At 39.8% G+C, this 72,089-nt stretch overlaps 1 long non-coding RNA gene across 1 annotated transcript; it reads right to left on the bottom strand.

Annotated features, from left to right (window-relative positions):
- Positions 1-51,317: 51,317 nt before the first annotated feature.
- On the bottom strand, positions 51,318-62,687 carry LOC147705968 (uncharacterized). Its single transcript, XR_015297337.1, has 3 exons — positions 62,583-62,687; positions 57,945-58,098; positions 51,318-51,406 (listed from the first exon to the last, which is right to left on the bottom strand). It is a non-coding gene; the product is annotated as an uncharacterized LOC147705968 (long non-coding RNA).
- Between the last annotated feature and the right edge of the window lie 9,402 nt (positions 62,688-72,089).

Here is a 72,089-nt window from a genome sequence, read left to right as displayed (position 1 = left end):
CAGCCTATTTGGAGTAAGATTCGTCATACGGAGCATGCAGAGGAATTAGGTGAGACGTGGGTTAATCTTAGAGATGCCGATAATAGACAAGTAGGTGGGCGCTAAGCCTGAGGACGTGATTGCTGAACTCCCTGGTAAAATTATCACTTATATGAAGACTTTGATGCCTGAAGTTCGTGTTAATTGGGACAAGTTGTCTGCGTGCAAGCAGAAGAAAGATGAAACTGTGTTCGACTTTTTCACGCGGTTTGAAGAGACCTCTGTAGACCGTAGTGGTCAGGACATGGCTACCGAGGGTTGCCAGAGATTGTTCATTGACAAATTCGTACATAATTTGCTTCCCGAATTGTGCAATAAGTTGAAGGATTCTGAGAGTGCTTGGGCTGTTTCCACATCAGCGCAGATTTTAGCTACGGCCCAGTACAATGAAAATAGGCACAAAGATGAGGTAGAGAAAGCGGATAAGAAGACTAAGGAATTGAAGACTAAAGTTCTTCTACAACAAGCTTATCCATCCCGTACTAATAATCAACGCGATTATCAGCAGAATCAGCAATATTCAAGAAACTCGCAAAGGAACGAGTCTTCTCAACAACGTTTTCCGCATGGGCCTAATCAGTGTGCGTATTGCAAAGAAGAGGGCCATTTTAAGAGTAGTTGTCCGGTTTTGTTACAGCGCACAAATGGGGCTTCTGGTGTGAGAGGTCGAGGTGCTCAACAAGCACCTAGAGGTAGAGGTCATGGTCAGAACGCGCGTCCTTTGCCTCCACAGAAGTCTATGAATAGTTTTGATCAGCAGAATGGTGCGTCTGGTAGGACGGCTCAGTACTATACGGACGATTACTACGTCGAAGGTGAGGACGTGGATGGTAATGATTGCTAGGACAGCCATAGACAAAGAGAGGGAGTTGTTTCAGTTCCAGTAGATCAGAGTGGACCTAATGTTGAAGTGATTGCATCAGGTGTGTCAGAGCCTTTTCTGTTGGATACTGGTGCTGCGAAGAGTTCTATTATGCACTCTAAACTCCCTGGCGCACCTTTGTCTGGCTTTGAGAATGTTTCTGTAGGTTTTTCTGGCGCCCCGGTTACGAATCCAATTTATACTCCATTGCCTCTTTCTGTTGGACCTCGTAGATTAGAAGCACCCCTCATTTTGACTACAGGTTGTGGTGAGAATTTGTTGGGATTGGACTTGTTAAAGAGATTGTATGCAACGCTGTATTGTTCTCCGTCAGGAGTACATCATACATTGGGCGAGAGAGTGATCTCTCTGATGTATATATCTAAAGTTTGACTTCCACCTGAATTGTCTTCCCTCCCTGATTCGCTTTGGGCTACTGGTCCGAACGATGTAGGCCTCTTGGAGATTCCGCCATATGTTGTGACACTCAAGGCGAATGCTAAGTTACCGCGTATTCCACAATATCGTATCTCGTGTGATGGTGAGCGAGCTCTTTTGGCGATCATTTACGATCTGATTGAAAAGGGTGTGATTGAGGAAACGAGAGGTAATGTGTGCAATAGTCCGGTTTTGCTTGTTTTGAAGAGGACTGATTCTTCACAGCCTCCTGTATATAGGTTTGTGATCGATCTTCGTGAGGTGAATAAGATTGTTGTTCCGCAATTTCCTGTTGTACCTGATATCACCGCTTTGTTGACTTTGATCACGGCTACAGTAACATGGTTTTCGGTGATTGACTTGAAGAATGCTTTCTTCAGCATCCCGATTGCCGTGGAGAGTAGAGATATCTTTGGATTCTCTTTAGGAGGACAAAGTTTCCGCTTTAAGCGCGCTCTTCAAGGCTATTGTGAGAGTCTATCGATCTATAGCCAAGCTTTGAAGACGCAACTTGATTTATTGGTTTTTCCTGATGGTGCTGCTCTTATTCAATATGTTGACGACTTGTTAGTTGCTGCTGACAATGAAGAGATTTGTAGAGAGGCTACTTTGTTGTTGTTATGCCACTTGTCTGATTTTCATCACAAAGTTTCTCTTTCGAAGTTGCAATATTGTCGACAAGAAGTAACCTATTTAGGTCACCTCTTATTGAAGGAGGGAAGGAAACTGACCCCAGAAAGAATTCAAGCTATTGCGAAAATGAGTGTGCCTACGACACAGAGAGAAGTATGTGCGTTTTTGGGTATTACGGCGTACTGTAGAAAGTGGATCCCTAATTTCTCGTTGTTAGGGAAGCCTTTGATAGCTCTTACTGTTAAGGATACTCCAAATCCTATTCCTTAGACTGACGAATGTCAGAAGAGCTTTTCAGAATTAAGAAATGCGTTGTGTTCGGCTCCTGTGTTGGGTACCCCCGACTACAGTAAGCCTTTCACATTGTACGTGCACGAGAGAGAGGGATGTGCCTTGTCAGTGTTGACTCACAGGGCCGTTTCTAGGTCTTTTGCCGCCCTAGGCGAGAATTGAGAAATGCCGCCCCCACCCTTTTAATACCATCACTCTCTTCCCCTGTCATCCAGGCTAGAAGAAAAACACATCAAACATTAAATACCACTGACATTCACAACAAAATAAACACTGAAAACTGGACAGGCTGATGGATGGCGGAGCTTGTTCTCTGACTCTGACCCAGTCTCTGCATTGCCAGTCCTCATTAATTTTCTGACCCATCTCACCCAAGACTGAATTGCAAATGGCTGGAGTGGCTTAGTGGGTGAAGAAAAGGATGAATTTGGATGATGCACCATTTAGTTACCTTTGGCTGAATTTAATAGAAAGATCCCACTTGTACCTTTTTTGTTTTTCCCTGTGAGATGTTCTGAGTATGATGGGTATTCCCAGACCTAGAACTCGTGCTCAGGTTGCAGTATGGCTTAAGCTGCTTCTCACTGAGGAAGGAGGCCCTTTAAGGCAGACACCAGTTCGGGGTTACTTGTGTTCTCATATAGGTGGGATCTGTTCTATTAGTTCATACTGGACTGCTCCTATTAGAAAATGACTATGTATGTTTTGAATATGTCCTGCATCAATCTGTATGGGCGTTTTGGGCTATTTGATCAATTGGTTTGAAACCCAGATTTGTTTCCAGCGGATGAGAATAATTCAAACATTTAATTCATAAACTTTTTCTTTAATGATGTCTTGGCTATGAGTAAATAAATATACTCTTGAAAACTGGGTAACGTTTCTGCTGGAAGGAGAAATGCTTTGTTGGATGTCTATATTTTTAAAGGCATTATTAGTAACTATGGAGAGTGAAAAAATTGTTACCTGAGGAAATTGTCTTTATGAAGACAGTGCGGAAAACACGTTCCTTTTAGCACTTGCACCTCGAGGCCTAAACGTCCACAAAGGTACAACGATTCGGAATACAGATTGTCACTTCCACGCACGCCTTTCAGTCTACCTTAACGAGATTATAAGGGAAAGGTTTCAAAGACATGTTTTTTCTCTTTCACTAGATGAAAGGGAATAATTGACCCAGTTTGGTATTTAAGCAATTTGTGTTCCCTTTTATCATACACTTATGAATTTATCAAATGCAATAACTTGTAAAGCACATTTGTACTCAGAATTATGCCAAAGTCTGATTTTTTTTTACAGGTGAGTGCATTTAATATACTCGCTGTTGTTTATTTTCATTTTTATTTTTAGATTGATATTATATATTTTTAGAATGTGAATTATGGAAGCATTTTCAACAGAAAATGCCACGTCTACCTTATCTAGATTAAAAAAAGACCAGGAGAACATCACACTCCCTGTAACCCCAAAAGCATCACAGGGTTGATCTATTGTACAACTCTTCTCCCCTCAGCAGTTTCCTATTGGCTATAGAGGGGCTAAGGTAAGTACAATGGCTGGAACCTATAGACAGTAAACAAGATTCTTGGGGCGGCATTAGCAGTGTTCATTTGAAAGGAGCTTGCAATTCCTGTTACTGTCAAGTCCACTGGGAGGTCCTCTGTGCCTCAGGATTGGCTGGCTACTACCCAAGTCAGGGGTGCCTGAAGGTACCACTGACTCGGCTAGCTAGTAAAGCTCAGAGTTAGTACCAAGGTTCTGATACAAGGAAGGTGACAGGGAAAGGAAAGGTGGAAGGAAACTTGAAATAATGAGTTTGAAAGTTACTACTATTTACAGCCCATCTCCAGCTTCCAAGAACTTCTGTATATTACGTGCTAAATAGTCCATATTTTCCTCAGCGACTGACATAAACTCCTGAATAGCAAGTTCTGCATGTTCAAAAGGCACCCTCGCTTATGAATTAAACAGATATAAAAATAAATGTATGCTGTTTGCCCCTCACAGCGGTTTTTAGGACCTGTACTTTTTCAGAACGATTTTGCTGCCCTTTTAACACCGCCATCATGAATTAAATTGACAGCTTGCTTTATTGGATTGCATCTAGAGATACACGTGTTTTTAAGCAGTGCGCATATATTATAGAGTAGTTGGTGATTTGATGCTGTCTATCTAGTCCTTCTTATTTCCACATGCAGCCCTGACTCTCCATTTATACTCAAACCCACTCTGACTGTATCAACAAATTTACCAACACCTGCAGGCCGGAAGAACATGGAATTTTCATCTATATTTAACCTCATAAATATATCTGTATAATTAATAGCTGGCTATGTTTTTTCTAGAAATATTCAACTGATATCACTGTATCCTATGTACATAAAACAGGCAATCAAAGTGCTTAGGAAGCAGACAAAACAAGAGAACTGCATCGATTAACTACAGCCAGTTACATGCATGTTTTTTTCTATGCTGGCTCTTATAAATGCCAGTTTCAGCATATAATGATTTCAAGTAAAACAGTTGTGCAATCTGCCGGTTTGACAGCAATTACCACGTTCTGAAGTTGGGAAATGTTAATGCCTGCAGGAACACATAGGTGACGGGGTCATGTTTAATCTGTGACGGTATTCTGTTGCCAGGATATCTCGGGTAATTAACAAAGTAATTTTGACAAGATTGCACGTTTTTTCTCTGAAATGTAGATTAAACCCACTTGCTGAATGTACTGAGGATTCCCAAACTCGTGTATTTGCCGCCCTCACCCTTTTGCCACCCTAGGCAGCCGCCTAGTCCTGCTAATGGTAGAAACGGCCCTGTTGACTCAACAGTTTGGCGATAAGCAGCGTCCATGTGCTTATTTTACGTCGACCTTAGATCCGGTAGCATGAGCGTTGCCAAGTTGTTTAAGAGCTACAGCTGCAGCGGCTGTTTCAATTCGACAGTCTGCTGGTTTGGTTATGGACAATACATTGATTGTGATGGTTCCACATGCAGTGGATACCTTGTTGAATCGTACCAAGACACAGCATTTAACTAGTGCTCGGTTGTCAGGTTACGAATTGACCTTGTTAGCAAGTCATGTGCACATTAAGAGATGCAACACGTTGAATCCAGCCACGTTGTTGCCAATTTCAGCTGAGATAGATAATGTTGAAGAACAACATGATTGTTTCCTTAGAACTGAGGAAGATACGAAAGGGAGGATAGACCTTAGGGATACTCCTCCCCCAGAGTGTGATGGTACTTTGTGGGTTGATGGTTCATGCTTCAAGCTGCCGAATGGTGATACGACTGCGGCATATGCTGTTACGACTTTGCATACGATTGTTGAAGCTGCACGTATCCCGCATAATTCCGCGCAAGCAGCAGAGTTGATTGCATTAACGAGAGCATGTGTGTTGGCGAAAGGAAAACGAGTGAATGTGCACACTGACAGTCAGTATGCATTTGGTGTGGCTCATAGTTTTGGACGTTTGTGGCGTGAACGTGGGTTCCTGACTTCGCATGGGACGAAGATCCAGCATGGCCAGTTGGTGAATGAACTCCTTGAATCACTTACTTTGCCATTGCAAGTAGCGATTGTGAAATGCAGTGCGCATTAGAAAGTTAAGGATGATGTTGGTCTCGGAAATGCGTTTGCGGATGAAGTTGCGAAAGAAACTGCGAGAAATGTGATGAGCCGAATGTATGTTGCAGGTCCAGCGAGATGGGTTCCAGAGAAAAGTATGTTTGAAGATACAATTGAGAGTGTGAAATCCATCCAAGCTGAAGCTACAGAGAAAGAGTTGAATGAATGGAGAGAAAGTAAGGGTAGATTGGACTCAAATGGTTGTTGGACTGATTTGTCTGAGCATCAAAGATGGTTGTTACCCGATGCATATGTGCTTCCAGTTGTTACAATGGCTCATGGGATGGCACATATCAGCGTGAAAGGGATTTGCAAGTTGTTGGCCCCGGTTTGGCAGAATGCAGGAATTCCCAAATGTGCGGAGAACTTGGTTAAGAACTGTATGGTGTGTTTGATGTACAATCCTGGTAAGGGAACTCCAACCCTGGCTGGTCATTTTGATCCTCCTACGTATCCGTTCGAGGCTTTGCAGCTAGATTTCATCCACATGGAGAGGTGAAACAACCTGAAATATGTGTTGGTGGTTGTTTGCTCTTTTTCTAGATGGGTGGAAGCTTACCCTTTGAAGGACAATACTGCCTTGTCCACAGCGAAAGCCCTTATTAAAGAGTTTTTCCCTAGGTTTGGTTTGCCGAGAATGATCTGGAGTGACAATGGGAGTGAATTTGTGGGTCAAGTGATGAAGAGAGTATGTGAGGGATTAGGTATCCGGCAGCAGTTCCACGCTGCAAATCACCCCCAATCAGCTGGTTTAGTCGAGTGCTATAATGGCACCTTGAAATTAAAATTGGCCAAAATTGAAGCGAGCTCTGGTTTGCAATGGCCAGATGCTTTGCCCCTAGCCCTTTTGTCCACAAGAATGACTGTGCATTCGCGAATGGGTTTGAGTCCGTATGAGGTTGTGTTTGGCCGCTCCAACGAATATTTGGGGCGTGCCAAGACCGACAAAGTTTAGTGAGCTTGAACACCCTGTGATACTTGATTACTTGTACGAACTGACGGCTAAACTGCGTGTCTTACACCAACAGGTTCACAATAGTCTACCACAGGCTTCTGAAGATCCAGGTCACGCCATTGAACCCGGTGCCTGGGTATTTGTGAAGAATTTTCAGTGGAGCAAGAACGAGCAGCCCCGCTGGACAGGACCACACCTGGTTTTACTATCTACACGTTCCGCAGTTCGAGTTCAAGGCAAGAAAAACTGGATCCACGGCATACACTGCAAACGGGCTCCGTTGCCCTTACCGTATGACCGGTGGGTCCAGAAGGGACTTCCAGACTCTGAGACTGAAACTGTGCCACGTTTTCTGCCATTAAGCGATGCCCGTTTGATTTGAATGAACACTGAGAAAGAAAGTGACGATCTTCTGCAAGAAGCTGTGCCTCCGTTGAATCGATTGAACACTACCGAGCCTGAACTTTTTTTTAGAGAACAGACATTGCCTGGAAAAGACCGTTATAATTTGCGACCGAGAGTCATGGACAAATAAAAATAAATGAAGTTTTTATGATTTTTCTGTTTGCAGGTTAACTCTCCTCCGAGGAAATACTCATTTTTGTTTTTCGAACCGCCATCCGGATTCAGCTGTAGGGTCGCGGTTGACAAGACTTTGGAGTGCAAGCCTGAGACAATAGGTCGACGGTTCTGGTTGGCCTAAGGGAGTTACCCTGGGCTGACAGAGGCATTCCTTAGTATAGAACACCCTACCACCGCGAGCAGCATATTTAGTGAGGATGGAGTTCGGAGTTCTTCGAGTTGGAGAGACCTGTTTAGACAATAAGCTTTAAGAGCAAGATATACAAACTAATGACCCAAAAAAGATTTTTAATATTGTGCTTATTTATGCTACTGAGTTTATTGATATTTTTAATTCGTTATGTGACATTCTCTTTTAAAGTGACGTTTATTCCCACTGCGCAACCTACACCTACACCTACTATATCTTCTCATTCTTTTCACCCTCTGCCCAAACATGAAGTAGTTAGAAGATTGGAATTTGCCAATAATTCCTTTATTCAACTTTTGCACCAACACCAGCTAGTTAGGAACACGACAAATTGTTGGATTTGTGGCCTAATGCCCCATACGACCGGTAAAGGTATTCCGTACTTGGTTTTGCCTTTCAGCCTTAATGGTTCTATTTGGGCATATAGAACGATGTTCATTTATGCCCATAGTGTCTATCCCCTACGTTCACCGAAAGACAATCCAAAGAATAGTGCTCTAGCTAGTCGACATGGTTAAAGGGACTAATGCGGTTGAGACTATTCCGAAAGATGAGAAACAACCATATAGTGGTTGGGACGTTACTGGATATGGAGTTAGTCTGAGTGTTAAAAGCTCAGTTAGGGAAGAGTATCTGCTCTGAGACTTATGTATTTACATCTCAGACTTCTCCAGCGTTTCTAGCAGCTAAGGGTACCTATTTCGTTTGCTACGACAAAGCGTATACATGGTTGGCCCCTGACTTTTCGGGCACATGTTTTGTTTCTTTCCTGTTGCCTTCCACTTTTACAGCTGCGGCTGATTACCATAAGACGAGAGATGCTAGAGGTGTCTTCAGTCAGGAAGATACCGCAGGGCAAGAGTTGGGAGATTTCTTTAAGGGTTTTCTGCCGTTCTGGGGACCGATGGCTAACAGCAGGAACATTCGCCAGTTGACGAGAGTGGTTGAGTCCACCATAGTCGAAACTGCTGGTGCCCTTAGTAACTTGACTGCTGAGCTTCAGTCGGATCGACTTATGACACTTCAGAATAGAGTTGCTCTTGACGTCATACTTGCAGACCGAGGGAGAGTGTGTAAACTGATTCAATCGAGCTGCTGCATTTTCATTCCAGACAACGCTCCGTCAGTCTTCCAGGCCATTTCCAAGTTACATAAGATCTCCGATTCTGTACATATAGATAAAGGAGATTGGTCGTTGATGGAATGGTTTTGGGGATTGATATCCACGTGGGGATGGAAGATTCTGATGGCCATTGGGATGTTCTTAGCTATCCTTTTCCTGTTCTGTCTCTGTGTACAGTGTGCTCCTGCTATTTGTGGCCTCTGCGATACTTTGTGTGCGAGGAGACCTGTCCAGAGAGAGGTACTAAGTACTAGGATGATGCTACAGCAACATATCGATGATCTGATGAATATAGACCTAGAGTAAGATTGACATGGGTTTGGGTTCATTGCCTATGTAAGGGCAAAAGGAGGGTCTGTAGTTCCGTAGTTCGAGGGTCTGTGGTTCGGTGGTTCCGAACCCGTTCAATAAAGGTCGTCAGAAATAGACGATCTTGGTGTCAGCGGACCGCAAATCGTGAGTGCGGTGTGTACGAGTGTTTTCGTCCTAATCGATCAATGAGAACACTACGTATTCAGGGATTTCGTTTGAACCCTCGGGTTCCATTTTGTGTACGCCAGCCATTTTGTGTGGTTGCCCTCACATAGGCCGATGACTGTGTCCGAGCGAGTCCTTGGGACACGTACACCTTAGCCGACTCCTAAATGACCTGGCTGAACTGACTCCCTTGCCCGAGGCTGACCTCGCTGAGCCAGTTCCTTGTTAAACAGCTGGTCAGATAAAGATCAAAGAGCAGGACATTGCTGAGTTATAGTACACTGCACCCACCTTTCTATCTTGCTTCTCATCTGTTTCTGCTCCTTCCTTTACGACATAATCACTGATTTGGGTTGAGGTTTTATGATGGGTTTGTCCGGCCTGATCCAACAGGATATTGGAATGTGCTTGGTCATTTCTGGTGGGCTGGGCAACGGAAAAATGGGATTGTCGTCATGCGCTACTTTTGAAATGTCACACTGTCATTGGTTAGTTTGTATGTAATTGATGCTACTTTGGAATGTTTTTTTGGCATAAAAGACCATGCTCCGCTCATTGAAATTGTGCAGTCTCTAGTGAACCACCTGTGTTGTGCTTCGTAGACCTCTGTTCCTGGTTGCAGCCAATAAACTTTGGTCTTTGACGTCATCAAGAAGTGTCCCGTGTCTCTGTTTGCCGAGGCAGGGGAATCCGAAGACTTCGAGCGTTTTCCCTGGCGCTGCTGGGTTCTAAAACCCGGTTCTTCACAGAAAATCTGCATCAAAGCTTTTGTCTTCAAAACCATAGCTCATGTCTGCAGCACTAATTTCACCTTCATCACTCTCATTACCTGTGCAAGATACGATTAGTTCTTCATTTACACTGAAGGTAATATCCAAAATCTCCTCAGTATGAGACTGTTCTCTTTCCATAATTTTTCCTTTATGTTGCTGCTCCTTGTATAAAAATTTAAACAGTTAATTTTATCAGTTTTTGTAATATATACTACAAAATTAGCGTTTTCACCAATTTTAGCCTACAAAAAATATAATATAAATACCATTGTCTAATAACATTCCATTAGTAGAGTTTTACTCCTTTACAAAGTTATATAATTATAATCACTTATAAGGATATCCTGTTCTTAGGTTTTCTTAAATTTTGAAACCAGTCACTCCTCATGACTATAGGAAAAAGACTCAGGCTGTTATCTATACTACTATTATAAAGGAAGAACTTTGAAGCTTTGAGGCGGGTAAACTCGGGAACCACAGCGCCAATCCACACACCCGATACATCGTTGTAATCCTCAGGGTGCGCAGATGGACCTAGGCTATATAAATTAAAAATAAATACGTTATTAAAAAATATAAGTTAAAAAAAAGTAGTCCTTTCAAAGTAGCACCAGCCGCGACGTGCTTGGTGACATCAGGAGCGGCGTACACGCGAGGAGCGGCGTACAGGAGCGGCGGAGAACAGCATTTAGAGAAGCTGCAGAGATCAGCGTGGGGAGGAGCAGTGATGAGGAGCGGTGGAGATCAGGGGAGCAGCGGACATGACCGGCGGACAGGCGGTGAGGATCGGCGGGCAGACAGTGCGGGGCTGCAGAGATGGAATATTCACTGTACGCTACGGCTCTAATAATTTAGTGAGAGCTGGTACCCGGGCCTATCGGAGGAGCTGCACTTGCTCTCCTATTAAAGGGGTCGCACCGGGGTTTTTAAAGCTGCAAACACTGCGAGCTCTTACGCTTTCTTCCCCATGGCAACCACTGTACCACTGCCATCTTTTCAGCCCCCCAATGCAGCCGTCCGGACATCGCCACCAGTACTGGGAAGGTACAAGCATGCCATCTCTGCATTGTTTTGGTATGCTGTTTTATGTTAAGGTAGAGGCTGTTTGTATAGCACCTGTGGAAGCCATGGATTGCTTCTAACCACTGAAAATCATGTTGAATTGTCAGGTGTGCGCCAGAGTGGAGCAGCTGCTGTGTTCTTCTCGGATGAGAGCGTAAGGTGCTGATAACATGGAATTGTGAAACGCACAGAGCACTGCTATCAGGCCTATGAGCACAGTTAATATAAAGTGTGTCTGCTGTTCAGAAAAGTCATTTCCTTTGAAATTTAATCAATTAGTTGTCGGGGGAATTGACGGGACAGTACAGGAACTTCTGAGGGGCAAGCAGGTACTCTGTGACGCTAACTACCTGCACTTTTCCATTAAGGAGACAAAGGAGGCTCAATAAAAAGAGCATTTATAAAAAATAAAAAAGCAAAGAATGTATAAAGAAAGACAGAGAAAGCACACGTAGACAATCTGTTCTGTTATGTTAATCACTGGCAGGTGGATGGGTAACGTTCAAATACAATGAAAGGGGATTAAAAATATAAAAAGGTAGTGGGCACAGCCTGTGCGTCATGCAGAGCACCCGGGTCACCCCTCTACGTAGAACAGTCAACAAGTCCTAATAATGTGTCTCGTGGGCAGGTACCAAACGGGGCTTTACAGCAGGAAAAAGTGACATGAGCAGTGACGTGGGCAGGTTACACAACGTCAGGGCGGACGGGGGCCCTGAGCCATGATTGCTCCCGGACAACGTCGGGACGGGCTGCTAGTAGTAAAATACAGTACTAAAAAATGTAGAATATGTCTATTCACCTTACCCATTCCAAAATACTAAAAGTGTTTTAGTAAAATGCAAGAGATACTATTGATTGTCCAGAATAGCACTGTGTATCTGTGTATATTTAGATATCATTATCACACTACTTTTTGAATACATCATGTGTTTTCACACAAATAAACTCTTAAAGACCTATCCAGTACTCACCTTTTAACATAATTAGAAAGTAGTAATTCCTTATATAAGTCGAAAATACTCACAGCAACAGGTATAGAACACAGGTACTGTCAGGAACAGTAAGCCCAGAAACCCTTACCGAATACTTGCACAGGAACAGATGACGCCACTTCCCAATTCCCCCTCCAGGATCCTCCAGAGACCAACATTTTTTGGTCTCTGGAGACTTGTTTTATTCACAGACAATCCCATGACATGGATACATAATGGAAACTAACAAAGAACAATTATTTAATAACCTACCTTACTCTATCTCTATTCCTTATCTATAATTTAGCGTAATGCTCCTAATTACCTACCCCTTGGTCTTTCGAACTAGCCTCTTCTCTAGTGTTTATCTGCAACCTTGTGGCTTGCCGTTCTTTATTTTTCTCACTGCTGATAACCTATAATTACATACCATTCATTAACCTAGGCCTCTCAGTTTATTGTCTAATTTTTATAATTTTAATTTCCTTGTGTTCTTCTACCAACCTTTCTTTATGCAGTTGCTTGTTTTCTATTCTGTAAATCCTTGAATATCTTGTGTTTTCCACTAATGTTCCTTCTTAATTCTAGTTGCGGGCACGATAACTAAGGTAAGTTTAACCGGGAACCTTCCTTAACTCTCTCAGAAATATTTGTGCTTTCTCTTCAGGAATATCTATGGAGCAATTGAAAACGGGTCTGAACTCAGGACCGTCTTAGGTGAAGTGCGCACTCGTTGGGGAGCGCGCGCCTCAACAAGGATTCCCCACAGGTGTGTGGTAAATGACTAGACCGCCACCACGTCTTTCCTCGAGGCGGCCATCTTAGAATTCCTCTGTTGCACTAAAGCACTCCAAGTCTGTTTCCTTGCGGATTCTTCATCTCTCCTGCGCCAGCTAGGGTTTAGATAAGTCATTATCGTATCCACTGATTAATTAGGGGTTCTGACAGGTACACTCAGTATATAAATTTTTGAAATGTCTTTAAAAAATACAAACCATCTTTACACACTTATTTCCTCCATCCATGTTTTGTTACTTCAGCTCGGTTGAAGCACATTCCGATGACCATTTTTAACAGTTACTTGTACTAATCTTAAGTATAATAAATAATAAAAAAGTTATATATTATAAAATTACCATCTGTGGAAGACACAAAAAAATACAGTTACAATATATCGTTTACAACACAAATTAATTCAATAGTACTCATCACATAACAGCAGGCAAAAAAAAGACAATCATTAAGATAATCTTAAAAAAACATTTAACATTCTCAATACCAATCTAAAAAATAGAAATAAAACATATCTTAAATGTTTTTTTCTAAGAGTAATTTCTTACGTAAATATGACACATCTCAAACAATCATAAAATAACAAAGCATTATGATTAATTTTCATACACTGTAAATAATGTTACTTACAAATATATGCTGACAAAATATACAACAAAAACTCGTTATTGGTTTCACATACTTTTCCGCAAGGTCAAATAGTATGCGTCAAATTCTTCCTTTGGAAATTGTTCAATAGTTATCCTGAGCATCTGCCTCCCAGCCTTCTGATCCAAAACCACCGACATCATTTGCTCCGTCCCCCAGTCCTCATCCCGATGCTATTCAACATCTACATGGCCACCCTCACACAAGTAGCCCACCATCACAACTTCAACAACATCTCCTTCACCAACAACACCCAGCTCATCCTCTTCCTCACCAAGAAGCCACATACCACCAAAAGCAACCTCCAGGACACAATGAAGGACGTCACCAACTACATAAAGAGCAGCTCTCTAAACATGAAGTCGCACAAAATTATGGTACTCATTCTCAGACCCACCCACTCAGCCTCGGATGACTCCTGCAAGCTGACTACACTGTGGACAGTACCAGCACCTACCAACCATGTCCACAACCTAGGATTCATCCTCAACACCTCACTCTCCATGTGAAAGCAAGTCTACACCGTCTCCTCATACTGCTATAACACCCTCCACATACTCCGCAACATTTACAAGTGGATCCTAACCAAAAGAAGAAGAACAGTGACACAGGCCCTTATCAGCAGCAGACTAAGCTGTGGCAAAGCACTCTACACAGGAATTCCAGCCAAACACCTGCCACAACTACAACAAATCCAAAACACCTCCACCTGAGTGATCATCAATGTCCCCTGCTGTAGCCACATCACCCACCACCTGATACACCTACACAGCATCAATATCAACAAGATGATCACCTTCAAGCTCCTCACCCTCACTTACAAAATACTCTACAGCACCAGACTAATCTACCTTAACAGCAGTAATCCTGAAAGGCCAAATTTTGATCTTAAAATGTTGGCTTTAAAAATATTAGGTAAGAATTTGGTAACTCTTTAGGAAAAAGTTGCTTAAAAACGAATTGACTATCATTACAATGTATCCAACCATTCAGACATTTTAAATAAACAGTGTAATGTCCAGTTGTTGTAGAAGGTCCATCATGAAAAATAATTGCAACAGCTACAAAAATGTAATTAAAGTTTCCAATTTTCTTCCATCAGCTCTACAACGTTGCAGCATTAAAATTGCATACTGTCCATATCTTTGTATAAATAATGTTGATGACATTTCTGATTTACATTGGCTACACTCCATGTTTTTACTTGCTCCTCTAATTAGATTGTTAAAAGACACTGATTCAGTCAGGTAAAGTCAAATATATGAATCTTTCAGTGTCTATGTTAGTGCTACATGTAAACAAACAATTTTGACAGCCATGTTGCCATTTATAATAAAGGGCAAAAATGTTTTCAATATCTATACCTTCATCTTCCAGTACACCAAGCATAAACATTAAAAATTCCTGACAATCTTGCTGAATATTCTGCGTAAATTGACTAGAACCAGAACATACGTCCAAAACATTTCGAATATCAGAAACACTTTGTATTTTACTTTTATCACTACTACATTTCTCATAAACAGAATACAACAATGAACAGAATCTTTCGTCCCGATTTTCAACAATTTGCTGTTGCAAACTTTCAAGAACAAAAACAACATTAACAACTACATTAGCATAGCAGTTGACACCACAACTATTTTCAAACCGATAACCAACATTCTCTTCAACACTGTCCTTTTTCTTTTTGCTTGCAGGCGCAACTTCATTGTGTTTTTTTTCTTTCTCTACAGTTTCACTACAGATATTCTCAAATCTTCTTTTTCTACCTACCACATGCTTTTCAAATACTGGATATTGACCTAAATTAGGTGCATATTCTCTTCTTAACCTATTATACTCTTTCACACAATTTACATCTGCACTAAACTTTGTTTCCTCAAAATCAATCAAGTACAATCCAGATAACGTTTTGACTCGAGACAAAGCAACATATGCCATACCCTCTTTAAACACTGTGCTTCCAATATTCACTAAAGCCCTATCTACACTTAAACCTAGAGATTTATGAATGGTCACCGCATATGCCAAACAAATAGGGAACTGTTTTCTGCATACATACAAATCTTTTACAAGCAAAAACTGAGATGAACAACAACTAAATTGTTGTACTTCAGCAATTTCATCAAATTAGATTTTCAAAAATTCAATCCCTTCTCTATTTGCATAATTAACAAAATCAACAGTTTTACCCATTACTCCATTCACTAAACCTTTTTCCACATTCAAATTTCATTGAAAAATTACCCTACAGTTTACACATGCATACATATTCTTTTCTAAACCAGCAGTTTTACTTCTCGGTTTCTCTAGAGAATTCAATTTCCTCTTCAACTTTTCACTCAAAAAAATTGTGATTCCTTCATGTTCTATTTTATCAATCGCTTCCAATTTTAAAATTTCTTCATTTTTCAACTTTAACATTTCTCCATTGAACATTCATGCAGTGTTGGCATTAAGCAGATTACAGATTTGTTTTCTGCAATTCTCATGTATATTTTCTCTGGGACAATATTTTTATTTGAAAACAAATTGGAAAGTAATCGTCTCTGTAAAGCTTGTTTGCCATGTCCAGTCATTTTTCCAATACTTATATCTTGAAGAATAGTTCCATAATCAGCATCGTTTGCCTGTTGCATATTTGTAATAAGTTCCTTATACTGAAAATATTACCAAATGTTTAAATTTCAAATGCTCCCCAAAGACTTTCTGGTATCTTCATGTGCCAGTGTTTTAAACACTGGTTGTCCTTTTACAGGAGTAAGTTGTATAAGATCTTCAGAAACTATGATGTGTTTTCCTCCAAATAATATGTCATACTTTGTGTTAAGAATTTGCTGCATTCTTAAATGCCAAAAGCAAACATTAAGTTTGATACCATGCTTACCTCATCAATAATAAGAAGTTTCATTTTCCTCAAGACTCTTGAAACTTCACAACATGTTTCTCCAGATAGCTTGTGGTATTTTAATTTGTTTTCATGCTCTACTGGTAACATTAATAAACAATGTAAAGTAATTCCTTTAATATTTTGGGCTGCTAATCCAGTTGGAGCAATGACAACAAAAGACAAATGCAACTCAGTTGTTTTCTGTAGAAAACTTCTGATGACTTTAATTAAAAAACTTTTGCCTGTTCCAGCTTGTCCACTCACATACATTTTGATAGGTTCAAATGATGAGCAAGAGCACTATTTCTTCTCATGAAGTAATCCATGGTCAATCTGTTCTCTCACTTGCTCATATATTTCTTTCTGCTCAAGATTTAGTTTTTCTTCCAAATTTTCTAAGTTTGTTACATCTTCTTAAGCTTGATACATTGCTGTTTCTAACTCTTCCATAGCAGTTGCTGCTTTGTTTTGAACAATTGGTTCTCCTAGTGGTTCCTGACTCAACGGAGCAGAAGTTTGTATCTCTTGAGAATTGTCTCTAGCATTTTCAGCTGCAATTGTAGCTTCTTGCTCAATTTCGTCATTCAACATTTTCACATAATTAGAAAAAAGCAGGACATTCTCTAGTATCTTTAATTGCATTGAAGGAATCTTCATAGCTCTCGAAATCTCCAAGTAATTCCAATTCTGAACGCCATGGCTTGAAAAGTTGCAAAAGAGCTAAATAGTAAAATTCCCTTTTGTCAGGTGTTTCGCAACTCAGTTTACGGTCATTAATCAAATGTCCTTTTCTTTGTTTCACCAGACATCCTTCGAAACCAATCACGGCATATATACCATTATTGATGTTTCTGTAATATTCCGTTTAGAAATATAGTTTTGCAGCACTTCATAGAGACAAATGTTCTCAAGATGATGACTTCTATTTGGATAATATGTATCCAACATATTTGTTTTCACAATATCTGTACTTCGGGCTCTTTTTCAGCTAAATATTCAATGTCTTGTACAAATTTAAGAACTCGGATTCGTGTTGCAGCAAGACCTAGACTCACCCAAATGATTCTTCTAGATTTGGAGTATAGACTTGCAGATGATAAGCGATCCGAGCATTCGTATGCTCCAATTTCTCGATGAGATAACATCTTCAAACTGTAAGTATATAATTTCTTACCTAGACTCTTCTCGTGGGAAATCTCTTCCCACATTTCCTTCAATTCCGTCTTTTCTGATTTTGTAATGTACAATGTTACATATCAAGCAACAGCAATGGAACTGTCTGCAACATATTGAATATCCTTATTAGCATTCCACATGGACAAAATGACTGGGTTATAGTCATTTGTGTATTTTGACTCTTCATTTCTTCTTAAGTTGTAGGTATTTTTTGGAGACTTTCTTGTGATAGTATGTCACAAAGATGACTTAAAACTGTTCATTCTTCCTTTCAATATTACTTGACGTGGAAGTCCAAAACGGCATTTGGTGTAGAATTTGTCCTTAGATTTGTACTTTTGACAACAGTATTTCCCACAACGATGGCTTTGGAATCGTAAGACTTGTTTTAAGTCCTTATCTTGTGTACTTTTGGTATATCACATGTAGCAAATTCTTCAATAAAAGACAACACAGTATCATCCGAGTCTATTTCAAATTTGGGAGAATCTTTGATCCATATTAGCATGTGTATGGGAGGAGCACCTCCTGCTTGATACTCCTTTCTCCAAAAGAAGTCCTGAACCTCTCCAAGAGGAGGCTTTTTGTATTGGTGATAAAAAACATCATACCTTCAAATCTATGATTGAAATACCTGCATACATTAACTGGATCCAAAGAGCACAATTCTCCAGGTGTCTTGTATTCAATATTTAGTATATTTGGATTTGCCTCTCAAAGAAATTGAAGTAAATCATCCCAAGCATATTCAGCACAGCTTAGAGTAAGGAACCATATAGGAGTTCCTAAGTTCCTTAGCATACATTTCAGTTCTCCATGACGATGGTACCAGTACTCATTAGTACCACACTGACATGCCATGAGATTAATCAGCTGAGATTCAAAAACGTTATCTTTCTGCAGTACTTTATCCATAAATTCCTTTGCCGAAACATTTTGCAGATCTATACCTGTTTTTAATATATGGTTTACTGCATAAGAAAGTCCAGACAAATCGCTCTCAAACAAAAGATTAAACAAATACAGAATACATTGTCGAAATCTTGGATCTTCTGCATTTAATCTTGATGTCCAGTGTTCAGATGCAGGAATCTGCACAGGTCGGTCATCATATCGTTCTCCTTTTCCTGCGGGAAACAACTGAGGGAAACATGAGCTTCCAAGCTTTTTTGCCATATACTAATGGGACTTCTTTTTGCTTATTTCATTTGGAATAACTCTATAGTATTCCCCATCACTTCTTTAGAATCCAGTGGATGAACACTGTAAGGTTCGTAGATTTCTTCAGTTCCGGACACATCCACTTTTTCAATTTGTCCAGATGGCCAGTCACTATCTTCTTCTACAGTTATTTCTTCTTCTCTCACATACACATTTCTGTAATATTGATTATTTTTTACCAGATACAACGTTGCCTTTTTCACTTTCCTAACATCCACTAATTCTTGCCAGATTTTCTTACTCTTAGTAGGAACGCCATTAACAAGAATAACTAAAGGTTCATCCTCTACATTTTCTACACCAATTGTTTCAATATTTTTCTTTAAATCTAGAGGCAAATATACAACTCTTCCCTTTAATCCTCTCTGTAAATCTGAAGGAGGCAATTTTCCTTTCTTAGCTCCATACAAACAATAGCCTGAAATGGATGCACACATTGAATAAGAATAGGCTCATAGGTATTTAAATTCATCAGTTCAGAAGGAATATTTACCAACTCAAGATTATTATGCACAGCTCTAGCAGGCATTTTGTTCTCGTCTTATTTGTTATAACAATATTTACAAATACGCTGATCAGAAACCAAATTAAAACAATTCTCTACCACCAAATAAGTTGCAAAATCCTTCCACTCATTATTATTTTCTTTTTCACTTTTTATAAACAGATCAACAGTCCAGGTCTGATTTTTATAATGAGTTCGTCAACAACAGACACAACAATAATTTGGCCTTTCACCTGAAATCACCTTAAACTTTGTAATTTCTTGCTCAAAATTTTCTGTACTACAATGTTGTACATTCTCTTCTACATTTCCTTCTATTAATATCTCAATTTCTGCACTGTCTTCCTCAGGACAAAAATAACTAACCTCAATTTCATCACAAATGTTCTTTAGGTTTGATACAGATCCATGCAAAAGAGCACTGTTCAACTTTTTTAACAGTAGAGCTGGACTTTTTGCATAATACAATCTTCTGACTAATTTCCTCATTTCAGAATGATGTACTGCTAACATCCTGAAATGGTGAAAAACACTTCGACATACTTTTTTAGAAACACAAGCCAAAGAATGAACTTGCAAACCAGTATTTTCTCTCACTCTGCAAGGGTCTAGTCCTTGCAACATCTTAATCTTTTGTTGAACACTTTTCTTAGTATAGTTACGTAAGAAATTGCGTAAAAAATCAATAGATTCTTGCCGTACACTACAAATACTACTACAATTCCAAGTGTACACTGGAGCTTTAGGACGTCTCCCTAAAACTTCATCAGCTAACACCTCTTCTGTATTTCTAGGAACAATTTTCTCTTTTTCAATAGGACAACCATTTCTAACGTCATAAGCACGACCACTACTGTCAACTGCGTGCAACAATATATATATATATGTTTTAAACACCTTTATTGACAATTGCATTTGGCACAGCTGTATGCCTACAAACAAGACAATGGCCGGCAGCTTTCCAGTTTCAATAATAGCCGAATCCTCTAGCATCAAAGCCCTCAGCTACGTTATACGCAGCAAGCCGCCTACAACCACTTTGGGCCGGCCGCGTCATGGCTATCCGTACGTGCACCTCGCGCTACACACTGTTTTAGTAAGAGCAGGCACCACTGTATTGGTGTAATTTTGAGTCACATTGTCATAGTCTGTTCAGTAAAAAAGCAACAGTAATAAACAATAACAGAAACTTAAAAGCATAAGAGCAAAACAAGTTCCGGTTCATTCAGTGCAGCACACAAACCAGTAGATCACACACTCCACTCCTCTCCGCGATTTGCGTCGTCGGCTTTGGCACCACAACACCCCCATGTCACCGGTCCCAAATCTTGTTCCCTCACTCCACCTGACTCTGTGAGCCGCCCTCAGAACGGCCTTCACTGTGGACTAATAGGTATTCTCGTGAGGGAGCCCAAATGTCTCTAGGTTTAGACTTGGCACGCAGTTCTTCTGCGTATGTCTCGAGTTGATCCCTGCAGTACACCATGTCCTTCAACCATGCCTCCACTCTAGGGCAGCGTTTGCTGTCCCAAGTGAACAACGTACGTCTCTTCGCCAACAGCAGTGCCACCTGTATCAATCTGCCCACAGCACCCTTTAATTGTGGAGGGTGCCCCAGCAGACACAGTTCCAGGGTGTTCGAAAGCTCCACACCTGTCATTTTTACTATGCTAGCCATTACACCCTCCCAGTATGCGTGTACATAACCACATTCCCAGGCAAGATGTAGAAACCCCGCAGGGCCCAGCCCACACCATTTACATGTCCCCTCCTCATGGAGCCCCATTCTCCAAAGTTTGTGTGGTGTGTGGTAAGTCTGATGTATACATTTTAAATCTATTTTGCTCAGATTGCTATTAGGGGTCAGGCGCCCCATGGTCGAGCAGATTCGCTCCCAGTCCGCTACCGCATTCCATCTCATCAGACTATTGTTCCCCATATGTGGCATGTCCGATTGTGTCACTTTGTACAGTTTAGTTACCATTTTCTTTTTCGTGGGGGCCACAACAACCGTCTGCAGCGGCAGGGAGGGGCCGGGTTCTGCCGGAAAAGTGGTATAATGGGCCTGTACTGCCCGCCTCAACCTGTAGCAGGTAAAATTGAACAGCAGCGTCGGGTTTGTTATATACGATAAGTCTTCCTCAGATATGTACATCCCCTCCACATTCAAATCTCCCATGTGCACCAGTCCGACTTCGCCAAGTGCCTTAATAGACCCTTTGTCTTGCGCCACAGATAATGCAGAGTGTCCCTCAATCGGCAGCATAGGGGCGTACAGAGGAAGTTTCCGAGTCCTAAGCCCTATCGCCTGCCACGCCGCTGTAGTAACATCTATTGTGTTTATCTCCATTTTCTGTGTGTGCCTATCAACGTGTGTAATAACGACCTTCAGAGGTACAGGGTCAGCATCCCCTTGTTCCACCGCTACATGTGGCAGGAATGCATGGTGTTTGAACCAGTATTAGGCGCATTGGGCCTGGCAGCATAGGTAGTATAAATACATATCAGGCACCTTAAACCCCCTTTTTTGAATGGAAGTGTGAGCGTGTCCCAGATAATTCTCGGTTGTTTAGAGCCCCAAACCAGCCTCAGCAATTGCGTTTGAACAGTTTTAAAAAAATGCATCGTCAGGGAGATCGGGATATTGCAGAACAAGTACAGAAATTTAGGGAGAATCACCATTTTTATAACAGCTATCCGATCCGCCAGCGAAAGCGAAAGGCACAACCATTTGTCCACCTGCGTGACCAGCGATACGTAGGTCGTCCAATAATTTTCCGCTACGACTACCGTAGGGTCTCTGTGCACCCACACACCCAAATACTTCACTGGCTCCGCAGACCACAGCAACGGGTACTCCACCGACGGAGCCCTAGTGGACGCCGTTAGCGGTATGATCACTGATTTTTTCCAAGTTATATGAAGCCCAGAGTACAAGCTAAACTTCACATTTTCTCGCAGAAGAGGTGACAGCTGCGTATCAGGGTCCAGGACATATAGCACCATGTCATCAGCATACAGCGAAATTACCACTGGTCTATTGTCAAAGTTCAGTGCCACGGTTTTGTGAAGCTGTCTGATTTTACACGCTAGCGGCTCAAGCACTATGGCGAACAACAACAGGGATAATGGGCACCCCTGCCGCGTGCCTCGCTCAATCCGCAACGGCTCCAAAGTGTCGCCCCCTATACGCACTCTCGCAGAGGGTTCGGTATATAGTAATTTAATCCAGTTAACAAACATGGGAGAGAAGCCCATCCTGTACAGTATGTGTATCATGTAACTCCACTCAATTGAATCAAATGCCTTCACGGCGACAAGTAGCACTGCGACGGCCTGTAGGTCTGGGGGCAGGACATGCAGCATTTAAAATATGGTACGTAGATTCATAGTCGTAGAGCGCTCAGGGATGAACCCGGACTGATCAGGTAACACCAGCAGAGGCAATGGCTGTAGCCACGTAGCAAGTATTTTCGCTAGGATTTTTGTGTCCATATTAATAAGGGACAGAGGACGATAGGATTCACAGTTCTCCGGGGACTTGTCTTTTTTTAGTAGTGTAATAATCATTGCCTGTCGTAAGGTTGGTGGTAACCTGCCAGTCTCATAGGCCTCAGCGTACATCTCCAGTACGTGAGGCGCAAGAACCTTTACAAATGCCTTGTAGAACTCAGCTGTGAGTCCATCCGGCCCCGGCGCCTTCCCATTTGGAAGTGAATTGATGTCTGTTTCCACATCCTCTACATCTATTGGTATATTAAGGTATTTCTTTTGATCGTCTGATAGCCAGGTGCAGGCAATATCATGTAAGTATTTGTTTAGCTCCCGACCATCTATGTCTCCCCCCGAAGTGTATGTTCCATAGAAAGTGCGAAATTGTTCCAAAATGTCCCTGGTAGTATGATGTTTCTCTCCATTACTGTCAATTATACAATCTATCGGTGGTTGCATAGCTCTGCATGTTAGCCTAGCCGCTAGTGACCTGCCGGGTCGTCCGCCCTCCTCATATCGTCTAGCCATATGTCGTTTGGAAACATATTTGACCTCATTGTCTGCCAGTTCGTTGTAGTCATCTACCAATTCATGTATATTTGCCAGTGTCTCCGTCTCATGTGTCATGTCGTATTGGGTTTCGAGGTCCCTCAATCTGTTCTCCAAAGTACGCAGTCTATTCCGTATGTCTTTTAGGATTCCCGCCGTCGTACTAATACAGGTACCCCTAATCGTGACCTTGAAGGCCTCCCATAGTGTCTCCTGGCTGTCTACTGATCCTGTATTTTCTTCAAAATACCGTTCTATAGCAACTCTGATGGTCTCTACGTATGTGGGGTCTAGAAGTGCCTCCGCACGAAATCTCCACTTGAACGGTGGCCTCTGATTCTGCGGAAGTGTAGCTGTCAGTAATACTGGGTTGTGATCTGACAACGTTCTCAGCAAGATCCGCACCTCATTCACCCATGCATTAACATCCTCACTTATTAGCCAGTAATCCAGTCTAGCCCAGCCTTTCGTTGCCGGAGTAACATGTGTGCCTGCCAGTGTCTTCCCATTCCTGTATCGCCAGGCATCCACCAGTCCAAATTTCACCATAGCATTGGTGATGCATGTCGCTACCTTGACCATCCTAGCCCCCTGTGGATTAGACCTATCTACCTTAGGGTCCAGCTGAGTATTTAAGACTCCACCCCATAGTATTGCTGTGTCAGGCCATTCTCGCAGAGTTCGATACAAATTTTCATAGGCCGCCGTGTCATCTACTACCGGCCCATAAAAGTTGACAATTGTTAGCTGCACTGGGCTTAGTTTACTCAGGACCATCACCCATCTACCCTCCTCGTCCTTGGCTGAGTCCAGTACCTGAAACTCCACCCCTTTCTTTATGAGTATCAAAACCCCCCTCGCATACGACGAATATCAAGAGGCGAATCTGTGCGTAGCCCATTTCCTAGCTACCTTATCCTCAGAAGTCCTAGTGAGGTGGGTTTCTTGCAATAAGGCTATGACCACATTGTGCCTATATAAGTATGCTAGTACCTGTCTTATCTTCTGCGGTGTGTTAAGGCCACGTATATTCCAAGTCATTGCCCTAGTGGGTGTGCCGGTTACGACAGTATCCGTGATCTAGCAGTTCTTCTAACGTGGAAGCCGACTTGTGTGTGCACGTATGTAACAGTCTGCCAAGGCAAATCGCATCGGAACACAGACGCCCCCATTCCAACAAAACAACAGAACATCCCCCCTCCCACCACCCACTTCAGCAAGCCCCAATCCCCAAAGACATTTTTCCCCTGCAACCCCCCAACAAACAACAGTATAGGTATCCAACGCTCAAATTGGGGAACACCCATTGGGAGTCTTGGCAGCTACCACCACTCCCGATCACCTATTTGGAGGGGAGCCATTCAGTCTTTTTCAGTGTCTAATATCCCACCTTCGCCATCGGCGGCGTACACTCCAGCTACAGCATAGTCACCGCCAGTCGTGTCACAAGGGGACCAAGAACTCCAATCGCTCAGAACGTCACTGCAAACACTCTGACTCTCACCCAACTATATCCGCACCCTTACTTGTCATTCATCAATGTCCGACATTGGGGCGGAAGTAGAGTTCTTTTGCTGGGGCAGTATCGATTTTGTATGATCCATAGCTTGCTTTGGTGTCAAACATATTTTCCCTTTCTCAAAAGAACCGATGCGCAGCCTAGCTGGGTAGAGCATCGCGTAAGGTATGCTTTCTTTCTGCAATATTTGTTTTACAATTTGGAACTCCTTGCGCGCCGCCTGCACTGCAGGAGTGAAATCCGGGTAGAACGCTAGTGTATTACCCTGGTGAGTGATGGTTCCTTTCTGCCGAGAGATGCGTAGCACAGTGTCCCGATCATGGAAATTTAGCAGTCTGGCTATTATTGGTCTGGGTGGCGCACCAGGTGGGGGCCGCGTCGCCAACGATCTATGCGCCCTTTCGACAACAAATAAAGGGGACAGCTCATCCTTTCCGCAAATGTCTAGTAGCAGTGTCTCTATGTAATCCTCCATTTTCCCCACATTTGTCGATTCCGGCAGGCCTAGTAGGCGAATGTTATTTCGTCGGGACTGCGCTTCACTGTCCTCGCTCCTTGCCTGTATTACCTCCAGCAGCTTGGCAAATTCTCCCGTCTTCTCCCCGATTTGTAGAAGTCCGTCCTCCGCATCAGAAATCCGTTGTTCCGCCTCATTCAGCCGTGCCGTGTGCTTATCTAATTTGGACGAGAATTGGTCCATTCTGCCCGTAAGGACTTCAATTTTACCATCTATGGTTTGAAGACTGTTTTGGATGGCATTAAGTGTCCGCTCCAGGGCAGTGGGAGACGCAGCACCAGCGTCCTGCTCCCTGTCAGATGCAGCGGTCCGTCCCGGCCGTCCCCCTTTCCTCAGGTCAAACGTGAGTTTAGGCTGAGTTTTGTCCAGCTTACCCATTTCGGTACTATCTCCGTACAGGCAATCACCACAAGAGAAGAGCCTATCTCGAGCTCAGCGCTAGTAGCCCCTTGCGGTCTCAGCCTTTCTCCAGATCAGCACAGGTAGTGATGGCTATCCCGTGTGCTGCAACACGTATGTCTCGCAATCTCCGTGCAGGAAGCACCCTCCAGTTTTCAACAGGGCGCCCCAGCAGTCTACAGGTGCAGCTATTGCCAGTCTCTTCACAGGCCAGGTGCTCCTCTTTAAGCGTCTGCACATTATCGTGGTCAAGCCGCAGCCCTCAGCCCCCTCACCTCCTATGCAATGCTCGACCCTACACCGGGTCACTCCTTCTTCCACGGGCTGTGCAGGGAAGTATATTTTGCAGCAGTTGTAGGGCCTGTATGCCATGCTGGGCATGGCATCAGAGGTCCCGAGAGGCAGTTCCCAGCAGTTGCCTCAGCCCTAATAATGGCAGCGCCGCCCTCGTCACCTCCACCACGGCAGCCGCATGCAGGCAGCTACTGTCCGCCCAGCTTGTCCCAGCTGCCACCTATGTGAGACCTCTTCCGACTGCATGCTCGTCTTGCCGCCCAGCCCGCAGTTTTGCAGACAGTGTCCAATAGCGAGTAACCCAGCCGGAAATGTAGCGCCCCGGGGCGCGCAGCCCAAGCCCGCTGCAGCGCCGTCCTCACCTCTGTCGTTCCTGCAGCAGCGAAGGGAGGCTCCGATCGCAGCCTATTCCCGCCTTGTCAGCCCTGGTCTCGCGTATTATGAGGCCCAGCAGCTCCGTCCAGCTCCGCCAACCATCAGCTGCGCTATTTCCTCCGTGCAGGCTCGCCCAGATCCGCATCTGCCAGTGCCGCTCTCAATGCCGGGTGCAGGCGATGTCAAGGGCAATCACCAGGCAGCCACTCGAGACTCCACACTCTCCGGTCCCCGCTTTCTCCGGTCAGATTTGCAGTTTATGGGATCACCCCCATCTTGTCCTTAGACCGGGTTCTCCCGATGTCGGTCAGCAGCTGTGGCTCAGGACGGACGTAGCTGCACCAAATCTCGCTCCGGTGACCGCAGGGTCCTAGCAATGCTCTCCGGTGGCCACCACTCTGCTCTCGAAGGGATATATAGACAGGATATTAGCAAATTATGTTCAATGGCTGGCGGAGCAGCACTACAGTGTGGCCATGTTTGCCAAGCTCCAAGCCACGCCCCCATGCAACAAATCATTACTCTGAAGATAACTTTCTTCATAAAAAAAAGGTTCAGAACTTGAACTATGTTTCCATTCACCCAAATAAAACTCACAAAAATTACTTCTGTTAATTACTCTTCTCCACTTACTTTTGGCCTTCATTAAATGAATTGGCGTATCTAGTGATCAAATTCTACTAAAATAAATAATTTTCTTTTCAATTCGAAAGCTTTCTCAACTACATTTTCTATACCTTTCTTCTTCTTATAAAATGCTGGTTTTTTTTACATCCTTGAATTTCTTTAATTAAATTTAACAGAACTCTATTATAAAACATTTTTTTCCTAATTTCCATAAATAGTTTTTTACTCCTTTTACTATACACTATTTTTTCTGCATTTGTCTTTCCATGATTGCTCTCTTAATTCTTCATTTTCTTTTTCATTGCATATACACTTATACCATTTCTCACTTTGTGCACACTACTCTTAGTCTTTAATATTTTCCTCAGAAAAGTGTTCCTTCTCTTACCAGGACTTTTTTTCTTTTTCTTAACACATGGTTCTTCATGTAAATCTTGTGGATGACTTCTCTTCAAATAAACACCTTTCTTTCATTCTTTCCTCTTTTGAGACTTTGTAGACATGATACATTTTTTCAGTATTGATAAACAGAATCTATTATAAAAATATATATATAACATTTCAAAAATAAATATATGAAATATTCTATAAAATTACTTATAAGAACAGAGGAAGGATTATGAGGACAAACATGAGAATATGAAAATAAAAGTACTTACAACAATGAGAGGAAGGAGTATGAAATAAGGGAAAATATAACGAAAAACAGGAGTATAAACAGACACTGCAATATAACAGGATAAAAGAAGTACGAATAAAATGGAAAGTGTGAATAGGTAAGGGAGAGTATGAAAAGAAAGATGGAAATATGAGGAGAGAAGAAAGAGTATAAGAAGAAAAAAGAGAGTAAGAGCACAGAGGGGGCACTATAAGAAGAGCGAGAAAGACTCTAAAGAAAAAAGAAGGAATATGTAAACAGACGCGCAACTATAAGAACAAAAAAGGGATACTAGCAAAGGACAGTGTGTATAAGGATAGAGAGAACAGTACCAGAAGAGAGCACGGAGAATGTGAGGAAAAGTGGAGCATAAGAAAAAAGGGGTGTACAAGAACAGAGGATACAGTCTGAGGAGAAACGAAGGAGTATAAACAGATGGAGGATTATAAAGAGTGAAAAGTGTATGATGAAAGAGACAGAAGTATGACAAGAGAAACAAATATAAAAAGAGAGGTCAGTATGAAAAGACGGAGAATATGAGGAAAGTGCTGCAGAGTGTATGCAGGGAGTCAAGGAGGAGTAAGAGAAGAGAGCAAACAATATGAATAGATTTAAGAAGTATGAACAGAGAGTACAGAAAATAAAAATAGAAAAGAAATATTAGGAAAAAGAAGAAAATATGAACACAGAGAGAAGGAGTATAGGACAAAAGAAAATATAAGAAAAACTCAGTAGCATGAGGAGACATTGAGAAGTAAAAGAAGAGAGAGAATATGAAAACAGGGAGGAGTATAAGTACAGGGGGGGAAATGAGGAGAGGATTATGACAATAAGAAAAGACGGCAATATTAGTAGAGAGTGCAAAGTATAAGAAAAGAGAGGAGAAATGTGAGTACAGAGAGAAGAGTATTAGAAGTAAAAGAAAGGTACGAGAAAACAATAGGGAGGTCCTGCAAAGAACAGCGAGAATAAGAACAAACAGAGAATATAAGAACAGAAGAGTATATATGAAGAAAGAGGAAGGAATGTAAAAAGATTCAGAGACAAAAATGAGAAGAAAAGACAAATATAAAGGAAGACTGACCGTATAAGGAGAGAGGGAGTACTATGAGAAGACAGTAAGAACTATGAAAACAGTGGAGAATATAAAGACAAGAGAGAATATAAAGAGGAAGACAAATATGCAAAAAGAGGAGCAAGTATGAAAAGAAAGTATAAAAAGAGAGCAGAGTATAAGAAAAAGAAGATAGTATAATGAGAGAGGAAGGAGTAAGACGAGAGAGGAGGGAGTATGACAAACGAGTGTAGAAAATATGCAAAAAGGGGCAAATATAATTCCTTAATGTACACAGATGCACAGTGTGATATTACCCAAAAAATTATAAGACCATGCATTTTACCAAAACACATTTACTACTGTAAAACCTTTAAAAAGGGGCAAACATAGGGGCATAACATCAAGATAGGAGATAAAATTCACATCTAGCATGGCCTTCGATTGGAATTCCATAGAGCATATTATCAAGTCCATTATCACCGCTTTATCAGCAGTTTTCTGCCGACAAAGCAGCGATAATTTAATCTCCTGTCTTGATAATATGCCCCCTAAATCCTTAACCCCTCCCCTGCTGGTGACGGAACCACTCAGTCATCAGCCGCGGTCGCGCTGTGCTGATGACGGAGCGGTTCTGTTACGGCCCGCTCGGCACACCTGTGCGGATTCCGCGCCTGCGCTGAGCGCTCCATTGAGCGGGTGGGACCTTGACGGAACCGCTTTGTCATGAGCACAGCGCAACCGCGGCTGGTGACGGAGCGGTTCCGTCACCAGCATGGGCGCGCCGCGCGCCCCCCCCGCCCCCTTAGCACTACGGCGGAATAGCCGCCGCAGTGAAGGGGTTAATGTACACACATGCACAGTGTCATATTAGACAAAAGAAATGAGACCATGCATTTTACCATTTACTACTGAAAAACTTTTAAGTGACTATACATATTCCATGTATATAATTACTACATTTCAGTGAACAACACTGACTCATTTTCCAAATACATATGCAACTTACTACATTATTTCTGCCACTATTACATCCCAAAAAACTAACACAAGAAAACAACAAAGATGCACAAGGGGCTTGTAAATCTATCCAAACTATATACAGAGGGAGAGAAACAAGAAAGAGGACAGAACAGGGAGTATCAAGAAAAAAATAAAATATGAAGAGAAAGGGAAGAAAATGAGGAGACAGAAGGAATAAGAGGATAAACAGGAAAATATAAAGACAAAGAAGGGGAATATGACCACAGAGGACAGTATAAGAAAAAAGACAGTAGTACCAAGAGAGAGAAAGGAGTAAGAGGAGAGAGAGGGGAGTATAAAAAGAGAGGCTAGAAATATTGGGTAAAGGGACAAATATAGGCCATATTATCAAGAAAGGGTGACACATTATCACCGCTTTTATCGACAGGAAACTGCTGCTAAAGTGGCGATAATGGGCTTCATGATATAGCCTTGTGAATACCCATAGAAGCCCAGGTTACCACCATAACCTGGGCTTCTATGGGAATTCACAAGGCCATATTATCAAGCCCATTATCGCAAATTTAGCGGCAGTTTCCTGCCGATAAAAGTGGCAATAATACATCTCCCTTTCTTGATAATATGGCCCATAATTCCTTAATGTACACAGACGCACAATGTGATATTAAACAATAAAACATAACAGCATGCATTATAGCAGAACACATTTACTACTATAAAACGTTTAACAAGGGACAAACATAGGGGCATATTATCAAGACAGGCGATAACATTATTGCCTCTTTATTGGCAGAAAACTGCTGATAAAGCGGCGATAATGGGCTTGATAATATGCTCTATGGAATTCCAAATAGAAGCCCATGTTAGATGTCCTTCACATCTAACATGGCCTGTCTTGATAATATGCCCCATAATTCCTTAATGTACAAAGATGCAACACATACATTCCCATAGAACTTATCAACTCACCATTCAAATTGATTTGTAGATTAAGAAGAATGCCACTCACACAGTAGATATTCTTATACAGAATCTCTCTAGTTCAGAGTTAGCAGCAGAACCATGAAATGGAACATTTTCCCTCTTATTTTACACATACATACATATAAACAACCAATTAAAATCTTTCACACATTAATTCAAAACGAAACACACATCCCTATTGCTTTAACATTTCAAGCCTTTCCAACTGACATAACTTTCCACCCTACCCTCAACAGATCATGCAAAAGTCAACTGTCAACAGAGGTCTAAAGTTCAGCACTGTATAAAACGCTGCTCCTCACAAATCTAGACTACGCATAAGTACTTACTTATAGGTACTAATAATGAGAAAAGGTCTCATTACAAGCAACCGACATATAAACACATAAACTTGATAGATATCTGTAAAATATATATATTTAATTGATTTTTTCTTGCTTACATACGCTTATGAAACGACTTTCAGAATTTGCACACTACGCGTACACTAAATATACCGTAAAAAAAAGTAGCATCTATCACTAATGTTTTACAATTCCTGGGGACCCCATTCCCCGTGGCTCAAATATAACGTTCAGGACCGTGGGGGGAGCCCCAAAACCCCCACCGCCCCAGCCGGCTCCCTGCGGGATCATTGTAAACCCCCCTAAGCAGTCCTGAGAGGACAGGAAGGTCTATAGCAAATAGCAAACTTTTCCTGTCAATCTACACACTCAATCTACACACATATACAAATAAAAAAAAATCACATTTATTCCCACATGAAATCAAAACAAAACACACTTTTACATTGCTTGAACTTTTGCACCCTTTCCAAATGACAAAACTTTCAACCCTTCCCCCATTCCACAATCTGCCAGTTACCGTAGAAACATTTCAGGAAACACCTAACTCAGCACACAGGTGAAAAGTTCATCATACATTGTTGCAAATTAAAACAGCAAGTGTGCTTGAATTGAGAATATACCAGCTTATCTTATGTAACGTTATTTTCTATCAGTTTTTCTTAACCAATAAAAATCAGGCTTTTAAAAAACAGAAACATGCATCCTAGCTTAGTGTAGAATGTTGTTGAACAACCAATCATTTCTTTTCTTTTTTCAAAACTGCATGTTGTCCACCATTTTAGAAAAATCTTTCTTTTCAAACTGCCATTTCATTTACAGAGACCTTCGGAGTGCATCCAGACCTCTCTTCGAGATGTTTACAGTGTGGATTGGGGGACACAGCTATATTTTATGGAGCCAAAGGTAATCACAACAGAAAAGAATTCACAATGACCTACGTTTACCAAATGTAGACATTAAATGGATTGGACAGAGATGATTAAAGTGGCACCAATTGATGCCATTGGTGAAATCCTTTTTGCATCTCCAACACCCTGACCTCATAATTGTGCACTGTGGTGGCAATGACCTAGGCACTTTGACAGGGGTAGGTGTGGAAAAGCTTATGAAGGACACCTTTGCACAATTCAGGACACTTTCCCCCAAAACTGCCTTTGTCTATTCTAATATATGCCAAAGACAGAAATGGAAGTGGTCCGACCACTATTGTCCACAGACTGAAAAAGCTAGGAAACATGTGAATAAATCTTTTTCTGCCTTTCTCTGAGACTATAGAATGGGGTCCATCTACCACAACAATCTGTGTTTCAATATGCATGACATCTATAGGAGAGACGGTGTACATTTTGCAGATGAGGGAAACAGAGTCTTCCTCTTGAACTTTAGACTCTGCATTGGTACTTACTTCTTGGTACTAAAATTGCCCAATAAACACAAGGGCTCTTTTTAGAGCCACCTAACACCTAAACACATACACCTCATAAATTTCTGAAAAATATTCGTCTTTTTCTTCCTTAAGTACGCTTATTGGACGACTTCCAATCTTCGCACTGTACATCGTCCATATGTGCTTGGTACGAGTTCGATAAATCTACCATAAAAAAAATAGCCTTCATCACTATTTTTTTATAATCCCCGAAGACCCTAGCTTCGGGGGCTCAAATGTAACATTGCAGACCGTGGGAAGAGCCCAAGGCCTCCACGGTCCCAGCCGGCTCACCACTTTGTGCGGGAGCCGGCTTTGCTTTTCGTCACAGAGAGCAGCTTAGATGCTTACATTCTACTTTCAAAAATGATTTCAACAGCTATACATTTTATAAAATAATATAGTACTGCACGCTAAAGGAGAAAAGTCAGCACAATTATGATAGAATAGAAAATAGAAAAAAAAATTAAAAATACTACTACACTCAACAAACTCGTAAACAGGGTACACAGTTTAATTTAAAAACACCCTAACGCAACTAGTTTTTGAAACGCATTATACAATAAAAGGCGTCACAAAATAGGCTACATACATGGTTACTGTATCGTAACGTCACATAGAAAAAAGAAAGTCACTCTTACGCTACCAGGAAAACACAACAACAGTACAAGCCCAAATTTCCATTGTAGTGATTTCTTAGTTGCAAGTTCTAAGCCCGAATGCATGAACAACTTAAAACGTAAAGATTTTAAAAAAAGGTTATGCAGCATCTAGAAGAACTCAGACTAACATCTGAGCTAAATAAGCCAATGGTGATCAGCCACCAACTGACCCTGACAACTGTTTCTATACAACCCTATTTGCTGTGTGTTCAGGGCGGATATGACAGATATCTCTTGACAAGACTTAGGTTTGGGATTTTCCACCATCTAATTTCATATCCAACCATTAATGATTGGTGAAGAGTATTATGCAAATGCCCATGTGACGATGTATCTGGACAAAGTACCATGCACATAGTTTTATTCTGTAATTTATACAACAAAGAGAAGAGAAGATGGCTAACACCATTATTAAAGCGGGCGGATGGAGACAATGCCGCCCCGCCTTTATTTATTTACAGATGATTGAAAATTACTACTGCACAGGGTCAATGGCGGGATTCCTAAAGAACGTTGTGAGGACTAGAAAAGCAGGTAATTACTGAATCACGGGACATCTGCTTAGAGTTACTAGACAAATGGATTCATGAAATTATCTTGATTTTAAGTGTGATCTCTTAAATACGTTTGCTGCATATATCTTTCTATCCTTAGAACGTAAATGTATTATTGTTTCATGTATATGCACCTATGATTTTTAACAATTTTAAAATCGAATAAAGCTTATTTTTGATTTGATTTGATTAGTTGCAAGTCTAGTTGTCAGATCGACACACACACTCCCTCATGGCTGGTATACACCCCCACCATACCCATTCACCGTATCTGTCACTACACACGTGACCCTATGTATAAAAAAGACGGAGGGCACGTGTTGCACGTCATTTTAGCGCCGAACAAGGGGCCCACTACTACATGCATGGCCTCTTTCGTCACCGAGTTAGTGGTGCCTGAAGCACTGAGGGGATGAAGAACCTGCAATGATGATGATGGGAGCACGAGTATGTCATTAGCCATGGAGATATCAAGACTCAGCACAATATATGAGACTTCTTTGTTGGAGATCTGAACTACATCATGAAGAAGGTGTCTTTTCCACGAAAAGGTGAGCGCTGAGACTTGAGTACGCATCGGAAGGAGTCAAAGGGTTGTAGCTGACTACATACAAAAATGCAACTTACTATTTTAGACTAACGCACTCCTACATAATGTATTAATTTTCATGTTTAATTTTTTTTCCAAAAAGCAGTAACGTTTTTATAATCGCTAAAAGGTTTGGAATATATGCACAATACAAACAGTTCATAAAAGTGTGACAATGAACGTCTATAAAAGCGCGATATTATCTAACACCAAATTAATATAAGCAACAATTACCAATCATAACATCTTTCTTTTAATCCCTTTTAGATATAAAGCTTCACGATGGACTATGTAACAAGCACAACGGCAATAGCACAAGGTGAGCAAAGAAGCTTGTTTCTGAAACAACGACAAGTTATCTGTGAAGCGAGAGAATGTGTAGTATGCAGTAGGCCCGCAAAACACACATTGGGCTAACGGGGCTTCAGCTAGGATGAGATAGCTTCCTGGGCCCACACACTGTCGCACCCGAGTATGTCACAGGTCTTTTAAAGACATTTTGCTTGTTTATGAGGCTTTGATATCCACCCCGCTTACAGCACATGCAGCTCCACTCTTGTTTTTGCTTGAACTTAAGCCCCCCAAATTTTTTCTACCCCCCCGATATTTTTGAATGTGTTTGCGCCTTTGGCTTTAGGTACCCCCTCCCCTGTCGTGTGTGTCTCTCCCACGTTTTAATGTCTTTTTTTTTCTCTTTCTCTTTCTTACTCTCTCTCACATCGTTTCTCTTTCTTTTTTAAAGTTTTGGACTGTGCTATCTCCACTCTGCTGTATACAACCTTAGCTGAATTGAAATAATTAAGGGCCAGATGTAGGTAATCCCCGATTACCGATTCTTAAATACCGAATCATACCGATTCGGTATTTAAGAACCGGCAATCGGGATGTAGGTATATTTACTGAATCAATTATCGAATCCGTATGATTCGGTAATTACAGAATCAGTATTTACCGATTTGGTAATTGCCAGTTATTCCTATGGGCCTTGAGGCCCATAGGAATCAATGTCAATTACCGAATCGGTAAATACCGATTCGGTAAAATTACCGAATTTACAAGGGGGACAGGGTGTCACTTTGACACCCTGTTGCACCCCCGATTCTGGCTTGTGTGCAATGTGACACACATACATGCCCTTAGGGCATGTATGTGTGCCACATGGCACATTACACAGGGATTTGTTATTTACCACAAGATATTATTTCATGGTAAATAAAGAATTGTTAAGGGCCTGTGGCACTATTTTAAGTTCCACCTACATCTGGAATTACCGATTCGGTAAATATACCGAGTAGGTATTTTACAGAATCTGTAAATTTACCGATTCGATAAATTTACAGATTCGGTAAAATTCGGGCCCCCTACATCTCAAAAACCAATTACGGGTCGGTAACGGCCAAAATCGGCTGTTACCAACCGGTAATTGGCGACCTACATCTGGCCCTAACTCTCTTGATTACAGTGAAGGCTTTTTCCACATGTAGAGCACCATCTTTCAATCACGCCAATGGCATTAGGTGACAAAGAATTTTGTTTCCGAAACAACAATAACTTATCTGTGAAAGGAGAGAGTGGGTAGTGTGCAACAGCTTGACTGTGCAGAAATGTATAATTACCTCCGAGCAGTGACAACAGATAGGTTACAACAGTCTGAGAAACAGATCTACAAGCTTATTGCGCCACTTTTGTGTCACTTTTAACATAGGAAAAGTGGCGCAAGCAGCTGGTAAATCTGCGTCTCACTTTTCAAGAAAAAATCTCAACTCAAGACTCTGTGAGACACTTTTAATGTTCTTTTCTATCTCTCTCTCTCGCTCTCTGTGACATAATTTCTCTTTTAAAGTTATAGACACTGCTGTCTGCTTTGACGTATAGAACAACAGTTGAACTCAAGTTGTGAATTCCACTGGCCACAGTGTTTAAAGAAGGGTAAGCACAGAGGCCTAGATATACAATGCCTTGATTACAATGCATTAGAAATAAGTCGGCATATTTACAATCCCGTTGTGTCACTTTTGTGTCAGTGTAAACAAAACAAGATGCCAATACTGCAAGATAAGTACACCTAATTTCTATAATCAACGAAATTAAACTGTTGATATATACAAGGACAAACAAATGTCAAATTCAATCAGTTTTTATTTTTAAATTTTTTTGAAAAGTGTATTTTTTGTTGTATTCTGATAATTTTAAGAATATTTCATTACAAACAGGGAGAGAAGCTAAAAGGAATTCTTTTTACACAGAATAGACAAGCACACAAAAGATGTGGGTGTAACAAGTGAATAATATCAAAACATCAAAGCTCACAACATGCAGATTCATCATTCATTTTATCCTCAGTGAACACGACATACAGCCAACACTCATGCTGAAAACCTTACACACTATATCAGACTCACAAGTGAAATGAAAATGTGAGAAAGAAAAAAGGGGAGAGAAAGGAAGGACAAAAGCCTTTTTTAATAATACCCTCACATAGAGTCAGAAAGACTATTATTCTTTTAAGGGGGGAGGGTATTCATACAATTTTTTGAACTAAATTATGACAATAGATTTCCATCAAACAAACAGGCAATCAACAATATTTTACAATCAATAGAGAGTTATGAGTGGTTTACTCATGTGATTAGCCTGAACAACAAGAAAAGGGTTGACGCGTTTCGATGCCCCTTAATGCTGGGGAATCTCCTCATGACAACAATCCTTACTATCATAAACCTCCTTAAGACAACCTTCAACTTCAAAAAGAACCAGCACAAGCTTTTAAAGTTACCTTAACCTCTTCGAGGGCAGAACGGGAGAATATTTAAATCCAACGTTCCGTATATCCTAGATGGCGGGATTTTATTCAATGAAGCACCAGCAAGCTGTTAAAACCAAGGGAGTTCTATTTACATTTCGGTTTCCGCAATTCGCACTTAGCGTATAACATACAATCCAACAAGTACTTGTTCATTTTATATTTTTACCTATTTATACCTAAAAACAAATTTGAAGCACGTAAGCCACAGCCATTACAACGCGTGTTCGTCCACACAAAGACCTTATTATGATTATGCGTTTATCATGTGAGGCGAATGTTTACTAGTTGTAAAAGCATGCGTGGTAAAGGCATGCGTGGTAAAGCCATATGTGTGCTAATGGCTTTGTGGTGACAATCACGCATGGTTATGACCGCGTTGTAATGGCTGTTTCCCCCAGGACACTGCAGCAACTGGGTCTGAACGTGGCGGACTCCAGGGCACCAGGCGGAGGGCACGCAGCCCCTCTCATACAATATAGAAATCTTTGTGGGATGATTGTTTCTATGGTTTGAGTGGCCTCATTGAGGCCCACACACTTAATTTTGTAGGGGGGTAGTTTTACATAGGAAAATGTTGCATGAGGTTTGTAAATTCAGTACACATTGTTTCGCATTACTTTGATTTCTTTACCATGTTGTAGTCTATCCAGAGAAAATATAACTCAGTACTTTTCAATTCTACTCTTGAACATCTTACTATAGTACTTCAACATTATAAATATTATTTTTATTGTGGACCATCACTTCCCCATAAACAAAAAGAAGTATGTAGTTTTTTTAATTAACTTTTATTAAAACCATAACTGTAAACGAAACTTAATGATAAGTATATTATAAACAACTAGAAAAAATACTTTTAAAAAACAATATTATAAACAAATTGTAAAGTGGAATCCAAAAGACGTACAATCAGCAAAACAAAAAAAATTAGAGTTTCGAATTATGTAGATGTGATTAAACGAGCTGAAGCAATACAAGTCAAGGTAACACTACGATTTTACGTGTGCAGTGTGCCTGGTACATTTCACTGCTGTTATAGTGCCGCGTTCAAGTGGTGTCTATATGGAAGTGCCTACTGCGTTACTGATACAAAAGTGGTGCAACAGGATTGTAAATATGCTGACTTATTTCTAATGCATTGCAATGAAGACATTGTATATCTAGGCCTCTGTGCTTATCGTTGTATAAACAGTGCTGCCAAACAGTGCGGCCAGTGGAATTCACAACTTCACTTTAGCTGCTGTTCTACACGTCAAAGCAGACAGCTGTGTCTATAAGTTTAAAAGAGAAAGAGAAATGATGTCACTGAGAGTGAGAGAGAAAGAAAAAGAGAGAAAACAACATTAAAACTGTCTCGCAGAGTCTGGAGTTGAGTTTTTTTTTTAAGTCAGACGTACATTTACAAGCTCCTTGCGTCACTTTTCCCATGTTAAAAGTGACACAAAAGTGGCGTAATAAGTTTGTAGATCTGTTTGTGAGACTGTTGTAATCTCTCTGTTGTCACTGCTCAGAGGTAATTATACATTTTACACAGTGAAGCTGCTGCATACTACCCACTCTCTCCTATCACAAATAAAGGTAATACTACGCTTTTACGTGTGCACTGTGCCTCGTACATTTTAGCTCTGTTATAGTCCCACGTTGAATTGGCGTGCATATGGAAGTTCCTTCTGCGTTACTGACACAAAAGTTGAACAACGAAAGGGTTTGGCTAAAGCGCAGTAAGGCCGCGCCACTTAAAGTGTAAACAAAACAAGATGCCAATACTGCAAGATAAGTACACCTAATTTCTATAATCAACGAAATTAAACTGTTGATATATACAAGGACAAACAAATGTCAAATTCAATCAGTTTTTATTTTTAAATTTTTTCTAAAAGTGTATTTTTTGTTGTATTCTGATAATTTTAAGAATATTTCATTACAAACAGGGAGAGAAGCTAAAAGGAATTCTTTTTACACAGAATAGACAAGCACACAAAAGATGTGGGTGTAACAAGTGAATAATATCAAAACATCAAAGCTCACAACATGCAGACTCATCATTCATTTTATTCTCAGTGAACACGACATACAGCCAACACTCATGCTGAAAACCTTACACACTATATCAGACTCACAAGTGAAATGAAAATGTGAGAAAGAAAAAAGGGGAGAGAAAGGAAGGACAAAAGCCTTTTTTAATAATACCCTCACCTAGAGTCAGAAAGACTATTATTCTTTTTAGGGGGGAGGGTATTCATACAATTTTGTGAACTAAATTATGACAATAGATTTCCATCAAACAAACAGGCCATCAACAATATTTTACAATCAGTAGAGAGTTATGAGTGGTTTACTCATGTGATTAGCCTGAACAACAAGAAAAGGGTTGACGCGTTTCGATGCCCCTTAATGCCGGGGAATCTCCTCAGGGCCTTGAAGGATTGAATCCTGCAGAAGAAATGACAACAATCCTTACTATCATAAACCTCCTTAAGACAACCTTCAACTTCAAAAAGAACCAACACAAGCTTTTAAAGTTACCTTCGCACTTAGCGTATAACATACAATCCAACAAGTACTTGTTCATTTTATATTTTTACCTTAGCAGTTGTTCTAGGTCACGTGGTCTTTACTACGGTCACTCGTATTGTGGCAACTGACACATCATTCCGGTATCTGCGTATACAAAAGACGGGCAGCCTCATGAGGTTTCTTGTTTATTTTCCCAAAATCCACTCTAGTACACCCTTAGAACACCGTTCGACATGCACTTGTGCTCACCTCAGTTTGACCGGGTCTTCTCTCCACTACGCGGCGTCTTCCTGGTCAGCCGTCGCATAACGAAATGCGTCATTGTCAGTTCTTTTACATGCAACGAAGTCGATGTCCGCGTGATGCTGGGAGATGTAGTTTTTTATTACATGAGTTATCCGGATGGATGTTATCAGTACAGAAACAAGTAACATTTGTTCTCTTTATGAAGGTGGTTGGGGGCACTCGCTGTTGATGCTGGCGCGATTAAGGAATTGCCTTGTGAGTTCAAGGTTAGATGGTAAATTCCAACATTGAATGAAACAGATGTCTGTCTGCACAATCCAGTGTGGTGATTCAGAACCATTCCTCTCTTCAAAGCTTTATAAATGATATAATTCAGACATTTCGTTCAGTCCTGTAACTGACGAATTGAATTTTAAAATAAGGGTGGCTTCTCGTGATGATAGTTTGGCCTCTAGGTGGCCTCCTCTTTGGTCGGGATCGACCTTGGAGATCACTGTCCATTTTAGGTCGGTTTCTTCATGTTTATGGTCAATCCAATGTTGCACCAAAGGTGCGGACAGGACAGATCTTTTTATCCAGGATCTGTGTTGGTTGATCCTTTGTCTGATCTCTTGGCTCGTTTTTTCAATGTATAGTTTGTTGCATGGACACAAGATTCCATATATCACAAATTTTGTTTTACAATTCGTGAATCTTGAATTTCGCCAGCTGATCCCATTGTGTTGAAACAAATCCCCTTCGATTGTTGACTCGCAAGAGACACATGTCCCACATTTGTGATGTCCAATGATCGGTGGAAGGTTCATATATTCTCTCAATGTTTGGGGTGTTTGTTTGGGCATAGCTGCTCTAACAATGTGATTAGCCACGCACTTGTCTTTTCTGAAGGCGAAGAGTGGCATTTCTGCTAGATGTTCGTCCAAGTCTTTAACTAGATGCCAGTTCTTCTGGATTTCTCTTTTTAACCAGTTGGAGGTTGGACAGAATGTAGATACATAGACTATTCTACTCTGTTCATTCTTAATTTTTTTCTTCAAAAGGGTCTCCCTCAGTGTCCACCACGCTCTTTTCAGAGCGCGTTTCAATAGTTTTGCTGGATATCCTCTCGCTAATAGTCTTTCTCTTAGAGCATTAGCATGTAGCATGTATTCGTCCTTGAATGTACAATTTCTGCGAATCCGCAGAAATTGTCCCAGTGGAAGATTTTCTTTTAAGCTTCTTGGATGGTAGCTTGAGAAGTGTAGCGCCTTGTTTCTATCAGTCTCTTTTCGAAATAAGGTGGTAACTAGGACTCCCTCTGTACAGTATATTTCCACATCTAAGAAAGACAATCGATGTTGTGAGTACTGTAAACTGAATTTGATGTTTTCAGTCCTATTATTGAGCCATTGGTGGAACTCTATCAGCTGTGTCTCTGTTCCTGACCAGATAAAAAAGACGTCATCTATGTATCGGAGCCATCCTCCGATCCATGGAGAAAAAGGATTGTTTGCATAGATGATTTTATCTTTGAATTTACTCATAAACAGGACAGCCAGCTCCGGGGCAAAGGGGCAGCCCATCGCCACTTAGGTATACGTGTGACCAAGTCGAATAACATCAGAGGCCAAGGACAAACACTGTGGTGACTGTGGCAGGAAATCTCATCGATCACAGAGAAGATAAGCGGAGGGTAAAATGAAAGTAACAGATATAATAAAAATAACTGAGGAAAACTACTAAAATGGTGGTGGACGGAGTATGGAATCAATGTTTGGCGCCTCAACACTACATTTCAAATAAATATAGAAACAATATGTTTATTAATATATTACAAAAGTATAGCAGCGGATGACATACATGGCCCAGGAAAAGAATGCATCAAATTTAATACCTGAAATGAGGAGAGGTCTGCTTGCCGAACTTGAAGAAAAAGAAAAAACGTGAGCTTGGAAACGAGGATGCGCATGCCTAGAGAGTACAACTGGTGCACAAAAAAACCCCAGAAAGTTTTACATACTATCATAGAAATATAGCTCTTTTTTTGACCAGTAAAGTTAGTTCTCAAAAAGAACTCTTCTTTTTCTAGCCCCAATGCCCCCACAATCCCAAACGGCTCCCCGCGTGCTTCATGAGCCCGCATTGCTTTATAAGAGACAGCAGTTTATATGCTGCTCTCTCTGACAAAAAACAATCTGCTTTCTTACTTGAAAGAGAGAACTTATTAACTTGCTCTCTTTTTCAAATAGGAAAGCGGTTTGCTATGGTAAAGTGGGAGCGGCGACGATACCGCCCTACCATACCAAACAGCAGTGTCCCGGGAGTACGCACCCCGGGACACTGCAAGAGCTGGCCCTGGGAGATGGTGGTCCCCAGGGCCATTAAGGGTTCGAGTGGGGGAGCTGCGGGACCACCTCCCAACATTAAAAAACCCTGGGGAGTGCAGGTACCCGGTGATGGAAGGTCATTTTACATATTACGGCCCCAGGAAGGTAGCAGTCCCCGGGACATGTACGGGGAGACAGGGCGGGAGAGCTAAAAAAATACTTAATTTTTTTTTTTTTTTTTAAAAAAGCCCCGACGGGGTGCCAGTCCCCGAGACTGAGGGGAGGAGGAGGACCGTAACCCCCCGCATACTTCAAAATAAAGCCACAGAGGTGCTCGGGGCACCTTACAAGCCCCCCATCATGGAAAAAAATTATTGCCCCCGGAATTTGCTCCCAGTGCCTAATGAATAAAACAGACTTGTAGTTCTGCTTCCCTTTTCCACCACGTACGAGTACGATACGCGTACCCGGCGATTTTTTTATTTAAAAAAAAAAATGTTGGGCCTAAAGATCCATGTACGACCTCCTGAGCAAGCCTAGACGGTCAGGATGTTTTTACCCTGCCCCTTTCCTTATTTCTCAACTTTGTTTTACTGTTTTCTTGTGACGCAGTTCTAGCGACGAACAAGATGGCTGCCAACACTTCCTGTTTTGGAGTGTTAGCAGCCAATCCGCATGTAGCTCGTACTCGTAATTGTACGGATATCCATATGTGTGCTGTACTTTGTCTCTAGATATAGCTATGATTTTACTTTTAATTTTCTCAGAAACTACTAAACGATTTATACCATTTAACAAAAAGCACAATCTGCGAACCGAACTCTACCTCTCTGCCAAGTTTGGTGTAATTCCGTTCAGACGTTCGGGCTGTAGCCCTGGCTAAATGTCCCTATGGAAAATTCATGAGGAAAACACGTTGTGGGACCCCCTTTTTTCTCGGCCCCCACTTGATGAATCACCCCCAAACTTTCAGGGAAGGAGCGGAACCAAGCAGGCCATTTTCTTGGAGAAATGTGCGAAGATTCGTCCCCTGGCGCCAAAGTTATTCCAAATAGAATGTTGTGGATTTCCTATGGAAACTAGGTCCTAACTATAACTACCTACTACCTACTGGCGACCGCCAGTAGGTAGTTAATATATATACATATATATATATATATATATATATATATATATATTCACAAAAAAAAACATAGGTTTTAAACACGTTATAGTTAGGAAGTTGCATTTAAAAACCTATGGAATTCACTGAAAAAACCATAGGTTTGACACATGTTATAGTTAGCTGGACATTTCACTGATATAAAACCATTGAAATTCCCCCGTTATAGTTACTTCAGCTAACTATATAACTTATTTAAATATCAAACCAAACCACATTCACTGGATGATGTCATCAGTGATGTCATCAGTGATGTCATTTGAGATGTTATCAGTGATGTCATCAGTGATGTCACTGACCATGTCATGAATGATGTAATATGTGACATCAGTAGTGGATTGCGGGGGCACAAGTTATAGTTAGTACAACTAACTATAATGGGGGAATTTCAATGCTTTAGTATGAGTGAAATGTCTAGCTAACTATAACACCCCTAAAACCTATGTTTTTATCAGTGAATATATATATCATGTGATCAAGGCTTTGGCCGAAACGCGTCGTGGCAAACTGGTGTTTGGGTTCACAATAAATATTTAAAAACCAAGAATTGGGTCTCGCATCATCCTTTGGCAGCACATGCTGAGCTGAGTCAAGCTGAGGACGACACATACCGCATATATATATATATATATATATATATATATATATATATATATATATATATATATATATATATATATATATATATATATATATAATTCACTAAAAAAAACATAGGTTTCACATCAGTTATAGTTAGCTGGAAATTTTACTGACATAAAACCAATGAAATTCCATGTTATAGTTAGTTGGACTCACTATAACTGTGCGCCTGCAATGCACTGCTGATGACGTCACATATTACATCACTCATGACATGGTCAGTGACATCACTCATGACATCACTGATGACACCATCCAGTGAATGTGTGTCTTTATGAAAAATAAATATGTTTTATATTTGTATTTGTAAAGGACGATGGAAGAATAAATGGTTAAATAAGTGTGTAAATGGATGTTTTTTTTAAAAGACTTGATTGGTTAACTGCCTTATTAAGTGTATCTTAATGAATACATATATTAACGAGTAATTTTTAAATATTTAAATATATGTATCAGTGTTTCACTTTGTGTATAAGTGGCTGCATGGGTTGGTGACTGACTCACTGTTTGTATGTGTTTAGAAGACAGCATATGTGCAGGACTGTATGGGTGGATGAGTATGTATATGTGTGTGTTAGTGAGTGAATGCCTGTCTCACTAGTGTCTTTATGAGTAACTACATATGTTTTAATCTTGTATATATGAGCATTGATGTATATAAGTCAGTATATGTGAGAGTGAGAGATTGAAAGAGTACCTGTTTAAATAAGTATGTGTTTCTATAAGTGATTGTTTAAGAGAGTAAGTATGTGTAAGTTTCCTTAGAAGTAATGTGCTAATGTATGTATAGCTGTATATGCAAATAAATGGATTTTCAATAGTTTATTTGCATGTGTGAGTATGTGTGTGAGTAAATTTTGTAAGACTGTCGGTGTGTAACAGGATGTATATGTGTATCACTATATATGATGAGTGAGAATATGTATGAGTGACTATATAGAACTGTTGGTGTATGAGTGGATGTGTATATAGATGGTGGAATTACTGAATGGTTATTGTAACTGGTATGGGTATCTCCATTTTTTTTTTAAATGTTAGTTTCTATTGTTTGAATATGTGTTTTCAATGGTTACATTACACTGAAAGGAGGTCTATCAGTCTGTCACAAGGATGGTGTCATCAGTGATGTCATGAGTGATGTCACTGACCATGTCATGAGTGATGTAATGTGTGACGTCATCAGCAGTGCATTGCAGGCGCGCAAGTTAAAGTGAGTCCAACTAACTATAACGTGGAATTTCATTGGCTTTATGTCAGTAAAATTTCCAGCTAACTATAACTGATGTGAAACCTATGTTTTTTTAGTGAATTTAATAGGTTTTTTAAATGCTAATTCCTAACTATAACTGGTGTGAAACCTATGGTTTTTTCAGTGAATTTCATTGGTTTTTTAAATGCTAATTCCTAACTATAACTGGTGTGAAACCTATGTTTTTTTCAGTGAATTTCAAATGTTTTTTTAATTCTAATTCCTAACTATAAGTCTCACTTTATAAATAAGACTGTTAGCACTCTAGTTGTTCTTTAGAACACTCTGGTACATTCTGTCATTGGGCTACAGTTGGGCTACATCTAGCTGATATTTGGGCTACATTTTGATTTTTTGGTCTCTGGTGGCCATCTTTGGGCTACATTGGGCTACATTTGGGCTACATTTTGGCATATATATAGCCCAATGTAGCACAATATATATTTTTTTCAAAGTTAATTTTCGTAAAAACCACTTAAGAATAGGGCTAACAGTCCCTACAATTTTTCCCAATTTTTTTTTTTAATTTTTTGCTTTGGAGTAAGCATGGGCGGAAAATCCGTTTCGCTCGCGGATTTTGCGAATTTTCGGTAAATTCGCAATCCGCGAGATTTGCGAATCTCCCGCAAAATCCGCGAGCAGCGGATTTTGCTCGCACTGTTCGCACTGTTCGCGTGAGTTCGCGCCCCGCGAATAAGTGCAAAATTGCAGAAATACGATCTTAGCAAAACTGAAACTACTTACCAGGTTCAAAAGTTCAGGCTCATCATTAGTAGCCATTTCCTGTAGTGCTTCCTGAGGGGCCCCTCCAGAGTTCAGTTGCCAGTTGCAACTATTATGTGACCCTGCTCTGAACCTCAGAATAGTTACACATATGCCACAAAGGTCCTGAATTACAGCTAAGGGAGACAAGCAGGAGCCAGGCTGGAAGTTCAAATCCATTAATCAGCCCCTAATTCATTATTGTCAGTTGGGGCAGGGCAGGTGTTGTAACTAATTTTGCAACAATGAAAGCACTTAGCAAGTGCAAAAGATCACTAATCAGGAAGCACTAAGGAAGCAGGTGCCAGCTAAAAAAATATTCTGTGACACATTAATCAGCCCCAAATTAATTCAGGTCACTTGAGGCAGGGAAGGTGTGCTTGCGTTGCCATAATAATGTACACTGACTGGACAACCAGAGGGTGCTGTGATGAAACAGAGGGTGGCATGGGTGGGCCAGAGGGTGGCATGAGTAGTCAGAGAGTGGCAGTGGTGACAGAGAGTGGCAGTGATGAAGAAGAGTGTCCAAAACAGGCTGGACACGTAGAAACAACAAGTTCGCGAAACTTGCGACCCGACAGGTAAGTTCGCAATTTGCGACATTGTACAAAACCCTCACGAACTGGCAGAAACCCGCGCAAACACAAAAAAATAAAATCCGCAAATTCGCGAGAATTCGCGGATTTTGCGGATTGTGAGTTCGCAAATCCGCAAAATTCGCGAACGCGAGATTCGCAAAATTCGCCCATGCTTACTTTGGAGCGCTCCCGGTGCGCTTCCCAGGGAGCGCCCCGAAAAGCGTACTTTTATAAAGCGCCCCCGGGCTCGCTCCGGGGAGCGTCCCGTAAGCGCCAATATCGCGAACGAAAACATGATCGTGACGTATCGCGTAGCCGCGTCCACGTGATACGCACGGCGTAAGCGCACCCGGAAGTACTCGAGCGAATACGATCGCGCAATGTAAACATCCGACACGCTTACGCTACGCGACCCGGAGCGCCCCCGGGCACGCCCGGGGGCGCGTAGCGTAAGCGCGTCGGGTCATGTGACCTGAAAATAACACTTTTCATTGGTTCATAACAGTTTTAGTTTCATAATGATGAGCCCCCTGGTCTTGTGACCTGAAAATAACACTTCTCATTGGTTCAGGACAGTTGTTTTTTTCCAAATTATGAAATACCCCACCTTTTTTCCTTATTCTGACTTTGTCCTTTGACTGAGGAAGACCTGTTTGTACATCTCTGTACCTTTTTGATCTTAATAATGGCTTCAGTAGCAGCAGCAGCTGGTGCATCTGCCCCACCACCACCATCACCACCACCAACAGGACCAGCTCCAGATTATATTGGTGGTCAAGAAGAGGAGGAGGAGGAAGAGGAAGAGGAAGAGGAGGAGGGGAGGAGAAGATGGCTGCCTGAAGAAAATACCCCATATAAACCCAAGCCACACATTCTATGGGAGTTTTTTTCAATCCCAGAGGGCAAGAAAAAAGTGAATGCGGCCAAGGTAACTTGCCTAATCTGCAATGAAGAACTCTCAAGGGGCAACCCAAACAAAAAATATTCATTTGGTAACTATACCATGATTCATCATATGACCAGAAAGCACCCAAACAACTATTCACGTGCAGAGTTCAGGGAACTGGCCAGTAACCTTCCCCATTCTTCAAGGACCACCTCCCAAAGAAACGAACCCACTTCATCGGGACCAGAAACATCAGAGATGATGCCTTGTATTCAGCCAAGATTTGCTGATTTTAAAATCACTTGTTCTGCATGTGGCAAGCTTATCGCCTATGGTGAAAAAAGCGTAACGCTCATCGTCCTTGCAGGTGATAATCACAAGTGCCCCAAAAAGAAGTAATTTTTGGGGTTTTTTGTTTTTTTGCTCCAGTTGAGCCAGTTTCAATTCCCTTTTTTTTGTTTCTCCCCCTAAAAAAATACAAAAAAAATATAAAACTGTTTTGAAAAGCCAAAAAAAGTACATAATGTTCAAAAAACACAAAAAAATATAAAACAACAAAAAGAAGAAAAAAAAAAGTTCTTTTTAGAACTACCTCCAATTTCTAAAAAAAGGCTTCCTTTTTAAAAAACTCTGTCATTCTTGTTTCCTCATAGTACGCTCCCCGGTACGCGCACCGGGGAGCGCACCGAGCGCTCCTCCCGCACAAAACGAAAAAAAATATATATTTTAAATGCCCCGCGGGGCCCTTTTTGAGCCCCCACATCAAACCTAGGGGGACAAAGGGGGTCTATCCCTGTCGCCTTATGGTCATTTCCCCCTTTGTTTTAGCCACCTCTTTTGTCTCAATTTTACCGAGACACAAGATGGCGGCCGCTCCAGACTGTTTTGAATGTTTACAGACACCCGAGGGCCAATCAGCTTTCCGTGCGCACCTCGCGTGTCGCTCCCGGGGCACTCCCGGTGCGCGTACCGGGGCGCGGCTATAGATATATATATTTTTTTGAACCTAAATTACTCAAAATCCACTGGAGCACATATCTTGAGACATAGCAAAGGCACATTGGGCTACCAGTCCCTACAATTTTGCCAAGTTTGGTGTAAATCCATTCAACCGTTCGGGCTAAAAGTGAAATCGACCGCCCTATGGAAATTAACATGGGCAAAACGCGTTTTGGAGCCCCCCTTTTATCTCGGCCCCCGCTTGACATATCCCCCCCAATCTTTCAGGGAAGGACCGATGCGCCGCGAGGCCATTTTGAGGAAATTTTCAGGCAGATTCGTCAACCGGCGCCAAAGTTATTCCAAATAGAATTTTGAGAATTAACATTGTATATATATATATTCACTGAAAAAACCATAGGTTTCACACCAGTTATAGTTAGGAATTAGCATTTAAAAAACCTTACAAATTCACTGAAAAAACCATAGGTTTCACACCAGTTATAGTTAGCTGGAAATTTTACTGATATAAAACCATTGAAATTCCCACGTTATAGTTAGTCGGACTCACTATAACTTGCGCGTACAATGCACTGCTGATGACGTCACATATTACATCACTCATGACATGGTCAGTGACATCACTCATGACATCACTGATAACCATCCTTGTGACAGAGTGACAGACCTAATTTCAGTGTAATGTAACGCTTGAAACACATATTCAAAAATAGAAACAAACATTTTCAAAAAAATGGAGATACCCAAACCAGTAACAACAACCAATTCAGTAATTCCACCATCTATATACACATCCACTCATTCACCAACAGTTCTATATAGTCACTCATATATACTCACTCATCATATGTAGTGATACACCTATACATCCTGTTACACATCAGCAGTCATCCAAAAGTTACTCACACACATACTCACACATGCAAATAAACTATTGAACATCCATTTATTTGCATATACATTTATACACACACTACCACCTTACTTCTAAGGAAACTTACCCATACTTACTCTCCTAAACAATCACTTATAGAAACACATACTTATTTAAACAGGAACTTCTACAATCTCTCACTATATATACTATACTCACTTATATACATCAATACTCACATATACTAGATTAAAACATATGTCGTTACTAATGAAGACACTAGTGAGACAGTCATTCACTCACTAACACACACATATACACACTCATCCACCCATACAGTCCTGCACATATGCTGTCTTCAAAACACATACAAACAGTGAGTCAGTCACCAACCCCTGCAGCCACTTATACACAAAGAGAAACACTGATACAAACATTTAAATATTTAAACAATACTCGCTAATATATGTATTCACTAAGATACACGTAATAAGCCAGTTACCCAACCAATTTTTTTTTAAAAAAACATCCATTTACACACGTATTTAAACATTTATTCTTCCATCGACCTTTACAAATACATATATAAAACAAAGTTATTTTTCAGAAAGACACACATTCACTGGATGGTGTCATCAGTGATGTCATGAGTGATGTCACTGACCATGTCATGAGTGATGTAATATGTGACGTCATCAGCAGTGCATTGTACGCGCAAGTTATAGTGAGTCCGACTAACTATAACGTGGGAATTTCAATGGTTTTATATCAGTAAAATTTCCAGCTAACTATAACTGGTGTGAAACCTATGGTTTTTTCAGTGAATTTGTAAGGTTTTTTAAATGCTAATTCCTAACTATAACTGGTGTGAAACCTATGGTTTTTTCAGTGAATTTCATAGGTTTTTTTAATGCTAATTCCTAACTATAACTGGTGTGTAACCTATGGTTTTTTCAGTGAATTTCATAGGTTTTTTTAATGCTAATTCCTAACTTTTTATACAGACTCATACCTATGTGTTTTTTAGTGAATTGCTAAAGTATGTTTTTGTAAAAATGAACACTATAATGTATATTGAGATAATATTTTTAATTTAAAATATTTTTTTTTTATATTTCACTTTGGTGCGCTTTCGGTGCGCGCACCGGTGCGCGTACCGTCAGCGCACTAACAAAAAAAAAGAAAAAAAAAATGAAGGAGGGACTGTGTAATAGATAGTAAGACAGATAAAAAGTGTAAAAGGAAGTAACTGAGAAAAGAAAAATGAATAAGGGAGCAAAAGAAAGAAGAAATAGGAAGAACACTAAAGTAGAGGTTAAGGGAGAATATAAATGGATATTGAAAGTAAAAAGAAGGACAGTTAAGTATGAGAATGACAGGTAGTGACGGAATCAGAGGAAAAGAATAGCAGCGATTGAGGGAAAGTAAATATCAGTGAATATAAGTAAAGAGGGGTGAAAGAGGGTACATGTAAGTGAATAAGGGCAACACATGGGGAGTAATAGAGAGAAAGAAGAGAGAGAGTAAAAGAAAGACCAAAGGAAGAACTAACTGAACTACAGTACAATGAGTGTGAAAGAAAAAAAAATGGAGAAAGAGAAAGAGGGTTAGGAAACTAAAGCAGTGGTACTAAGAGAATATAAAAAAGATAAAAAGTGGTGGAAGGAACTGAGGAAATGCAGATAGTTCCTATTAGATTAAGAAGTTGTGAATGAAGTACAGTAAAGAAACAGCAATGAAAAAAGAGTGTAAATTAGTAAAGAGAGGTAAATAAGGGTGAAAAAGAAAATGAGTGCATAACAATGTGAACACAATATAAATTACATAATGCAAACTACACAATAACTTCTACAATATGTTACATTATTTATTTTTGCTGTTCTCAGAATATATTGAATTCCACTTAAATTAGTGAGTTCAAAGTCTTCATCATATAACAGCGGGAAAAAAAAAACACAATCTAAAAGATTGTGTTTAAAAAAACCCATCCAAACATACATCTCATATATGTACACTAATCTTTGATTCACTTACTTTTCCATGAGGCCAAGTAGAAGATAGTGAAGGTCCTTTTGGTAGAAAAAAAGTCTGCTGTTCCTTATGAGTTCCATTTCATCGACTTCCTATGAAAAAAGATCTAAAAACATCATACCATACACAATCCTCACGGCCAATTTGTGTCTGATATATCGGTATTTTTTACTTTGAGATCCACTTAAAGTATCTACATGAGATAAATAATTTCAAATATTAGATTAACTAACTAACTAACTAACTTTTATTAACTATTCCCGTCTTCAAAGGCCAATTCCCTTTACTAAAACTTTGGTTTTAAAAACACTAGATAAGAATTTGTAGAGTCATAAGGCAAACGTTGTTTATAAGTTAAATGAGAATCATTGCAGTAACTCCATCCATTTTCAGATTTTAAGTAGCATGTATAATGTCCTGAGGTGGTCGAAGGTCCATCATGATAAATAATAGCTTCAGTTGTAAAGGTCCTTCCAGAAATTGATAACTGAGAAGCCACAAAATTTTTGATAGAAGTTGTCAATTTAGTTCCATCAGGTCTACATCGTTGGAAAACTAAAATGATATACTGCCCATACCTTTGTATAAATAATGTGGACAGCATTGTACAGTTACATTGGGTACACACCATATTATGATCTGCTGCTTTAACTAGATTTTTAAAAGACACTGATTTACAGTCTGGTAAAGTCAAATATATAAATCTTTCAGTGTCTATTGTAGTAGTACTTGATAAACTACAATTGTGGCAGTCATGCTGCCATTGATAAGAAAGACTGAAAAGATTATCTACATCTACACCTTCATCTTCCAAAACACCAAACATATACATTAAAAATTCCTGACAATCCTGCTGAATGTTCTGTGAAAATTTATCTTGACCAGAACACAAATCTAAAATATTTCGAATTTCTGTTACACTTTCTATTTGTGCTGTAACACTGCTACATTTCTGAAACACAGAATTCAATAAACCACACAATCTTTGATCCCGATTTTCAACAATCTGTTCTTGTAAACTTTTAAGAAAAAAAACAACATTAACCACTACATTAGCATAGCAGTTGACACCAGAACTGTTTTCAAACTGAAATCCAACAACATTTTCTCCACAATTCTTTTTCTTCCTGTTTTCAATTACAGTTTTCTCTACTTTTTGTCTTTTTGCAACTACCTCACTACAATTATCCTCATTTCTTCTTTTTCGGCCTACCACACGTTTTTCAAACAGAGGATATTGAGGCAAATGTGGAGCATACTCTCTTCTTAACCTATTGTATTCTTTAACACAATCTAGATCGGCAGAAATATTTGTCTCATCACATGCAATCAAATACAATCCTGATAAAGTTCTGACTCGAGATAATGCCACATATGCCATACCCTCTTTAAACACAGATCTTCCAATGTTCACCAATGCACTATCTACACTTAAACCTTGAGATTTATGAATTGTCACTGCATACGCCAAACAAACAGGAAACTGTTTTCGGCGAACATATAAGTCTTTTACAAGTAAAAATCTAGCAGAACAACGACTTATTTGTTGTACTTGTTCAATGCCATCAAATTTTATTTTTAAAAATTCAATTCCATCTCTATTTCTGTAATTCACAAAATCAACAACATAACCCATTGCTCCATTTACCAGACCGCTTTCAACATTTAAATTCCTTCTCAAAATGATACGACAATTTAAACACACATTCAGAGTCTTTTCAAAACCAGCTGTTTTTGAAATACTTTTCTCCAATGAATGCAATTTAATTTTCAAATTTTCTGACAAAACAATTGTTGCACCCATATGCTCTATTTTATCTATTGCTTCTAGTTTCACAATCTCTTCATTTTCTAAGTCTAACATTTTTTGGTTGAAGATGGAACATTCTTGCAGAGTTGGCATCAAACATATCCCAGATTTCTTCTCAGTCATTTTTTTAAAAATATTCTCTGGAAGAATGTTTTCATTTGGATACAAATTTGAAATTAATCGACTATGCAAAGCTTTTTTCCCTTTCTCAGTCATTTTTCCAATTCTTACATCTTGTAGAATATTTTTATAATCTTCATCCTTGGCCTGTCGCATATTTTGAAGCAGTTCAGCATATTTAAAATTTAGCCATATATTAACATTTCCAATGCTTCCAAGGGACTTCCTGGTATCTTCATGCGTGAGCATTTTAAACACTGGTTGTCCTTTTACTGGAGTCAACTGCAATAGATCTCCAAAAACAATAATGTGTTTTCCTCCAAATAACACATCATAGTCTGTTTTAAGAATTTCTTGCATTCTCAAATGCACAAAAGCAAGCATTAGATTTGAGACCATGCTTACTTCATCTATGATAAGAAGTTTCATTTTCTTCAAGACTCTTGAAACTTCAGAACACGCATCTCCAGATAGCTTGTTGTAATGCAATTTATTATCATGTTCAACTGGCAGCATCAATAAACGATGTAGAGTAATCCCTTTAATGTTATGTGCTGCCAGACCAGTTGGAGCAGTTACAACACAAGACAGTGGTGAATCAGTCCTTTTCTGCAGATAACTTGCAACGGCTTTAATTAGAAAACTTTTTCCTGTCCCCGCTTCTCCACTTACATACAGTCGGACAGGGTCAAATAATATACATGAGCACTCTTTTTTCTCATGTCTGAATCCATGTTCAATCTGCTCTGTGACTTCATCATATATCTTTTTCTGCTCAATGTTTAGTTGCGTTACCAAATCTTCTAAGTTAACTCCATCCTCTTGAGCTTGTTCCATAGCTCTTTCCACCTCATCCATGGCAGTGGCAGCTTCATTTTGGATAATTGGTCCTCCTAGTGGATCCTGGCTCAATGAAGTAGAACTCTGACTATCTTGAGAACTGTTTCTAGCTATCTCTTCAGCAATTGTGGTTTCTTGCTCCATTTCTTCATTCAACATTTGCAGATAATTTAGAAAAATAGGACATTCTATGGTATCCTTAGTTGCATTAAAAGAGTCTTCATAACAGAGAAAATCTCCAAGTAGTTCCTCTTCTGTACGCCATGGCTTAAAGAGTTGCAAAAGAGCTAAGTAGTAAAATTCTCTTTTGTCTGGAACTTCACAACTCAATTTTCGATGATTAATCAAATGGCCTTTTTTCTGCTTCACTAGACATCCTTCATAGCCAATGAGTGCATATTTTCCATTATTGATATCTTCTGTGATGTTCCTCTTATAACTGTAGTTTTGAAGAACTTCATACAAACATGTGTTCTCAAGGTGAGTACTTCTATTTGGATAGTATGTATCCAACATATTTGTCTTCAAAATATCTGTACTGTTTGGTTCTTTTTCCGCCAAATATTCAATTTCTTGTACAGATTTCAAAACTCGGTTTCGTGTGGCAGCAAGACCAAGACTCACCCAAATGATTGTTCTTGATTTGGCATAGAGACTTGCTGATGATAACCGATCAGAACATTCATATGCTCCAATTTCTCGATGCGACAACATCTTCAGACTGAAACTGTATAATTTCTTGCTTAGACTCTTTTCATGTGAAATGTCCTCCCACATTTCCTTCAGTTCTGTCTTTTCTTTTTTGGTGATGTAAGATGTCACATATCGAGCCACAGCAATAGAGTTGTCAGCAACGAACTGAATATCCATGTTAGCATTCCACATGGACAAAATCACTGGGTTGTAATCGTTGATGTACTTAGATTCTTCATTTCTTTTCAAATTATATGTGTTTTTGGGAGATTTTCTCGTCACAGTATGTCGTAGAGATGACATCAAATTATTTACTCTTCCCTTAGAAATCACTGGTCGAGGAAATGCAAAACGACATTTCGTGTAGTACTTTTCCTTGTTTTTAAATTTTCGACGACAGTACTTTCCACAACGATGAGATTGAAAACGTAAAACTTGTTGCCTTAAATTGTTTTCTTCAGTAGATTTTGGAACAGCACATGTTGAATACTCTTCAATGAAACTCATCACTGTTTCATCTGAATCTGTTCCAAATTTGGGTGCATCTTTAATCCACAACAACATATGTATATGAGGAGCACCTCTCGCTTGATATTCCTTCCTCCAAAAGAAATCCAAAACCTCTCCAAGGGGAGGATTTTTTTTGTTGGTAATAAAAGACATCATAGCTTCAAATCTATGATTAAAATATCTGCAAACATTCACTGGATCTAAAGAACACAGTTCTCCTGGTGTTTTCAATTCTATATTTGGTATGTTTTCATTTGCCTCTCGTAGAAATTGAAGTAAATCGTCCCATGCATACTCAGCACAGCTAAGAGTGAGGAACCATGTAGGAGTTCCTAAGTTTCTTAGCATACATTTCAATTCTCCATGACGACGAAACCAATACTCATTGGTTCCACGTTGACATGCCATGAGATTGATTAGCTGAGATTCCAAAATACTGTCTTGCAGATTAACTTTCTCCATAAAGTCCCTTGCACATACATTTTGCAAATGAGGTCCACTTTTTAATATATGATTAACTGCATAAGAAAGCCCAGACAAATCACTTTCAAACAGTAGATGAAATAAATATGGAATGCATTGACGAAACCTTGGATCTTCTGCATATAATCTTAGAGTCCGGTATTCAGCTGCAGGAATTTGAACTGGTCGATCATCATATCGTCCACCACAACCTGTTGGAAATAATTGTGGAAAACAACGAGCTTCCAAACTTTCTTCCCATACACTAATGGGACTTCCTTTTGCTGCCTTCATTTGAAACAAGTCAATTGCATTTCCCATTACTTCTTTGGAATGCAAAGGATGAACAGTATAATGTTCATATATTTCTTCAGTTCTAGACACATCAACTTTTTCAATTTGACCAACTGAAGAATCACTATCTTCTTCTGTAGCTGTTTCCTCAACTCCAACACTTACATGTTTGTAGTACTCATTGTTTTTAACTAAATACAACGTTGCCTTCTTGACTTTTTTAACATCCACTAAATCTTGCCAAATTTTCTTACTCTTTGTTGGAACCCCATTAACTAGAATAACTAAAGGATCTTCTTCTACTCTTTCTACACCAATTGTATTAATATTTTTCTTTACATCTAGAGGCAAATAAACAACTCTTCCCTTTAATCCTCTCAGTAAATCTGATGGAGGCAATTTCCCTGTCTTAGGCTCCATGCGTACAATAGCCTGAAAAGGATGGACACATTGAATCAAAATAGATTCATAAGTATTTAGATCCATCAATTCAGAAGGAATATCTATCAACTGAAGATTATTATAAACTGCTCTTGCAGGCATTCTATTTTCATTTAATTTTTTCAAACAATAAGTGCAAATACGCTGATCCAAACTCAAATCAAAAGAATTCTCCACCAACAAATAACTTACAAAATCCTCCCATTCACTATTATTTTCCAATTCACTTTTTGCATATAAATCAACTAACCTAGTCTGAATTTTATAATGAGTCCGTCGACAACACACACAAGTTACATTAGGCCTCTCACTTGATTTCACCTTAAACTTGATAATTTCCTCATCAAACTTTTCAATACTTGAAATTTGTCCATTATCTTCTGCATTGCCATCCATTACTATATCTATTTCTACACTGTCCTCTTTGTTCCCAAAATAACAAAACTCAATTTCTTCACAAATAGTCTTCACATCCACTTCAGATCCATGCAAAAGAGCACTATTTAACTGTTTAAGCTTAAGTGCAGGACTTTTTGCATAATACAACTTCCTCACTAATTTCCTTACGTTATTATGATGCACTGCTAACATCCTAAAATGATGAAAAACACTCCGACAAACTTTTCTAGAAAGACATGCTAGTGAATGCCCTTGCAAACCTGTGCTTTCTCTCACTCTGCAAGGATCTAACTCTTGCAGGATCTTCATTTTTTGTTTGAGACTTTTTTTACTATATGTACGTAAGAAATTTCGAAGCAAATCAATTGATTCCTGTCGCACACTACAAATACTACTGCATTTCCATGTGTACACTGGACCCTTAGTACGTCTCCCTAAAACTTCATCAGCTAACACCTCTTCTGCATCTCTAGGTACAAGTTTCTCTTTTTCCATCACACAACTATCTTTCACCTCATAGGCACGACCACTGGTGTCAACCGCATGCACCAAATCATTTTCCTGAAAGTAACTCTCCTCATTAAAAAAAGGCTCAGAACTTGAACTATGCATCCATTCACCAGAAAATACTTCACAAAAATTACTCCGATTAATAATTCTTTTCCATCTACTGTTCGATTTGAAAACATCCATTGCCTTATTAAGTATCCTAATTCTATTGATTATTAAAATAAATAATTTTTTCTTAACTTCAAAAGCCTGATCAACAATCTTTTCTACACTTTTCTTTTTCTTGTAAAAAGCAGCTTTTAGTTTACTTTTCTTTTCATTTTTTAGCAAATTTAAAACTACCCTATTGCGAAACATTCGCCTACGAATGTCCCTAAAAACATTTACCCTTCTATTGCTAACCATTCTCTTCTCTCCTGGTCCAATGGAAACATTTTTTGTGGGCTTCTCTTTCCTTTTTAGATTTGTTGACTTTTTCTGTATATTCACATTAGCAATTTCATTTTTTTTCCTACGACATATGTTACGAAGAAAAGACTTAATTGGCTTACCAGAAGCTTTTCTGGTGTTTTTTGAAGTAGTTGTTGAAGAGGATTCCATAAACTCTGTTGTTGATGTTCTCCTTTTCCGTATGGTATTTTTGATTTTTCTTTGCCTTGAAGGCATTTTTGCTTGCTTTTCAGAAGTTGATTTGAATCTGTTGTTCTGTTAAAAAAACACATGAAAGACCACTATTAGCAAACAACAAAGTAATGTTAAAAAGCAAACAATATAAACAATAAATTGCAACATATTTAAGTTTATACAATACCAACTCATGGCTTTATTTTTAAAGGCCTTGCGCCACCAGTGCGTCACTTATTACCCATGTTTAAAGTCAAGCATCAGCTGCACATGGCATTCATAAATAAGGGCCAAATGCATATACCAATCAATTGCACCCAAAAATCGATTTTTGAATAACATGTAAGGAACACTGCACAGAACCTATGTACAACCAATCAATATCATCAAACAAAGTCAGGGCCTTATTTATGAAAGCCTTGCGCCACCAGTGTGTCACTTATTACCCATGTTTAAAGTCATGCATCAGTTGCACATGGCAATCATAAATAAGGGCCAAATGCATATACCAATCAATTGCACCCAAAAATCGATTTTTGAATAACATGTAAGGAACACTGCACAGAACCTAAGTACAACCACTCAATATCATCAAACAAAGTCAGGGCCTTATTTATGAAAGCCTTGCGCCACCAGTGCGTCACGTATTACCCATGTTGAAAGTCATGCATCGGCTGCACATGGCAATCATAAATAAGGGCCAAATACATATACCAATCAATTGCACCCAAAAATCGATTTTTGAATAGCATGTAAGAAACACTGCGCAAAACCTAAGTACAACCACTCAATATCATCAAACAAAGTCAGGGCCTTATTTATGAAAGCCTTGCGCCACCAGTGCGTCACGTATTACCCATGTTGAAAGTCATGCATCGGCTGCACATGGCAATCATAAATAAGGGCCAAATACATATACCAATCAATTGCACCCAAAAATCAATTTTTGAATAACATGTAAGAAACACTGCGCAGAACCTATGTACAACCAATCAATATCATCAAACAAAGTCAGGGCCTTATTTATGAAAGCCTTGCGCCACCAGTGCGTCACGTATTACCCATGTTTAAAGTCATGCATCGGCTGCACATGGCAATCATAAATAAGGGCCAAAAACATATACCAATCAATTGCACCCAAAAATCGATTTTTGAATAGCATGTAAGAAACACTGCGCAAAACCTAAGTACAACCACTCAATATCATCAAACAAAGTCAGGGCCTTATTTATAAAAGCCTTACGCCACCAGTGCGTCACATATTACCCATGTTGAAAGTCATGCATCGGCTGCACATGGCAATCATAAATAAGGGCCAAATACATATACCAATCAATTGCACCCAAAAATCAATTTTTGAATAACATGTAAGAAACACTGCGCAGAACCTATGTACAACCAATCAATATCATCAAACAAAGTCAGGGCCTTATTTATGAAAGCCTTGCGCCACCAGTGCGTCACTTATTACCCATGTTTAAAGTCATGCATCGGCTGCACATGGCAATCATAAATAAGGGCCAAATACATATACCAATCAATTGCACCCAAAAATCGATTTTTGAATAACATGTAAGAAACACTGTGCAGAACCTATGTACAACCAATCAATATCATCAAACAAAGTCAGAGCCTTATTTATGAAAGCCTTGCGCCACCAGTGCGTCACTTATTACCCATGTTTAAAGTCATGCATCAGCTGCACATGGCAATCATAAATAAGTGCCAAATACATATACCAATCAATTGCACCCAAAAATCGATTTTTGAATAACATGTAAGGAACACTGCACAGAACCTAAGTACAACCACTCAATATCATCAAACAAAGTCAGGCCTTATTTATGAAAGCCTTGCGCCACCAGTGCGTCACTTATTACCCATGTTTAAAGTCATGCATCAGTTGCACATGGCAATCATAAATTAGGGCAAAATACATATACTAATCAATTGCACCCAAAAATCAATTTTACAATAACATGTAAGAAACACGGCGCAGAACCTAAGTACAACCAATCAATATCATCAAACAAAGTCAGGGCCTTATTTATGAAAGCCTTGCGCCACCAGTGCGTCACGTATTACCCATGTTGAAAGTCATGCATCGGCTGCACATGGCAATCATAAATAAGGGCCAAATACATATACCAATCAATTGCACCCAAAAATCGATTTTTGAATAACATGTAAGGAACACTGCACAGAACCTAAGTACAACCACTCAATATCATCAAACAAAGTCAGGGCCTTATTTATGAAAGCCTTGCGCCACCAGTGCGTCACGTATTACCCATGTTTAAAGTCATGCATCGGCTGCACATGGCAATCATAAATAAGGGCCAAATACATATACCAATCAATTGCACCCAAAAATCGATTTTTGAATAGCATGTAAGAAACACTGCGCAAAACCTAAGTACAACCACTCAATATCATCAAACAAAGTCAGGGCCTTATTTATGAAAGCCTTGCGCCACCAGTGCGTCACGTATTACCCATGTTGAAAGTCATGCATCGGCTGCACATGGCAATCATAAATAAGGGCCAAATACATATACCAATCAATTGCACCCAAAAATCAATTTTTGAATAACATGTAAGAAACACTGCGCAGAACCTATGTACAACCAATCAATATCATCAAACAAAGTCAGAGCCTTATTTATGAAAGCCTTGCGCCACCAGTGCGTCACTTATTACCCATGTTTAAAGTCATGCATCGGCTGCACATGGCAATCATAAATAAGGGCCAAATACATATACCAATCAATTGCACCCAAAAATCGATTTTTCAATAACATGTAAGGAACACTGCACAGAACCTAAGTACAACCACTCAATATCATCAAACAAAGTCAGGCCTTATTTATGAAAGCCTTGCGCCACCAGTGCGTCACTTATTACCCATGTTTAAAGTCATGCATCAGTTGCACATGGCAATCATAAATTAGGGCAAAATACATATACTAATCAATTGCACCCAAAAATCGATTTTTCAATAACATGTAAGAAACACGGCGCAGAACCTAAGTACAACCAATCAATATCATCAAACAAAGTCAGGGCCTTATTTATGAAAGCCTTGCGCCACCAGTGCGTCACTTATTACCCATGTTTAAAGTCATGCATCAGCTGCACATGGCATTCATAAATAAGGGCCAAATACATATACCAATCAATTGCACCCAAAAATCGATTTTTGTTTAACATGTAAGAAGCACTGTGCAGAACCTATGTACAACCAATCAATATCATCAAACAAAGTCAGAGCCTTATTTATGAAAGCCTTGCACCACCAGTGCGTCACTTATTACCCATGTTTAAAGTCATGCATCAGCTGCACATGGCAATCATAAATAAGGGCCAAATACATATACCAATCAATTGCACCCAAAAATCGATTTTTGAATAACATGTAAGGAACACTGCACAGAACCTAAGTACAACCACTCAATATCATCAAACAAAGTCAGAGCCTTATTTATGAAAGCCTTGCACCACCAGTGCGTCACTTATTACCCATGTTTAAAGTCATGCATCAGCTGCACATGGCAATCATAAATAAGGGCCAAATACATATACCAATCAATTGCACCCAAAAATCGATTTTTGAATAATATGTAAGAAGCACTGTGCAGAACCTATGTACAACCAATCAATATCATCAAACAAAGTCAGAGCCTTATTTATGAAAGCCTTGCACCACCAGTGCGTCACTTATTACCCATGTTTAAAGTCATGCATCAGCTGCACATGGCAATCATAAATTAGGGCAAAATACATATACTAATCAATTGCACCCAAAAATCGATTTTTCAATAACATGTAAGAAACACGGCGCAGAACCTAAGTACAACCAATCAATATCATCAAACAAAGTCAGGGCCTTATTTATGAAAGCCTTGCACCACCAGTGCGTCACTTATTACCCATGTTTAAAGTCATGCATCAGCTGCACATGGCATTCATAAATAAGGGCCAAATACATATACCAATCAATTGCACCCAAAAATCGATTTTTGAATAACATGTAAGGAACACTGCACAGAACCTAAGTACAACCACTCAATATCATCAAACAAAGTCAGGGCCTTATTTATGAAAGCCTTGCGCCACCAGTGCGTCACTTATTACCCATGTTTAAAGTCATGCATCAGCTGCACATGGCATTCATAAATAAGGGCCAAATACATATACCAATCAATTGCACCCAAAAATCGATTTTTCAATAACATGTAAGAAACACTGCACAGAACCTAACTACAACCACTCAATATCATCAAACAAAGTCAGGGCCTCATTTATAAAAGCCTGGCGCCACCAGTGCATCACTTATTACCCATGTTTAAAGTCATGCATCAACTGCACATGGCAATCATAAAAAAGGCCAAATAAAAATACCATTCATTTGCACCCAAAATCGATTTTTAAATAACATGTAAAAAACACTGCGCAGGACTTATATACTAACATACAATTTCACTTCTAAAACATAACTATCTGCTTCCAAATATTCTCCATAGAGAAAATAAATCTCTATCTAAATTAAATGAATCATTACTTACCTTTAGAAATGCTTTTGGAGATTGAAAACAGTGTCAGACACACACACCAATTTTTCTTTAGCAGAGGAAAAGGTGTGCTCTCAATACACTGAAACCAAGACTGGCATAGAAAATCTCTATCTTTGTACACATATGCCTTAATTCAACCAATGAAAACTCTTCCCTCACTATTTTCAAACCAACACCCATCCCCCTCTCAAACCTTTCTATCTGTTACCATAGCAACTCCCTCCTAACTGAACTCTAAGGTTCAAAAGTTTATCTTACAATGTTGCAAATTAACTCAGCAAGGATGTTTGACCTGTCAATACAGCAGCCTATACAGGGTATTTTTGCTTTTGGTGACTTTTTTTAAACCATTCAAATTGCTTCTTTCACACAACATAACCATGCACCCTAACTTTCAGTTTTCAACTATCTGAATCCACCAATCATTGCTAGTGATTCAAGAGCACAGAAACTCCACAATTATTTTTTTGTGAACTCCTACTGTTCCAACTGCCATTTCATTCCCACACTTCATCTGACTGGACCAGAACCTTCTCACATCATGTACTCTGTTTGGGTTATTGGACATAGCTACATCCACTGGGCTCAAAGGTATGCAGCTAGCAGAAATTTTCATAACCTTGATTTATCAAATGTGGAAATCAAGTGGATTGGCCACAGAGGATTAAAATGTCACCAATTGATACCATTGGTGAAAACCTTTTTGCATCTGCCAGAACCTGACCTTATAATTGTGCACTGTGGTGGAAACGATCTAGGCACATTAACTGGGGTAGGTCTGGAAATGCTATTAAAGGACACCTTTCATCAATTGATGATACTTTTTCCCCACACTGCCTTGGTATATTCCAATATATGCCAAAGACAGAAATGGAACTGGTCCAACCAATTTGGTCCACAATTTGAGAAAGCACGGAAACATGTAAATAAATCTGTTTCTGCTTACATGAGAGACTGTGGAATGGGCTCATTATACAATAATAACTTGCGTTACAACATGCAAGACATCTACAGAGGAGATGGAGTGCACTTCTCAGATGAGGGGAATAGAATATTCCTCCTGAATTTAAGAATGTGTATTGGAACCTACTTGTAGGTACCTAAATCAACCACAGAACCCAAAAGCTCTTTTCAGAGCTACCCTAACTCTGATCATTCAAAGCGTTTACTTTTTTCTAACTTTTTTCACTATTTTTCACCAAAGTACGCGTACGAGTACGCTTAAAGGTGCGCGCACCAGGCGCTCCCCCCGTGGAAAATTAAAGAATTTTTTTTTTTTTTTTTACGTTTATGAGCCTCCTAAGCCCCCCTCAGAAAACCTAGAGGGTCAAGAAGTCTCTACAGTTCCCCCTTCTATCCATTCCGAACATTGTTTACCCTCCATCTTGTGTCTCGATTGTTCCGAAACACAAAATGGATGACTCCCGTTACGCTGCCCGTGCGCGTACTGGAGCGCGCACTAGTAAGCGCAAAATAAAAAAAGGTGGGAAAGTAATTTACGGAAAACCCAATGGAGACACTTTCATCAAATATAGAATACGCCCTACTACATAGCAGTCCCTACCATTTGCCCAAATTTGGTGAAATTCCATTGAGACATTTAGGCTACAGGCCTGTCTAAATATCCTGAGGTAAATTACATGACAAAAACACACTTGTAATGTTAGAATTTACAACCAATTAAAAAGTATCTCTCATTTTCTACGATTTTTTCCTGTCGTTTGATTGGTTAAGTACAACAATATATATAAAAGAAGAGAGGGAAACACAGCCATTTTGACTACTGCTTCCTGAAGTACACTTGAAAACAAATTTCACTGTCAACTTCAACTAATTTCTCTAAGGTAACTTCTAATTATGGAAGTATATTGTACACGTTAAGTTTATTTCTTAAAAAATATTCTGTTAGTGATATGCTATCCCTCTTTAATAGTTAGAGATAGACATAGACTTCTCTGTAATAGTTATGGATTGAGTTAGGCTTCTCTGGTATACTAGCTCTACTAATATAGTTAATTTATATGCAATTTTCAGAAAGAAAATGGAAGGAGAAAATAAGGCAAATGATACTTCTATCAAAGTAAAGGTGGAAAAACCAGAAGATGAAAAAAAAGAAGTTGATTTCATGGATGACTCTTTGGATGAACAATTTATAGAATGTTTGGAAGAAATTGAATCATGTACATATAATTATGAGGAAATTCCGGACAATATTATGTTAGAAATTTTATTAAATTATGAAAAAGAATCAGAGGAATAAATTTATCTTTAATAATTTCAATTGTTTCAGACAATATTCTTTTTTATATGTAATTCATGAAGTATTACCAAAAATGTTTAAAATATAAAGTGAGACTTATAGTATACTGTTCAACTATTTTTCTGTTACATAGTAAGTTTACTCATAGTTACTACCTTTCTCCCACTATATTATCTCATATGAATATTTTACACCTCATTTTCATAAGTGAACAGGACAGACTACTCATGATCCCCTAGAAATTCTCAGGGAGTGCTTAAAAGATCTGTTTCTCCTTTCCAGACAGACTATATTATGAATTCCTTATACCACAAAAAATACAATAACAACATGCAAGATGTCTACAAAGAAGATGGTGAACATTAAATTTAAGTCTCTTCATTAGTACCTACATGTAGGTACTTACATAAAATAAACAAATAAAAAAAAAAAACAATTCATAAACATACAATTTTTGAAGTGATTATTTTTCCATAGTACCCTCCCCGATACGCTCCCCCGTGCGCGCACCAGGCGCTTCCCCCGCGAAAATCGAAAAAAAAAAAAAAATTTTTTGAGGCCCCGCGGGGCCCTTTAATGGCCCCCATATCAAACCTAGGGGGTCAGGGGGGGTCTACCCTGCCCCCTTATGGTCAATTCCACCCTTTGTTTTTGCCACCTCTTATGACTAGATTTTACCGATAGACAAGATGGCGGCCGCTCCGGACTGTTTAGAATGTTTACAGACAACTGAGAGCCAACCAGCTTTCTGCGCGCAAGTCGCGTGTCGCGCCGGGAGCGCTCACGGGTGCGCGCACCCGAGAGCGCCTATAGATATATATATTTTTTTGAACGTTAATTTCTCAAAATCCACTGAAGCACATATCTTGAGACATAGCAAAGGCACATCGGGCTACCAGTCCCTACAATTTTGCCAAGTTTGGTGGAAATCCATTCAGCCGTTCGGGCTAAAAGTGAAATCGACCGCCCTATGGAAATTAACATGGGGAAAACGCGTTTTGGGACCCCCCTTTTATCTCGGCCCCCGCTTGACGAATCCCCCCCAAACTTTCAGGGAAGGACCGGACCGCCATGAGACCATTTTCCTGAAAATTTCAGGCAGATTCGACAACCGGCGCCAAAGTTATTCAAAATAGAATGTTGAGATTTAACATTGAAAATTATCCTAACTATAACTACCTACTGGCGACCGCCAGTAGGTAATATATATATATATATATATATAGATATATATATATATATATATATATATATAGATATATATATATATATATATATATATTACCTACTGGCGGTCGCCAGTAGGTAGTTATAGTTAGGATAATTTTCAATGTTAAATCTCAACATTCTATTTTGAATAACTTTGGCGCCGGTTGACGAATCTGCCTGAAATTTTCAGGAAAATGGTCTCATGGCGGTCCGGTCCTTCCCTGAAAGTTTGGGGGGGATTCGTCAAGCGGGGGCCGAGATAAAAGGGGGGTCCCAAAACGCGTTTTCCCCATGTTAATTTCCATAGGGCGGTCGATTTCACTTTTAGCCCGAACGGCTGAATGGATTTCCACCAAACTTGGCAAAATTGTAGGGACTGGTAGCCCGATGTGCCTTTGCTATGTCTCAAGATATGTGCTCCAGTGGATTTTGAGTAATTTAGGTTCAAAAAAATATATATATCTATAGCCGCGCTCCCGTGCGCGCACGGGAGTGCGCTCCAGGCGCGACACGCGACTTGCGCGCAGGAAGCTGATTGGATCTCAGTTGTCTGTAAACATTCTAAACAGTGCGGAGCGGCCGCCATCTTGTGTCTCGGTAAAATCGAGACACAAGGGGTTTGAAAAAAAAAGGGGCAAATGACCATAAGGGGGAAGAGTAGACCCCCTCTGACCCCCTAGGTTTGATGTAGGGACTAAAATAGGGTCCTGCAGGGCATTAAAAAATTTTTTTCGTTTTGCGCGGGGATATGCGCTCTCCCGTGCGCGCACGGGAGTGCGCTCCAGGCGCGACACGCGAATTGCGCGCAGGAAGCTGATTGGATCATAAGGGGGAAGAGTAGACCCCCTGTGACCCCCTAAATCCAGGACTATATTTATGAAGGCCTTGCGCTGTTAGTTTTGCGCTTCCTGTGCGTCAATTTTTGTGACGCACCAGCGGTGTAAAAAAATGCGCATTGTTATGCAATATTTAAAAAGTGACGCATCTATCTAGATGCGTCACTTTTTAAATATAGTGCAACGAGGTACATTTTATTACACTGCTGGTGTTATGCGTCACTTTTCTGTGCGCACTCCTTATGACGTTCCAGATGTGTCATATTTAATGTATGACGAATCATGTTGCAGATACAATATGGCGCAGAGTTTTAAAAAGTGACCCATGTACCTAGATGCGTCACTTTTTAAAAATAGCGTCAGGTATAATGTATGCAGAGGGGGTGTTCTCCCGCAAAAAGCTTTGTAATAGCGACGCAGTGAAATCTTTGAGATTTCACTGCGTCAGTTTTAGGATGCTGTTGCGTCAAAATCTTGTGCCTGCTTTACAGCAGGTGTTAGACTGAGGCAAGACCTTTCATATGCTGCTTTCCCCATTTGAAAGGACACATTACTGGAGTTGCGTCACTTTTGTGACGCACTCCAGCAATGCGTTACTTGGAATGTCATAAGGAGTGCGCACAGAAAAGTGACGCATTGCACCAGTAGTGTAAAAAAATGTGTTGCGTTGCGTTATATTTAAAAAGTGAGGTATCTAGGTAGATGGGTCACTTTTTAAAATCAAGCGCCACATTATATCTGCGTGAGGTATAATGCATGCAGAGGGGGTGTTCCCCCACAAAAAGCTTTGTAATAGCGACGCAGTGAAATGTTTGAGATTTCACTGCGTCACTTTTAGGATGCTGTTGCATCCTTTAAATATAGTGCAACGAGGCACATTTTATTACACTGCTGGTGTGATGCGTCACTTTTCTGTACACAGTCCTTATGACATTCCAGATGTGTCATATTTAATGTATGACGAATCATGTTGCAAGGAGTTACAGATACGTCAGTATTTCTGACATATGTGTAAACATAAAAGTGATGCGAGGCCGGCGCAAAATTTTGACGCAATAGCATCCTAAAAGTGACGCAGGGAAATCTCATAGATTTCAGTACGTTGTTATTACCAAGCTTTTTGCGAGGGATTGCCCCCTCTGCATACATTATACCTGATGCAGATACAATATGGCGCAGAGTTTTAAAAAGTGACCCATGTACCTAGATGCGTCACTTTTTAAAAAATAGTGTCAGGTATAATGCATGCAGAGGGGGTGTTCCTTGCAAAAAGCTTGGTAATAATGACGCAGTGCGTCACTTTTAGGATGCAGTTGCGCCAAAATCTTGCGCCTGCTTCACAGCAAACCTTTCACATGGTGCTTTTTCCATGTGAAAGGACACATTACTGGAGTTGCGTCACTTTTGTGACGCACTCCTGCAATGCGTTACTTTTGTGTTTAGAGATATGTCAGAAATACTGACATATCTGTAACTCCTTGCGAATTGATTAGTCATATATTAAATATGACATATGTGGAATGTCATAAGGAGTGCGTCCAGATAAGTGACGCATCGCTATTTTCACGTAGCGATGCGTCACTTTTCAGAAATGAGGCCTCCAGTTTATTCACTGTGTCATAAATTTCTTTTCTAACACTCACCTTCTTTCAGTCCTCCTACTTCACTTCCTTTCACCTCTCATACCTTTCTGTTCTTTCTTACTCATTCTCCTTTCAATTATCAATGCACTATATTTCACTTACTCTTCATTTTTTAAGATTATAGCTCTTTGATGAGAATTGGAGGTAGTTCTGAAAAGAACTTTTGGTTTTCTTCTTTTAACTGAAGAGGAACAAAAACAGGGAATAGAAACTGCTCAACAGGAGCAAAAAGAAAAGAAAAAAATTAGGGGTGGGAAGGGCAGTGATGGTTCTCTAATGCCCGAACCATGAGCAGGACACTTTGCTCCCCATAGGTGAGGAGTTGATTGCAGTATCTGCATCTGACGACCCCATGGTTGAATGCAGGTTGGATGTTTGCCACCTGCCCCTGAGATTGTTCTCTTCCAGAAGAAGTTGCTCCTCCTGTTGATGTAGAGGCCCCACCTCTGGGAACCTCCTGTGCCAGAGCCCTGACACTTTCTCGGGCAAAATTCTGGGGGTGCCTGGTCTCCACATGGCGAATCATAGTGAAGTTGCCAAAAGAGTATTTTTTTTGGGGGTTACCCCGTGACAGGACCTTTTTGCAGATCCTGCACTCTACTTTTGGTGCATTCACCTTCTTCTGGTCTGCTGGGAATTTAAAGAATTTCCAAATGAAATGTCCCTTCACCTTTGGGGTAGGTGGCTCTTCATCAATGAAGTCATCTTCACTGCTGGATGATCTGGCAGCCATGATGAATCCAGGAATATGGAGCAGCAAAAAAGGCAGGTCTTTCAGTCACAAAAGTGAAAGAAGAAGTGAAGGAAATGGGTGGGGATTTCATTCATTGTAAAAAAAAACTGTTAGCAACCAATGAAAAGTGTTATTTTAGGGTCACATGACCTGACGCGCTTACGATGCGCGCTCGGGTGCACTTCCGGGTGCGTTTACGCAGCGCGATCGTAGGCGCTTCCGGGGCGCACACGTGGCGCGATCGTAGGCGCTTTTGCGTGCGTTTAGGCGCCGCGCACGTATGCGCTTCCGAGGGCACGTACGTTGCGCGCCGAAGTGACGTCATCAATCTTTAATAGAAATGCATAATCATTTTCCATATTAAAAAAAACAAATTTTATTTGTATGGTACGAAATGTTTTGCATTATTATTAACTTTTCATTCATATTTTTTTTTGACGAACGACAGTTGCGCTCTGGGTGCGCTTTCAGATGAGCGCACGGAGAAGCTTACAGGAGAGCTTAGCTGAAAGCTTCCCCGAGCGCGCACCCAGAGCGCAAAAAAAAAAAATTATAAAAAAAATGAATACTTAAAAAAAACAGCAAATTGTAAAAAAAAAAAAGGTTAGAAACTCGATATACAAAGGAATTAGCATTTAAAAAACCTATGAAATACACTGAAAAAACCATAGGTTTCACACCAGTTATAGTTAGGAATTAGCATTTAAAAAACCTTTGAAATTCACTGAAAAAACCATAGGTTTCACACCAGTTATAGTTAGGAATTAGCATTTAAAAAACCTATTAAATTCACTGAAAAAACCATAGGTTTCACACCAGTTATAGTTAGCTGGAAATTTTACTGATATAAAACCATTGAAATTCCCACGTTATAGTTAGTCGGACTCACTATAACTTGCGCGTGCAATGCACTGCTGATGACGTCACATATTACATCACTCATGACATGGTCAGTGACATCACTCATGACATCACTGATGACACCATCCTTGTGACATAGTGACAGACCTCCTCTCAGTGTAAAGTAACCCTTGAGACACATATTCAAAAATAGAAACTGAAATTTTTAAAAAATGGACATACCTATATCAGTTACAACAAGCAATTCTGTACTTCCACTATCTATATACTCATCCACTCATTCACCAACAGTTCTATATAGTCACTCATACATATACTCACTCATCATATGAAGAGATACACCTATACATTCTGTTACACACCGACATTCATCCAAAAGTTACTCACACACATATTCACACGTGCAAATAAACTATTGAACAACCATTTATTTGAAAATAGAGTTATACACACACTTCCACCTTACTTCTATTGAAAATTACACATATTTATTCTCTTAAACAATCACTTATAGAAACACATACTTATTTAAACAGGAAATCTTACAATCTCTTACTCTCACATATACTCAGTTATATACATCAATATTCATATATACTAGATTAAAACATATGTAGTTACTGATAAAGACACTAGTGAGACAGTCATTCACTCACTAACAAACACATATAGACACTCATCCACCCATACAGTCCTGTACATATGCTGTCTTCAAAACACATACAAACAAAGAGTCAGTCACTCATGCATCTATGTGCTAAGTAATACCTCCACCAAACCATATAGACACTCATACTAATACTAATAAAAATATCAAATAACCCATATACATACGCATGTAGCTACTTATCAACACATGTAGCCACTTATACACAAAGTGAAACACTAATATATGTATTTAAATATTTAAACATAACTCACTAATATTTATTTTTCAGAAAGACACATATTCACTGGATGGTGTCATCAGTGATGTCATGAGTGATGTCACTGACCATGTCATGAGTGATGTAATATGTGACGTCATCAGCAGTGCATTGCACGCGCAAGTTATAGTGAGTCCGACTAACTATAACGTGGGAATTTCAATGATTTTATATCAGTAAAATTTCCAGCTAACTATAACTGGTGTGAAACCTATGGTTTTTTCAGTGAATTTAATAGGTTTTTTAAATGCTAATTCCTAACTATAACTGGTGTGAAACCTATGGTTTTTTCAGTGAATATATATATATATATTCACAGAAAAAACCATAGGTTATAGTGGATATATAGTTAGGAATTTGCATTTACAAAACCTTGAAAATTCAATGAAAAAACCATAGGTTATAGGCCATATATAGTTAGGAATTAGCATTTACAAAACCTTATTTTACTCGCATAAAACCATTGAAATTCCATATATAGTTAGCTAACTATAAGCGCTAACTATATATCGCGCACCCGCAATCCACTGCTGATGATGTCACATATTACATCATTCATGACATGGTCAGTGACATCACTGATGACATCACTGATGACATCTCAAATGACATCACTGATGACATCACTGATCACAACATCCAGTGATTGTATGTGTCTGTAAAGTTTAAATATGTTTCACATATTGAAGAATGAGTGGATGTATAAGTGTCTGGATGAAGAATTTAGTAGGTGCATGACTGACTGTATGAGTGAGTGATTAAATGTGTCTCACTGAGTACATGGGTTAGTGACTAAACTGTCTTAATTCGTGCATCAGTATGTTTGTTGTTGTGTAAGCTGCTGCATGTGTTGATCAGTAGCTATAAGAGTGGCCATATGGGTTATTGATTGGTTGCCCAAGTATTTGAATGGGAGGCTGAGTGTGTGTGTGGGTGGCTGGGAGGTGCGTGACTCTGTGCATAGATGTGTAAGCAGTTGATTCACTAGGAGTATGAGTTCAAGAGTGCATGTGGAAACAGCTATATGGGC

This window comes from Lissotriton vulgaris, chromosome 7 (assembly GCF_964263255.1).
Source record: "Lissotriton vulgaris chromosome 7, aLisVul1.2, whole genome shotgun sequence".
Classification (NCBI taxonomy): domain Eukaryota; kingdom Metazoa; phylum Chordata; class Amphibia; order Caudata; family Salamandridae; genus Lissotriton; species Lissotriton vulgaris.
Note: the sequence above shows the minus strand (reverse complement) of the source record. Positions and strands in the feature narration are given on the sequence as shown.